The sequence below is a fragment of the Coffea arabica genome, chromosome 7e, assembly GCF_036785885.1.
Source record: "Coffea arabica cultivar ET-39 chromosome 7e, Coffea Arabica ET-39 HiFi, whole genome shotgun sequence".
Taxonomy (NCBI): domain Eukaryota; kingdom Viridiplantae; phylum Streptophyta; class Magnoliopsida; order Gentianales; family Rubiaceae; genus Coffea; species Coffea arabica.
In genome coordinates, this window is record NC_092323.1 from 44,820,578 (window position 1) to 44,891,231 (window position 70,654).

Consider the following 70,654-nt stretch of genomic DNA (forward strand, 5'->3'; position numbering starts at 1 on the left):
CTTTGTGTTTACCTAATTTTCCAACCATTTAGGCTTCATTGTTTTTCTCAAACACAACCCAACATCATACATATCAGCAAGTCATGACAAGAGCCGTTCCATAGGCTCACAATATCATAATAATAAGATCCACAACAATCACAAGTGCAGAAATTCCATATAGCCAAAAGACAGATTTGACGTATAAAAGCGGGAATAACTTATCCGAAGCTACACTTATCGGATTAAGGCGAAACCTATGCCGTTTCGAAGCTAAGATATAGAGCTACAATGTTCATGAAGGTCACTTAGTCCAGTTTCTAATGTAACTTGGTCAAATTCTCGCATTACTAAACCAGAAACCAATTCGTCGGCTGCTTAAACGCAGAACACTGTAATGGTCATAACTCAGTGTACAAAAATCCAATTCAGGTGTTCTTAGAGGCATTTTAAAGCTACTTCAGAACACTACAACTTTCATGTTTTGGCCCAGAACTAAATCAGAATGGATCCTGGTCAAAAAACGTAATAAGCTGGACGTAACTGCTGAAACGGACTGCTGGGAAATACTTAGAACAGTAAGGGTATTTTGGACTTTTCACGTCCTACGTTGCTCTGATTGAGCTGAAATTTTGTAGGCACCTATAAAGTGCCATTCTCTACAACTTTTCTTCTTTGACCTAAGGCCAAATCAGCCTCTAACATACAGATACAAATTCGGACAGAATGTTGGGCAAATTTTCCAGATTCTGGAATTTCTAGTTTTTAGTGAATCTTTCCTTAATTTCTTGGTCCAATCACTACCAAAACACCTTATAAAACCTCAATTGCAACATATAAGCATCATATAATAAATTGGGCAGAATTTCCCCAAACCCTAGTTCATGAAATAAAAAGGGGAAAACTACTAAAACATGATAATCATCCATGATTTCACCACAAAATCAAGTTGCCAAGCTTAATTTGACAAAATTGAAAGCTAAACTTAGAGAGATAAGCTCTCTTACCTTGACTAGAGGTCACTACAAGTAGCCCAAGCTTTCTCCTTCAAAAAACTCACCACAACTCACTAACTAGTCACTCAAGAACAAGTTTAATCGGTTTACTTTGTGTGATTTCTTCCTAAGTTGTTGGATAGAAGATGAAATGAAATGTTTTCCTTTGGTGTTTTCCCTCCTCTCTCTCTCGGCCAGCAGCAGCAGAAATGAAGAAGAAATTTGCTAAGTGTTGGAGTTAAATGGATGGTAATTGTCTTGGGTTAAGAAGCCATGAGGTGGTGACAAGTGTCGCCACCACTACCTTCCATTTTCCTCTTTCTTTCCCTTACATTTCTAGCCTCATAATTTCGGTCAAATCAGCTACAAATTAGGAAGATATTTTGTGCAAAAGTCAATAAGCTTGTTTGGTAAGGAAAATGGTGGTCAAGTGGTGCGTTCAATCGGTAGTGCGCGGGACCCGTCGGTTCGCGCCGTTTTTCTTAAAAACACACGTATTAGGGTTTTTACTTCCCATTCATTAACCTTATATCATTGCTACTAATCACATATTATTTTTCACTTAAAAGTCACTTTTAATCTCCAAATTAATTCTTACTCTGTACCGAAAATTCATCCGGCGAAAAATCGCGAAAACCCTAATTCTGCTCCAAACTTGAAACCGAAGCGTAAAACTCTACTTTCTAGATTCATTTGCACTTATCATGGAATAATTGGATAGTAGGGCTTTAATAAATGATAATTTTCAACTAAAAAGAAATTTTTAAGAAAACGTGAGGAATTTTCCAATTCCAGTAATTAAATTAGGGTTTCAATTAAAATATGAGAGATTTAGGAAAACCGGTTAGTCACAAGTAAACTAGGATTTTTGGCTACAATATTAGGGTTTCTAGTCTTTTTAAAACAAAAATAGGTTTTAAATCAAACCCAAAGAGATACACTTTAATATTTTCTTCACAAACAACCTCCTAATATTCGGGATGTTACAATCTCCCCTCCTTAAAAGAATTTCGTCCTCGAAATTCATACATGCACTTCGAATAACGTAGGGTATTTTCCTTATATATTCGTTTCCGGCTCTCAGGTCTCACTATAGCCAAAACTTAGGGAAACAATAGAAATCACGAATCGTACCTTCTACTATCTCTGTTGGTTCAGGTACTGCCTGTTGGTTCAAGGCATACGCTCTAGCTGGCACTCTTGGCTTAGTCCCTCCTACACTTGCTTGTTCAGGGTTTAGGCGTGATCTACGGGGACAGGTTGCAAGCTGGTGTTCGGTGCTACCACACCATAAACATTTTCCCGCCTTTCGCCAACAATCACTCTCCACGTGATTGGCTTTCCCACAGTACCCGCAAGGTACTTGAGGGGTTGAGGTCTGACCTCCTTGTGAGGCACCTCTTGCTTGGCCCCAGCCACGCGAAGCTCCTCTTGGAGTACTTTCCTTAGACGTCCTTGAAATTTTCTCACTACCATCTTCTCGACCTATCTTAGAAGGTGGCATATCTAAATCACTTTGTCCTTGCCTTTGACTTCCACCAGGCGCACCTCTCCTTTTTGCATGAAAAGCTCTCACTTGTGCCCTAGCAGTCTCTATCCTCAAGGCTTTCTCCAGAACCTCTGTGAATGTATTAATTTGGACCGCCGCTAAGGCTTCTTGTAACTCCACGTTCAGTCCTTGTATGAACCTCCGTACTTTTCTTTGTTCCGTAGCTATCAGTTCAGGAGCAAATTTGGACAACTTTGTAAACTGAGTCTCATACTCAGTTACACTCAACATTCCTTGACGAAGTTTAATAAATTCGTCCTCTCTCCTCTCCTGGACGATGGGTGGAAGGTATTTTTCGTTGAAGTCCCGTACAAAATTTAGCCAAGTCCATGCAGTTCCTTCTCTCTCCCACTTGGCCCTCACTACATTCCACCAGGCCCTAGCTGGTCCCTCGAACTGAAATACAGCGAATTGAACTTGTCTCTCTTCCGTATAGTTTAGGGCAGCAAAAATATTTATCATGGCCTCCAGCCATTTCTCAGCCTCATACGGGTCTGGCCCTCCTAAAAACTTAGGTGGGGAGAACTTTTGGAATCTCTCCAAAGCTCTATCCTGCCCCATATCGGGGTCCCGAGGTTGGTTTACAGGGGCTTGACCCTGTTGCTCCACTAAACGAGCCAAGATGTTAGTCATCTGTTGGATAGCAGTTGCCACCTGATCTCCCCCTGCAGCCTGGGGTTCAGGTTGTGGGTCAACCGTTGCCTCTCTCTCCTCTCTCGGTTCTGGCACCGGTTCCTGTGCTTGTTCACCTTCACGGCCTCGCCTAGAACCGCGTTCTCGGTTAGTTTTCTTGGTCCGACTTCTTTTATCCTCCATGTTTCGCAGCTAACCAACTATAGCAATATAACCAACTAATTAATGATAGAATATAACCACTAAGTAACTATATCAATATAAACAACATAAAACAGAATATTGCAAATCATAAACCCCTCTAAATCATAAAACAAGGCAATACAACACATTCGATCAAAACAAGTCACATAACTTATAGAGCATTAACCCTAAATATCGCTCAGGCACTACACTTAATCAAGGCTCGAAACACGTGAATAAGAAGGATCCCAAATCCCATGAATATTTTCAATATATTTCAAGTCCATACTATTCGCATTCCCCGTGCCTTTGCTTTCGCAATCCAAACTTATCCCAATATTACGCGAGATCTCAACTTATCGTAAAGGTGTCACTCTTTGGTATTCGGGGACAAGAATCCGAAAATATGATAATTCACCACTCAAGCTGGCCAGGCTTAAGAGCAAATCACCTGTATTAGAGATTCCTACCCAACATACATATCTAAGGTCCCCAACAATAGACAATTGTTCCATACTTAACAAGTCAATCCCCACAGTCCGAGAACCCTCTCCCGGCACGAGCTCAATAGGAGCTCTGATACCATCTGTGACGACCCCACCTCCCCCTAAGGCGTACCAAAGGGTTCGGCGGACCGCCTGCCCAGCTCTCGCCAGGACTCACTCACTATCTCAATCGAGTAATGTACACACATCCATGAACCATAAATAACATTCACAATTCAAGCTTATAATTTACATTGATAGAAATTGAGGTACAAAGCTTCAATACACCAAACTAGTTCAAAACGTATACAATCCAAGTACAACATGTTCCATTCGAGGAATAGCGCGAGTACAAGACCAAAAGTCAAAAGTCAAAACAAAAGGCTACGCTAGTCTTTTACAAGTCTCACGCGTCACTCGTACCCCCTGTAAGGAAAACAAATAGCGTGGTATGAGCTAAAAGCCCAGTGAGGTTCCAAATAGCAAATTGACCATTATTTATAAGTACAAGTTTTCGATATAGCAAAGTAACGAGCATGAAGAGTTCATAAAAGTGAGCAATCTCAAAATGAGCGAGTGTAAAAGTTTTCAGAAGACACTATAATCCAATAAACAATAATCATTCCAAAGCATAAGGATACGGATGGCTCTCAGGAGCCAACTTCCATTCATCATCAGGAGCTTGATCACATAGTAGTTGACACTCCGTCAACTTTCAAGTAAAGGAACCAATCCAGTAGAACACCACTTACACTACTCTCCGTCCACCATTCACACCCCCTACTGGGCCCAAAATCCTCAATAAACACGGGTGGTAATACTCGAGTATACCGGATCGCCGAGGAGATAACACTCCACTCGACTTAACGAGTGACCCAGGGTTCGTTATCTAATCGACCAGGCCCTTGCCGGCTCGACTCGATTAACTAGCCTCAGGGTTTCTGGAATTCCAGGGAGTGCGCACATCATAATAAGTATGTCAAATCAATTGCAACAATAAACAAGTGTATATCATGTAAGGGCAAGTGCGATAAAGTACACTCTTGCCCTAACAATTCACGCATGTGACATGTAATCATATTGGCACGTATCAAGTACAAGTATCAAGTTCAATTCAGTATTTGAAATCACTCACCCAAAGATATAGTGCTTTTACTGGTCACTTTCAGGTTATACTCCGAGTTCGGAGTCCAAATCTGCGATAAAACTCAATTTGAGAACTTTGAAACATGACTAGAGTTCGAAACTTAGACGTTTCGTTCAATAAGAATCAAGAAATTGAAATTCACTCGGACAGTAGTCATGAAACACTTGCTCGTTTTTTAAACGATAAAGCTTTGTAACATTTATACTTGAAATTGTCATGTGAGTCGAGAGTACAAGGAAAACGTACTTCGAGCAATCATTATTTCATTTCCCAAGGGTACAAGTTCGGCCAAGTCTTAACGTATAACACTCAAGAAACATAGTAGCAAAGGTACTCGCTAGTTCAAGTGATAATCACTTAACCTTCACTCAAGTCGCTAATATAGTTTTCTAATCCTCGAGCGTAAATTTGGGCAGCATGCCCTTTGTGTTTACCTAATTTTCCAGCCATTTAGGCTTCATTGTTTTTCTCAAACACAACCCAACATCATACATATCAGCAAGTCATGACAAGAGCCGTTCCATAGGCTCACAATATCATAATAATAAGATCCACAACAATCACAAGTGCAGAAATTCCATATAGCCAAAAGACAGATTTGACGTATAAAAGCGGGAATAACTTATCCGAAGCTACACTTATCGGATTAAGGCGAAACCTATGCCGTTTCGAAGCTAAGATATAGAGCTACAATGTTCATGAAGGTCACTTAGTCCAGTTTCTAATGTAACTTGGTCAAATTCTCGCATTACTAAACCAGAAACCAATTCGTCGGCTGCTTAAACGCAGAACACTGTAATGGTCATAACTCAGTGTACAAAAATCCAATTCAGGTGTTCTTAGAGGCATTTTAAAGCTACTTCAGAACACTACAACTTTCATGTTTTGGCCCAGAACTAAATCAGAATGGATCCTGGTCAAAAAACGTGATAAGCTGGACGTAACTGCTGAAACGGACTGCTGGGAAATACTTAGAACAGTAAGGGTATTTTGGACTTTTCACGTCCTACGTTGCTCTGATTGAGCTGAAATTTTGTAGGCACCTATAAAATGCCATTCTCTACAACTTTTCTTCTTTGACCTAAGGCCAAATCAGCCTCTAACATACAGATACAAATTCGGACAGAATGTTGGGCAAATTTTCCAGATTCTGGAATTTCTAGTTTTTAGTGAATCTTTCCTTAATTTCTTGGTCCAATCACTACCAAAACACCTTATAAAACCTCAATTGCAACATATAAGCATCATATAATAAATTGGGCAGAATTTCCCCAAACCCTAGTTCATGAAATAAAAAGGGGAAAACTACTAAAACATGATAATCATCCATGATTTCACCACAAAATCAAGTTGCCAAGCTTAATTTGACAAAATTGAAAGCTAAACTTAGAGAGATAAGCTCTCTTACCTTGACTAGAGGTCACTACAAGTAGCCCAAGCTTTCTCCTTCAAAAAACTCACCACAACTCACTAACTAGTCACTCAAGAACAAGTTTAATCGGTTTACTTTGTGTGATTTCTTCCTAAGTTGTTGGATAGAAGATGAAATGAAATGTTTTCCTTTGGTGTTTTCCCTCCTCTCTCTCTCGGCCAGCAGCAGCAGAAATGAAGAAGAAATTTGCTAAGTGTTGGAGTTAAATGGATGGTAATTGTCTTGGGTTAAGAAGCCATGAGGTGGTGAATAGTGTCGCCACCACTACCTTCCATTTTCCTCTTTCTTTCCCTTACATTTCTAGCTTCATAATTTCGGTCAAACCAGCTGCAAATTAGGAAGATATTTTGTGCAAAAGTCAATAAGCTTGTTTGGTAAGGAAAATGGTGGTCAAGTGGTGCGTTCAATCGGTAGTGCGCGGGACCCGCCGGTTCGCGCCGTTTTTCTTAAAAACACACGTATTAGGGTTTTTACTTCCCATTCACTAACCTTATATCATTGCTACTAATCACATATTATTTTTCACTTAAAAGTCACTTTTAATCTCCAAATTAATTCTTACTCTGTACCGAAAATTCATCCGGCGAAAAATCGCGAAAACCCTAATTCTGCTCCAAACTTGAAACCGAAGCGTAAAACTCTACTTTCTAGATTCATTTGCACTTATCATGGAATAATTGGATAGTAGGGCTTTAATAAATGATAATTTTCAACTAAAAAGAAATTTTTAAGAAAACGTGAGGAATTTTCCAATTCCAGTAATTAAATTAGGGTTTCAATTAAAATATGAGAGATTTAGGAAAACCGGTTAGTCACAAGTAAACTAGGATTTTTGGCTACAATATTAGGGTTTCTAGTCTTTTTAAAACAAAAATAGGTTTTAAATCAAACCCAAAGAGATACACTTTAATATTTTCTTCACAAACAACCTCCTAATATTCGGGATGTTACATCTATTGTCTATTCTTTCTGTGTAAGAAGATAAAGTGAGTCAGCAGCAGGATTTCTTGGCAAATTCTTTCATTTCAATGATTGAGGCACTAGCAATCTCTCAAGTGGACTTGTTTTTTTATCATGGACAGTAGAAACACACGCACACAATTAGATTAGAAACACTCAGGAGTCATCAGAAGAACGAGCCAAAGCTAATCTAAGGGGGACCCACAAACCAACACCATCCAACCAATTGGTAACAGGAGGTGCGGCTGAGGACCTTAAATTCAGGTTAAATAACCTACCATCTTTCGATGTGGGACGGAAATACCCCTTCCCCCCCCCTCCCGAGCACACCCACGATCTTTCAAGTGGACTTGTTGAAGGGAAATTAAATTCGAGTACAGCAATTATGTCGGAGCGCAACCTGACACATGGAAATGTCGGCAATAGTTAGCCAAGTTCATCCATTTCATTAAAATGTACTATTCATCCAAACGGCATTTGGATTGTTGCCCGTTACCAATTAAGTTTTGATGGGATAGGAGATCAAAGATTTAAACCTTGTTTCTCATCATTATGTCACTATATATGACTTTTCGAAAAATTTATATGAGTACATAGTACATTCGTCTGATTTGATTGTGATCATCTGATCCGATGGTAATTCAGTCCCCATCGATTCCTTTAATTAACTGTGTTAGGTCTTTCCTTCCCTTAGAATAGAACAAGAGTAGAAGTAGAGTAGATATTGCTGAAAAAAAAATTTTAAATGTAGTATTATGATGTAGAACGTCCTTTTTTTTGTGCAACAAAGGGAAACGTCGTCCTTTGGTCATCCCTGCAGCTTTTCAGATTTTGTATTGAACGTATGTCAGTAGCTAGGACATTTCAAATCATGTATGGGCCTGTGTTCTAACCCATCCCCACTGTCCAAAAAAAAGATAAAAGATAAACCCATCCCCTATTTGACTAAGGATGAAAAGAATGCCCACCCAAGTTCAGATAAGGGAATACTTCACCCAACCATTAAGGAAAGGCTCGGCCCGCGAAAGCACTGGCAGCAACAGAAAGGAAGGGGTTCATGTAGCTACTGCACCCACCTCTTATGTAGAACCAAAAAAATTATACCAAAATCGGTAGGAGATATATTTCATAAAACCAATGAATATGGGGAGGCAATTAGGCTCATTTAAGGATGTGTGGGAGAAAGAGAAACAAATATCAACAATATATCATTAATCACACATAACAACAAGGGTCTCAAATTTCACTCTTCTAGACTAACCATAATAATATGACCCTCTATTTATAGACTAGATGACTTGAAAAACAAGTCTTAAACCACAAGAAATTTTTTAATAAAATATTAATTTCTAAACAATAAAACTATCATAATTTGACTCTAATAAAATTACTCAAAATTTAAGTCAGTGGTACGAGACAATGTTGAGAAATGTAGACGACTAATGTTGCAACATGCGGAGAATCAATCTATTGTAAATTATCTTATATACCATAAATTTACGTAAATTTTAGTAGACTATGTAAATCTTAGTGCTTCAATTTACTTATTTTGTTGGTTTTTTAATATAAATAAGAAATAAAAAGAAGGGCAGAAAAGAAAAAGAAGGGCAAAAAATGTCAAAAATTAGGACAACGCCCAAAAGAAATAATATAACAGTAAGCCAAAGCCCAATAGAAAAACAAGGGGAAAAAATCAAAGCAAAAGTAGTCTACCAAAATCAGAATCCCAGGAAGCAGCAATGGAAACCCAAGAAGCTAGCCAAAGCCCAAAATCGAAAAAAAGCCGAATAAAAAGAAAAGCCCAAAGCAAACTCAAGAAAGAAAGTCCAAAAATACACACAGGAAATTAATCAATGATAAGTGGCTTACAACAATTAAGATGCCAAAAAAAAAAAAATTGACTTCAGTTTTTTGTTCACAACAACCTTCATGTAATGCTTTCTGCAGTGATTAAAATTTTTATTTATGGTTGGTAGCATATGGTTTTCAAATAAATATAGTAAAACATGAACAAATAAACGTTGTCGGGGTTGGAGTATTAACATGAATGCAACATTGCTGCAAGCTTGTAGCTCTAATTCAAGTCTTATGGAGGTACAATTTATTTGGATTAATGAAGAATGCATTCATCTGAGCATTATAGAGAATCATGTAGTACCCAAAAGATTATATACTTACAACGTACTCCTTTTCTATGTGGGGTTGATTTTCGAAATGTTGTATGTACAGAAGATAGAGAAGGACAATATACACAAGGAAAAAAATCCTATAAAGTTAGTGGAGAGCTAGGATTCTTGAAGTTTGTTGGTCTGAATGTGGAAGCCTTAAGATACGAAGTTTGAGAATACAGTGTTGTTTTGAAGCTTGTTGTTGGTAGCTTATTGCATTTTTTTTTTTAATGTTTTCCCTTTCCTTGAGTTTTAATATACCTGCTATTGACTACAAAAGCTTCGCCACATACCTAACCACCGCCTCTTACGTAGCCACTCCTATAGCTTCAGAACTAAACCAATCTAAAAATGCAACTCTTCCAGTCTTCGCCCTCAACCAGAAAATACAACCAATTGATCAAACTTAATCCAGACACTACTGGGACTGAATATCCAGCTTAAGATAATCTAAAAATGCTACGTGAAGAAGCGCTGAGCTTCCCCGGACCGAGCCGACCTGACGAGCTCGGCGTGCTGATGGAAGAGTTGGTTTCAGGCCTGCAAAACAAACAACAGGTTGATCTCACAAGGGGACCCCGAGGTTGTCCCCGAGGGCACTCCGACAATCAAGTTAGTTTTCCGGTGGATGAGGTTCACGGGAAGTAAAACAGTCGGAAGTCACTGGCGAGTAGTGAGCGTACCTTGTGTGAGTAGTGTGCGTTACCATTTATACCTTCTTGGGAGTCCGACCTCCGTACGTTTCGGGACTTGCCCGGCATAGCCCTTATCCCGCGCTGAGGGGGATTTCCTCCGACCTCTGCGGGATGGTCCCCTGCCCCTTCAGGAGCCCTAGCATCAGCGCGGCCCAGGACGGTTGCCAGGGGCCGAGGCCCAGCTCGGCCATACCTGGGCTGCCACGTGTCTAGGCCCAGGACGGGGCCTCTGCACTAACCCCCTAGATTAGGTAGGGCTGTCAGGCAGACCTAATCTACCCCTGCCACGTGGGAGGCCAGCGCCGTGCACTACTCTGCCAAGGTCACCTCTGGTACAGTACTGTCACAGGGATGCTGCGCCCGCGTCCTTTCAGTTGTCACGCTTCTTCGGTTTTCGTACCATCATTAAATGCGTTCACATGGGGGACGGTTCAAATTCACGCAACCGTTTCCCCCCACTTCACCCCTTATAAATGGGAGTCACCAGATTTCAACCGACTCCATTTGTCATTTTCTCTTTTCTTTGTGCATTCCCATTTTCCAGCGGCACAGCTTCTGGCCTTCGGTACCCAGATTCCGGCGACTTCTTCTTTCTTTTCCTGCTCCAGACATCAGTAAGTCTTTTCCCCTCCCCTTTTACCTTTGCATTTTCCTTTCCTCCGCCACCTCCAGCTTTTTATGTCGGATCATTCCGACGTTACTTCCACCGCATCCCAAATTCCGACCCGCCGTAGAGTCCCCCAGATTGTCATTTTTTTGTCTTCCTCCTCACCTTCTCCTTCTCCCCCCTCTTCTTCTTCTTCCAATCCTTACTTCCCCATTCCTGACTTACTTGAGCCCGTTGCTATCATGAGCTCTTCCTCTGCCCACTCTCCTTCAGCCCGGGACCTAGAGGAGGCGGCCGAGCTCAACGCCTTCATCGAGCAACGGGCCACCTCCGACCCTTCTCCCCTGTCTCCACATGATTCCCCGGGCGGAGCCCAGGGGGGAGCTGGGGAGGACAGGGATTCCTCCGAGGGGACCCCTGCCCCCGAGCAGGAGAATGATGCCGAGCTTGACTTCGGTCGCCCCGACCACGAAGAGGTCACCATCTCACCTGAGGAGGTGGCCGAGCTGGTCAGGTCCTTTTCTATCCCTCCGTCCTTCGAGCCAAGGGCTGCCGGGCCCAACGACGGAGCCAGCCGACCTCCCCCAGGCTTTGTGGCCATCTATAGGGAGCAGCTGATCGCAGGGTTTCGGCTCCCCATTCCTTCAGCCCTAGCCGAGATTCTGACCTATTAGGGGCTCAGAATCACCTAAGTTCACCCCAACTCGATCAGGATCATCATCGGATTCCTGATCTACTGTCGAATCTGCTCCATCCCCTACTCTCTCTCTCTCTTCCGGGCCGCCTTCATCCTTAAGCTCTCCCTCCCTGGATGGTACTACTTCTCCCGCCGAGGTGCCAGCCAAGTCCGGGGAGGGAAAGGCACCCAAGATCTGTTCTACGGGGTCCCCACCTCCGTGAAAGATTGGAAGGGGGACTTCTTTTTTGTCAAATCCATGCATTTTCCCCCCAATGTGTGGAAGGCTGGGGAAGTCAAGGCCGACCCCTACCCAGAGGATTTGGATTTCGAAACCCTCAGCCAGCTGGTGAGCTCCAAGGTGAAGCTCAGTGCCACCAAGTTCTCCACCGAGCAGATCTCTGCGGCCGGGCTGATGGGGACGTTGTCCGGGTCCCCTGGAGAGGTGGTGACCTCGCCTATCGACCTCGACGCCTGTAACGCCGATTTTGTCCCTGTAGCTTGTTGCATTTGCATGTATGACATATATTATTATCTCTCGACTGACCTGTTTTGGTTGACCTGATGATGTCCACTGCAGTGAGGAAGCTATCCAAGCTGCTAGGCGCGTCCACTGAGGAGGCTACCCCCACTCCTCAGCCAGAGGTGGCCAAAGAGGCTCCTAGGGCGGCTCCAACCCCGGGGGGCGGCCAAGCCCCCCAGAAGGAAGCACAGGACACCTCCTCCCCCTCCAAGAAGGCTGCCAACAACAAGAAGAAGGCGATCGGGCAGAAGAGGGGTCTAGGGGACGAGCCCTCCCAGCCCGGGAAGAAGCTCGCGCTGGTCCCAGCTCAGCCCCCTCCCCTCACACTGGCATCGGGGGGGCCAGTCCACCTGGGCGTTGGCTCTGCCGAGGAGCATGCCCGGGAGTCGCCTCCCCCGAGCTTGTGGCACTTCCGCCACATAGCCCCCTTGAAACCGGGCCAAGCCCTCGCTATGCACGACCCCCGCCACTTCTGTCCGTCCTGGGAGCTCTCCATCAATGACCGAGCCCAGTTTCCCGAGGTCGCTCGCGAGCTGATGGTGGGCTCGGTCCTCCCCCGCGATAGGAGGTGGATGGAGCTAGCCAACCCTCCCGAGCTCCTGGATGCGTATTACACCGCCCAGGCTCAAGTAAGCCCTCTAGCCCGTGGGTCAGTTTTGCCTCTGTGTTTTGGTTTGATAGCGTAACGTGCTGACCTGTTTTCCCTCCTCCTCAGGCCAACGCCGCTGGTGCTGCCCTGGCGACCCGCTTCTCCGAGCTGTCTCCCGACCTGGAGAAATTACGGAAGAAGAATCGGGAGACAGAGCAGAGGCTTACCCAGGCCCTTAAGGAGGTGGACTCCCTTAAGGCTAAACTGGGCAAGGCCGAGAAAGGGCTGGAGACGGCTCAAGTCCAGCTCGCCTCTGCCAGGTCGGAGCTCGACCAAGAGAAGGCCGGCGTGGCCAAGCTGAAGGAAGACCACGCCATCGAGCTCTCTGGCACCGTCAGCCGGGAGCGGAAGAAGGCTGTCCGGGAGTTCATCTCTTCCGAGAAGTTTAAAGAGGACATCGCCCTCCTTAACCTGCCCATCCTCCAGGTCGGCTCTACGCGAGCCCTGAACCAGGTGAAGAGCCTCAGCCTTCCTAGCTTCAACTTGGCGGACTTCAAGGACTACAATCCCGCGGCCGAGGATAGGCTGGACTGGCTCTTTGACGGGTACCGCAAGGGGCATGCCCTGAAGAACCTGGTGGGCCGAACCGACATTGGAGCAGAGCTGGCGGAGGTTCCCTTGGAGGAGGGCGAGTCTCCTGGCAGAGCTTCTGGGAAGGAGTCGATGGCCTAGGGCGGCGACCACTCCAGAAACCCTTTCCGTCTCCTTATAAGGATGTGACCATGCTCCAGTTGAAAATGCTCTTGAAGGTCCATCTGAGACGGAAAGGCCCCCCTGTTTCTGGGTTCCTGAATAGCCTTCACCATACGCCTCTCAACATGCTTAAGGTGTACCTTCAGCACCTGCTCCAAGCAGGTTACCAGCAAGAAAAAGAGTGTCCGAGCTGTCCTCCTTTTGTGGCTCGATAGACTCTGTAATAGAGAGGCGACTTGGAAGCTTTGTAATAGATAGGCGACTTGGGAGCTTTGTAATAGATAGGCTTTGAGTTCATATATGAAACTTGAAGGAAATTTTCTCGCAACTTTTTCCTGCACCCCACTGCAACAACCGAAGCCAGGCGCCGACCTCCTGGGTCGAGCACCAAAGGCATACCCCCGTTAGTCTAACAACTAAATCATTAGAGGCAACCAGCTTGTCGAAACCATGTGCCGACCTCCCGGGTCGAGCACCACGCCGTCCTACCAAGGCAACGTGCCAGCCTCTTGGGGCTGAACACCAAACCTTAAGGATTTTCCCCGCCGACCTCCTGGAATTTTCAGAATCCTTCAAAATTTTCCAGTCGTGCCGACCTCCTGGGGTCGAGCACTCCCGCACTCTCAAAGGCATCCCGCACATCCCGCATCCATTACTAACCCTTAGCCCCCCACTAGGACATTCAGTGAGGGAACGCTAAGTGTGCTAGTGTAAGATTCAAACTTAAAAGGCAAACAAGTACAAATGAAATTAAAGCTTGAAAGTCGAGCATTTATTGAATGATGAAATTGAAATTCGGATTCCAAAAAACAGACAACCGAACACCCTGGTCTAACCTACACTACAAACAGTCGCAGATTGGAGAAGTGCCAAGTGCGGGGTACCTCTGATCCATCTATTCTCGCGAGCTTGCAGTAGCCAGCTCGGCTCGTCTCAAGGACCTTGTATGGGCCTTCCCAGTTCGGGTCGAGCTTGTTGGAGCCATGAGCTCGGCTGACCGAGTTCTTCCTTAGGACAAGGTCCCCCGGCTGGTACTGTATGGTCCTCACTCTGGCGTTGTGATAGCGGGCGAGCTGGCTTTTGTACTTAGCCATCCGTACCGCCGCTTCCTCACGCTTAGCCTCCAGCATATCCAAATTGCACCTCAGCTCTTCCTCGTTGGATGACGCAACGAAGTTCTGTGTTCGGGGCGAGGGGAGACCAATATCCGCGGGTACCACCGCCTCCACTCCGTAAGTCAGAGAGAACGGGGTCTCGTGGGTGGTCGTCCTGGGCGTAGTGCGGTAAGCCCAGAGGACACTAGGGAGTTCATCCAGCCAGTTAAACTGGGCCAGTTCTAGCCTAGTTTTCAGTCCTTGGAGGATGGTTCGGTTGGCATTTTCCACCTGGCCGTTGGCCTGGGGATGGCCGACCGATGTAAAGTGCTGACTGATCCCGAGCTCGGCGCACCAGCTCTTGAAGGGGTTATCCGCGAATTGGCGCCCGTTGTCTGACATTAAGACATGCGGAATCCTGAAGCGGCAGACTATGTTCCTCCAGAAGAACTTCTGAATTGCCCTCCCAGAGATAGAGACCAGGGGCTCTGCTTCCATCCACTTCGTGAAATAGTCTACGGCCACCACGAGGTGCTCATATCTTCCCGGGGCTCGGGGGAAAGGACCCAGAAGGTCTATCCCCCATTGAGCGAAGGGCCAGGGACTGTGGATGGGGATCATTTCCCGAGCTGGCTGGTGGCGCAGTGGGGCGTGCACCTGGCAAGTTCAGCATTTATGTACCAGTTCTGCGGCATCTTGGAAGACAGAGGGCCAATAGTAGCCTAAGAGAAGGCACTTTTTGGCAAATACCCGGGACCCCACATGTGCCGCACATATCTCTTCATGGATTTTGCGAAGGACGTAGTCACCTTCCTCGGGAGTCACGCACTTTAGCCAGGGCAATAAGTACGACCTTCTGTAGAGGGTTCCCCCAGAGTAGGCGTACTTGGCAGCTCTGAGCTGGATCCGGCGAGTCTCGGTTTTGTTCTCAGGGAGGGCACCCGAGCTGAGGAAGTTTACTAGGGGGTCATCCAGGTGGCCGAGCTGTCTATAGCCAGGATGTGGACCTGGTCGATACTTTTCTGTTTGACCATCTCTACCAAAACTTCCTTGTTCAGGTGCGCAAACGAGGAGGATGCCAGCTTTGACAGGATGTCTGCACGCTTGTTTTGCGATCTTGGCACCCGCTCGATTTCAAAGGTATCAAACAGGGCTATTGCCTCCTACACCTTGGCCAAATATTTCTTCATGACCTCCTCCTTAGCCTCGTATTCCCCGCGAACTTGGAGGACGACGAGCTGAGAGTCGCTCCGGACTCTGATCGCGGTTATACCCATCTGGTGGGCTATCCGCAATCCTGTAAGTAGGGCCTCATACTCGGCTTCATTGTTGGATGCGGGGAAGTCGAAACGAAGAGCGTAGGTCAGCTCCTCCCCGGTTGGCGAAATGAGCAGCAAGCCAGCTCCGCTTCCTTCCTTACTGGAGGCCCCGTCCACGAACAGAATCCAAGGCTCTCTCGACCGCGCCCCACTGGGCGGAGAGTTCTGCTCGGTCATGGCCAAGCTAGCCCCCTCGGCGAGGAAGTCTGCCAAGGCCTGAGCCTTAATGGCAGTACGGGGCCGATAGCCGATGTCGTGCACGGCCAGCTCAACGGCCCATTTGGTCATCCTGCCCGAGACCTCAGGCTTGGTGAGTATTTGCCGTAGAGGCTGATCAGTCATGACGACGATGCTGTGGGCCTGGAAGTAAGGTGGGAGTTTCCGTGCCGCGAGCACCAAGGCAAGGACCAGTTTTCAGCCGGCGTGTACCGCGTCTCCGGCCCCTGTATAGCACGGCTGACATAATATATCGGCCTCTGAACCCCCCCCCGTCTTCCCGCACTAAGACCGCGCTGACGGCCTCGTTGCAAGCAGACAGGTACAGCAACATGGTCTCCCCTTGCTCCGGGGCGGTCAGAGTGGGCAGCTCAGCCAGGTAGGCCTTCAGGTCGGCAAAGGCCCTCTGGCACTCTTCAGTCCATTGAAAGTCCATGGGGGCTTTCAGGATCAGGAAGAAGGGCAGCCCCCGGACCGCGGAACGCGAGAGGAATTTGTTCAGGGCGGCCATCCTTCCTGTGAGCCGCTGAACCTCCTTTACGCTCCTCGGGGGGGCCATGTCTATGATAGCCTGGAGCTTATCCGGGTTGGCCCGGATCCCATCCCGAGATACCAAGAACCCTAGGAACCTTCCCGACCTAACCCCGAAGGTACATTTCTTCGGATTCAGTCGCATCCGGCTCTCCCGCAGGATGCCCAGGATCTCCCTCAGGTCGGGGACGAGCTGCTGATCAGTCCGGCTCTTGATGATCATGTCATCTACGTAGACTTCCATGCTTATGCCGATCTGATTCTGGAACAGTTTGTTGACCAGGCGCTGGTAGGTGGCTCCAGCGTTCTTCAGGCCAAACGGCATAGTCCGGTAGCAGTAGGTTCCCTTCTCGGTGATAAAGGAGGTCTTCTCCCGGTCCTCCTCAGCCATCTCTATCTGGTGGTACCCCTTGAAAGCATCCAGAAAACACAAGACATCAAAACCCACAGTAGAATCTACTAACCTGTCGATTCTCGGCAGAGGAAAACAGTCCTTTGGGCAGGCTTTGTTGAGATCCATGAAGTCCACGCACATCCTCCAGGTCCGGTCCTCCTTCTTAACCAATACCGGGTTGGCCAACCAGGTCGGGTAGTAGACCTCCAGGATGATCTTGGACTCCAGCAGTTTTCCGACTTCCTTCTTGATCACCTCGTTCCTTTCTGGGGCGAAGCTCCTCTTTTTCTGCTTCACTGGCTTGAAGCGGGGATCTATGTTGAGGTGGTGGACCGCCAGGCCGGTCGGAATCCCTGGCATGTCTTCAACCGTCCAAGCGAATACCTGGGAGTATTCCCTTCACAGGGCCTTCAAGCCCTCCTTCTCCTCGGGGGGCAGCAGTGCGCCTATGCGGATCACCTGGTCTGGCCGGTCTTCCCTCAAGGGGAACTCCTCGATTTCGTCCTGGGTGCCCGGCTGCCGGGTTTCGTCCCCCGGGATGTAAGGCTCCAGACAGGTCGTCTGGGCGACCACCTTCTCCCGTCCCTGAAGTATGGCCAAGTAGCAAGCCCTGGCCACCTCGGGGTCACCACGCACCTCGACTATCCCTCCCGGAGTGGGGAATTTGACGCTGAGGTGGAGCGTCGAGGGGATAGCTCGGAGAGCGTTCAAGGCAGGCCGACCCAGGAACACGTTGTACGGGGACTGTTGCTTGACCACCACGAAGTTGACAGGGATGGTCCGGCATTTGGGTGCCTACCCTACCGTGACCATCAGGGTGATCATTCCCTCCGGGTTGATAGGGGGTCCGGTGAAGCCCATCTGTGGTGTCCGAACTGGGGTAAGCTGCCCGTCCTCCAAGCCGAGCTCCTTGAACACCCGATAGAACATAATGTCAACCGCACTCCCTTGGTCGACATACACCTTCTTCACGCGGTAATTGTTGGTGACAATATCTATCACGATGGCCTCATGGTTCCCGGACACTAGGGGAACTGTGTCCCTTGGTCCGAAAGTGATCTCCTCGTCCATGCGCAGCCGCTTCAGGGAGTCATCCCCCTCGGGGGGAGGTCGCCTGTTCATCCGAGCTATGTGACTGTCTCCCCCGGTGGGGCCCCCGGCGATGGTGTTTATCACTCCAGCTAGGTTTTGGGTGTCCTGGTCGGGGGAGCGGCCCCCGGGCGCGTCACGCCGCCCAGGGTGGTCGAGCCGTTGGCCTTCACCCCAATCTCCGCGGTAGGTGCGTTCGGGCTCCTGGCCGGGGCAACCTTGCCGCACGAATCGCCCCAAGAACCCTCGCTGGATCAGGTCTTCGATCTCCTTCCGCAGGGCCCAGCACCCCTCCGTGTCGTGTCCGACGTCGCGGTGGAAGGCACAGTACCGGTCCTGGTTCCTCTTATTCCGAGGTGTCCCCATCTTGGGCGGCGGACCTCCCAGGCCTTCCGCCTCCATGACAGCTAGGATCTAAGCCCTAGGCCGAGTCAAAGGGGTGTAGCCTTTCTCCGGGAGTGGCGGCGGAGAGGGGGGCTTTCTCCCTCGAGAGCCGGTCAAAAAAGTTTTTCTTGGCCGGAACATCCTTGCCCTCTAGGGGGTTTCCCCGCCCCTTCCGATCTCCGAGCTCCCGATCTGACTCTTTCTTCAGACGCCCTGCCTCCTCCGCATTAGCGGCCGCGTGCGCCCTGGTCAGGAGCTCCTCCAGATTTTTAGGTGGCTTCTCGGCCAGCTTGTAGAAGAGCTCCTCTACCCTGAGCCCATTCACGAAGGCGGCCATGACCATCTTTTCGTCTTTGTCCCGGACTTGTAGACTCTCCGCGTTGAAGCAGGTCATGAAATTCCTCAGGGACTCGTCAGGCCTCTGCCTGATAGCCATTAGGTGGGTCGCATTCTTCGAGTAAGTTTTCGAGGAAACGAACTGGGCTACGAACTGTCTGGCCAGTTCAGGGAAACTCCGGATAGACCCTGGTGCCAAGCCTTGGAACCAGAGCCGAGCCTTCCCCTTTAAGAACATGGGGAAGGTCTTGCAGCGGATCTCATCCGCGGCTGTTTGCAGACGCATGTGCGTCAGGAAGATCGAGAGGTGGTCTTCCGGGTCGGTGGAAGCATCATACATCTCAATGCTCGGGATCTTGAATCTCCGGGGTAGGGGGTAATCCTCTATCTCCCGGGGGAAGGGCGAGGTGGAGTAGTTGTCCTCGTACAACTACGGCCGCAAGATTTGCTCGAGCTCGTCTTGGACAGGTTTCCATGGGAGGTCGCGCGGCCGGCTCTTGACAGACCGAGCAGGGGAACGCTCGAGCCCATTCCGCGTGGGTTTCCATGGGGAGGGGTCTCTTGGACGGCTCCCCGCGGACCCGTCGCGGGAATATCTCTCGCTGTCCCCGACCACCGAGACTCGGGGGCGAGGTGGGGTCCGTGGCCGTTTCCTTCTGGGAGGTTGATCCCGCGACTCATCCTCGGAGGGGACGAGCTGGGGCTCCTTTCCCTTGTCCCTCGCCTTGGAGGTCTGCGGGCCTCCAACCTCCTCCCCCTCATTCGTCTGCCGGATTATGTCTTCCAGCATGGGGAGGTTCTCCGTCACGAACTGGAAGATCTGCTGCCTCCTCTCTCCTGAAAGGGTTGAGCCCCCGGCGTCCCGGGCCGCCTCAGCCTCCATTCGCTGGGATCCCTCACCGCCTCCAGGGCCGATGCTCTCTATCGTTCGCTTGGATCGCGTTCTTGCCATCAACACAATCTTGATTACCTTACGGTTCCCACAGACGGTGCCAACTGAAGAAGCGCTGAGCTTCCCCGGACCGAGCCGACCTGACGAGCTCGGCGTGCTGATGGAAGAGCTGGTTTCAGGCCTGCAAAACAAACAACAGGTTGATCTCACAAGGGGGCCCCGAGGTTGTCCCTGAGGGCACTCCGACGATCAAGTTAGTTTTCCGGTGGATGAGGTTCACGGGAAGTAAAACAGTCGGAAGTTACTGGCGAGTAGTGAGCGTACCTTGTGTGAGTAGTGTGCGTTACCATTTATACTTTCTTGGGAGTCTGACCTCCGTACGTTTCGGGACTTGCCCGGTACAGCCCTTATCTCGCGCTGAGGGGTGTAGACACCAAATTTTTGCCAAATTTTTGTCAAATTTAATGTTTTCTTGAATATTTCTATTTGATAAGTCATTTATTTTTCTGCATTTTTAAGTATATTTTGTAGATTTATCTTTAAAAAAAAAGAGAAAAGAGGAAAAGTCCAAAAAAAAAATTTAATAAATTTAATAAATAAATTTAAAAAAAATCAATCAAATCAAAATCAAATTATAACTAAACTTACACATTTTCATCATTTTCTCTACCAAAACCCCTATTAACCCATTCTACACTCAACTCCCACGGGCTTTTCTTTTCATTTTGGCAGAAGCCATCATTTTGAAGGAAACCAAACCCATTTGACTCCTTCTTGGCCATAAGTTTTTGGCTCTGCCAACACTCAACATTTTGCAGAGGAGAAAACACACACAAAAAGCTACTTTGGGCTAAAAAAAATTTCCTCACTCGGCTCTCTCTGGAAATCAGACAAGCAAAGAAAGAAAAAAAACTAACTCCCCATTCCCTCACGCTGCTCACGGCTCCTTCTACCCATTTTTCTTCCACAACCTCAAACACAGAAGGAAAGGCAGTGGTGGGTTAAGCTATTGGAGTTTGCCGATTTCATCAAATTCCTAGGCAAAGGACTACAACCTTCATTGAGGTACATTTTGTTTTCTTTTTTCCAGTTTTTCTTTTCCTTAATTAATTAGATTAAATGCATGTTTTGATGCTTATTTGTCCTTTGCTTTCGTTTGTTGTTGTGGCTCCTGATGTTGTTAAAGTTTTGGGGTGAGCCATGCATGCAATTAAGGGAAAAAGAAATGGGCCTGTGAATGCATGTTAAATGTTTGTGAAAATGACAAAACGAAAATGAATTAAACTAGTGAACATTTTGTGCTTGTTTCTGGTGAAACAGACGGTTGTAGTTAGTATGTGGTTTGAAAAAGTGTTGAATTATTTAAGTATTTTGAAGTTTTGAGCCTTTAAAGGCATTGAAATATTTTCTTTATTTTTGGGGTTGTTTTGACTTAATGCATCATTTTGTTGTTGTTTACTTGTCAAACTAAGATTATAGTTGTATTGTAGAAGTTATCAGGAGGGTTTTGGCATAATTTTTATGATTTTTAGTGAAGATTATAGTGTTTTAAAAAAATAAAAATCTGGACTGACTTTTTGCTTTTTGGCCACTTTTGGGTCATTTTCTGTAAAAACTAAGTTCAAAAATGGAACCTACGCGAAAAATCGAGTGAAAGGGTGTATTTTGAGAAATTTTGGTGACCGGAGAGGTCGCCGGCGACCGCCGCCGCCGGCGGTGGCGCCACCGGCGTCCGCCATGGCCGCCAGCTGAAGCTTCCTCAGCTGGCCGAAGAAGAAGGAAAAAGAAACGGCTGAAGGTGGAGGAGGAAGAAAGAAAGAGAAGAAAAAAAAAAAGAAGAAAAGAAAGGAAAGAAAAGGAGAAAAACAAATGATTTGGGCTAATGTTTTATTTCGGTTGGGCCAAGAGTTAGTTTTGGTTGGGTTTTGAAAATGAGTTTTGGTTTCTTTCTTTTGGGTTTCCGTTGGGCTTGAGTGATAAAAAGGCGGGCTGGCCTGCTCGTTTCTTTTGGATTTCGGCTGGGCTTAGGTAGCATCCGGCCTAAATAAATAAAAATGACGGCCCGATGGCCTTTTTCTCCCAAATCAGAAACCGAAATTTGCACCTTAGCCCCTGATCTTTGGAGTGGTTTTACTGTGGCCCAGAACATATTAATTTCCTTTCACCTAGGTCCTTAAATTAATTGCATTTTGGTCCCTGAATTTTGTCTTTCATTTAATTTTAACCCCTAAACTTTGGAAAATATAATTTTTGTCCCCAAAAGTTTTTCAATTTTTGCAATTCAGTCCCTGATGAATTTTGACTCTCTTTATTATGATTGTTTCTTTTCTTTAATAGCTACTTATGCTACTTTTGAATATACTTAACTTGTAATTTTTAGATTTGCTTAAATTTTTTTACGTCTGACATATTAGTGTGAATTTAGTGCTTGTATTATTATTTTCTTTTTCAATTAAATTGGTGCCATGATCCTTTTGTTCATTGTGAGTATAATTAGGACAATTTGACTCCATTTAGTCACCACTTCAAACGGGAGGTACTCCTATTTTATTATTTCAATGTCAATTACGTGCTCTTATGTGCTCCTATGTGTTCCTATGTGTTTATATATCTTTATATGCTTTATTTATTTGATTTAAATATTTATTCAAATTTTCTTATATATGTTTTAGTTAGTTTTTATAATGATTCGAGAGGTATTTAAATACCTCAAAAATGTAATAGATAGGATAATTAGATTTGTTTTATTATATTTTTTCCTCCTAGATTGTAGTTAGGCGCTCCCCGATGTAATAGATAGGTTGCGTGTTTATGTGGCTTATGTGTTAAGTGTTTTATCCGCTTTTCTTAGGATTTTGGCATCTAGATATTATGCTTACGTGTTATGTGTTACGTGCTCTTATGTGTTTATTTGTTTTAATTTATGCTTTATTTGCTTCACTATGAATTGTTAATGCATAACGCCACCACACTAGTCCAACGCTAGTTGTGGCTTTTTTTTTCGCTTACTTGCTAGTCCAACGCTAGTAAGGATTTTTAGAAATGGGCTAGTCCAACGCTAGACCCTTTAGGCCGTCTTGCGTTAGATTCATCTTTGTGTGCTATTCACTACATCTTCATGCATATTTTTTTTTAGGATCTTTTCTCATTTGCATGATATTCCCTATTATATTATCCCCTACCCTCTATAGGCGCTAATCATGTCATTTAGAATTGCATCTCATTTAAACTAGTTCATTTGCTTGTTCATGTTAGGATAATTGTTTTTCAAACATGGAAAATAGGTAATTATAGATTTTTAGTTTAAATACCCCATTGATCCCTGTATAAGAAAATTATGTCACGAGTTTTTGCCTCCCATACCCTTTATGTTGCATTCCCTTTTTCTTTGATCACTTATATATGTATATAATTTAATTTCTTTTCTTTTATTTTAATTTCATCATTCGCATACTCGTGACACTTTCAAGGAATCATTTTGGCCTTCGCAATTAATGCAATTGGTTCAATTAAACCCTTGAATGAACATTGTGTCCCTTTCGATATTTTTATAAATTTAGATTTGCATCCATGTAGGAAACATCCAAACGTGATAAAATTAAGGGTTAGATTAGGAAAATTTTGACTAAACCTCGCAACTAGTTTAGACTAGGTTGAAAGGGTGCCTTAGGTTTGAGTCAATTAAACCTTTGCCTTCCCTTTCTTCAACCGTGACTCCCGAACCTATTTTTTCTTGTTTTCAAAGACCTGGAGTTGTTAAAAAGGGTTTTGATTTATTTTATTTTTGTCAAAAATATTTTTTTGGGTGACTTGGTACACCAAAACTCCATACCAAGTGGCGACTCCTATTTTTTCTTAAAAACCCTTTTAGACTAAATTTTGGGACCCAAATTGTCGCATTCTTTTTAACTCCCATTCTAGGTCCTTTTTCATTTATTAATAAATCACATCTTTCTTTATAAACACTTTCTTTTCCATCGCGAAAAATGGGGCGCGACAACTTGGCGACTCCACTGGGGACGTTAGAGAGTCCAAGCACTTGGCTTAGTCGTCTTTTCTCTTTTTAACCCTTATATTTATCATATTTGGATGTTTTAGGTTGCACTTTTCTTTTTTAGGATGTTTTGCATTTCACACTCGTAATCGTTCCTCGTCTTACGTGTATGTGATGAATGGCTTATTTATTTATTTTTTTTTTTTTCGTATCGCGCTTTGCATTTGGGTGGGGGAAAATATCACCGTAGAGCCTCCACACGTGTTTTAATTATAATCTCTCCCCTCAAAAGGAAGCACTTCATACGTGCATGCATTATTTTTACCCTATTTTTATTTTTCTCATGGGCGCCATCCCACATCTCCTTGTAGGATTAGGATCGATTTCCTTAGGTATGCGAATGGTGTGCTCTGCGCCCATAGCGATGCCTAAGGGATCACTCAAGCCACCGACCAAAGGTTTTGGGATTGATGACCCTTAACTTTTTGGTCTGAAGGGTTGGGAGCCTGAAACCTTATCGAGTCTAGATGCATTAGTAAGCCAAACCTCATGCATCCATATTAGAAATTACCTAGGATAGAGTCAACCTATCCAATTAGGAACACTAAGCACGAGGGGAGGGATTTCACCCCTCTTTCTTTGCTTTATTTACTTTTCATTCTTGTATCATTTATTGTCACAATGTGTTATATGTTACTTGTTGAACTAACCTCTCCTTGTTTTCCCTTTTTCTGCATACACAAACTTTAGAAATAAGAGTCCTAACATGGTACTCGTTTAAGATAAGACCGCCTCTTATATCAAGCATGTTTAAATTTTAGTGAATTGCATATGCATATGTATTGCACATCATTTTAGGCTTACCCCGACATTTAAAGGGGGCACTTTTAGGTCACATTTCAATTATTTCATTGTATATTTAATATGCTTTAATAAATTGTCATCATGCATTAACTATAGAGGGAATGCCGCATAGGGAATCCCACGGTAGGAATAAGTCACCTTTTGTCTCCGATATGTAATCCAATGAGACTTGCATGTTTATGATTTTGTATTGCCTAAGGGGTAAAATCCCGAGGTAAGGTACTAAGAGTGAAATTCTTCCTCAGATGGCTCCGTGCAGAATGCTGAACCAGATACCTCGGGAACTAACAGACTGGAAAAATAATATGACACATGAGGTGAAAAGACTGTTCAAATATATGGGACATTTACCGAGTCTTCTAAGCATAACCCCAAATGTTGCAATCATTCAAGCTCTACTTGGGTACTGGGATCCAGAAGGTTCTATTTTTCGATTCGGTGAATGTGAACTAACACCAACTTTAGAAGAAATAGAAGGATTATTGCAGATACCTGGGAAAGGTTATCCTATGATATATCCAACTAATGGAACAAGGGAACAGTTTTATAGGTTTTTGGGATTAAGGCAGGCTAGTATGAACCAACATCCGGATGCGAGATCGTGCCCATTAGAGTTTTTGTATGAACGATTTGGAGAAAGAGGGTCCTATGAACAGTACCGAACCGATTTTTTTATAAGTAAGGAGCAATGGGTAGAGAAGCGAGTGCAAGCGTTTGGATTAGCTTTGATCAATCTGTTGTTGTTCCCGCAAAAGCATGGAAAGATCACATTTTTCACTATCAACATGGTTCAGAGCCTATTTTCAGGGATTAATGGAATGACCCCTACCTTGGTGCCTGTAATCATTGCCGACATCTTCACGGCCGCTACTGAATGTCAAAAGAAGAGAGGTTTCTTTTATGGGTCAAATTTGATACTCCAAATGTGGGCAATGGAGCATCTAGCGAAGAGAACACTCAATCCTTTGGGATCTTGTCTCCCCGCAGAGAATTGGATCGAATCACACCGAGAAAGGGTCAAAAAGTATTATCGAATTGCATCTCCGACTCAGTTTATTCAAGAGTTCGATAACTTGGCACCTGAGAAAATACAATGGGTTTTGGATTGGACAAAAGTTAGGGATCCGGTTTTCACGATTACCCAACACAATTTTATCCCCCTAGCAGGCACCAATGGATTGGTCGCATATGTTCCGCAACGAGTCATGAGGTAATTCGGGTATCCGCAAAGAATTCTGATGATACAAGGGATTGAAAATATCAGACTCAACACAGTTGCTGAAAGTCGGAGCATGGTATTGGAAGCTTGGGGAAATCTTCTTAGTTTAGAGAACTTGCACTTGGATCAAGTCAACAAATTGGAACCTACCTAAGATCATTTCAGAATATAATGAGTGGATCAAACTGACAGTCGAACAAGCAAGAGAGAAAGCACAGTCTGCTTCCGCTAGCCCTGAAAAATAGATAGATAAGCTAAAGAAAGAGCTCGAGGATTATCAATTACAACTTATAGTGGCCGACCATGCCCTGGAAGACGCCCGAGCACAATTAAAGTGGGAGACAAGAAAAACTGAAAAGTTGGAGAGAGCCCTGGATGTATTTGACAAAATTCGAGAAGGAATTCGGAAGCTTAGTATAGGAAGTTCTAGGGAGTCTCAACGTACTAGTTTAGCAAGGCATGAGGATTTTGTAAAAATGGTCAGTCGAACCATCAATGAAGCTGTACAAAATGATTGAACTTGTCAGTGGTTAATGAGAATTTCTACTTGAATTTCTACATTCACTTACAGGTTTGAAATTGGGATTTTACCCCGAAGGTGTTGCATCATATTAGGCCGACCCTTGGCACAAAAAGGGCTCCCCCATAGGACATGCATCCGAATTATTTAAATATCTACTAACTCATGTTTTTTTTCCTTTCTTTTTTCTTTTTTCTTGAATAAATTACAGCAATTTGACAGAAAATCCAACCCTAAATGAGTTTCTTTTCTCCACTATCAAGTATTTTTCACAATAGCTACCCGAAGAAGCCCCATCATCACCAGGTCCCGAAATAAAGCCTTGAGACAGTCTGTAAACATGAGTTCAGTACCAGAAACTTCGGAAAGATCTGCTATAGTAACATCGCCGGACATCACAGCATTGGGAGCTCAATTAAGTGAGGTACTTGGTAAGTTCAATGAGTTAAGCGCTGAAATGGCCGCACAAAGGCGTGTAATTGATCAGCTGGTCGCCAGCAACAATGGTGGTGGTGTCCCAAACGACCAAGAACCTATCGATAATCACCCACCTGCACAAGACTATCAACCACCCCACACATCCACTACCCAAACACCTTTCCCTCCTCCTTTCGCTAACCCTCTTGAAAATACTTTTACCCGACTAAATTCAGACTTTTCCTATATGCATCCGAATTATGTATTGATAAACCCAACCAGTAGCCAAATCCCTCAAATCCATCCACAAACCAATCTGAATATCCCCCCCAACCCTCAGGGACCCCACCACCATACTGCAGAGCCTTTTGTACTGGATACTGCATCTCAAGGGAAGGCGGCGATAGAAGAACAGCCTATACCCATTGACAAAGATCTGTTAAGAAGGTTGGATCGATTCGATGATTTTATGAGAAAGAATCAAGGATTGAGCAGGCATGGTGGGTTAGATTACGATGAATTGTGTCTTTTCCCGGATATTCAGCTACCGTTGGGATTCAAAACCCCTAAATTCAGCAAGTATGATGGAACTGGAAATCCAAAGACGCACCTCAAGATGTTTGCCAACAAATTAGGTAAACCTGTGGATGATGAGAATTTGCCTATGCGTCTATTTCCGGAAAGTTTGGAGGGAGATGCTCTAGATTGGTATTCAAATTTGAAGTCTGGAGAAGTCAAGACCTGGTTGGATCTATCAACTGCTTTTGTGAAGCAGTATGAATTTAACTGTGAGTTGGCGCCAACACGAACCACACTGGAGGGTACGAAAAGAAAGCCGTCGGAAGATCACAAGACCTACGCAAAACGGTGGAGAAAGTTAGCTGCCAAAGTGGAGCCTCCTATGACTGAGGAGGAGATTGTTCGTACTTTCATCAAGGCTCACGATCCACCCTATTTTGAAGAGATCTTCCGCATGACTGGAAGTCCATTTGCTGCTATCATTAACAAATTGAAAGAGTATGATGAATTTGTCAAAGTAGGGAAGATTGTTAATGTGTCTGCATTAAAGTTGCAATTAGATGCTCTACAAAATCAAAGCAGCAATGGGAAAAAGCCCCCATTCAAGAAGAAAGAAGGAGAAACTGCTTTTATATGGGATCGGGGCCCGTCTTTCAGACCCAGAATCCGAAACCATCCCACCTATTCTGTTCCTTACCCATATTATCCTAACCCTCAACCAGTCTACCACACTACTACCCAATTCCATCATTCCCGACCTAATCATTTGAATACCTCGCCCTTACCTCCAACTCCACAACCCGTATTTCAAAATCACACTCGCCCCATTTACCATCCCAGACCAACCCTGCAAAATAATAACCCTCCTCAAAATCCTTTTCAAACCAATGGAGTTCAAACTCAGAAACAATTTTGAACTTTCACCAATTTGGGTCGACCAATTGATCAACTGTATGAGCAGTTAAAAGCAGCTGGGAAGATTGGCACCGTTCCTCCTAAACTTTATCCCAAAGGCATTCCTCCAGGTTATGATGCGCAGGCAAGTTGTGCTTATCATTCTGGAAGTCCAGGTCATACCACGGGCAATTGTTGGGCTTTAAAACATAAGATTCAGGACATGATTGACTCTGGAGACATCCTTCTCAGAAGAAAGGGAGAGCAAGGACCGAATGTTAGTAAGAATCCCTTACCTGAGCATGGGAGCACTGTGGGGGTTATCATCGCTGATGAAGATTTTGTCGACCCCAGTCAGTACATTGTAGATGAAACTGAAGTGTTTGGCGTGATAGAGACTGACCATGTGGAGATGAGGAAACTGCTGTCTGTTGAAGAGTCCATAACTAAGGATAGTGCTGAGGAAAAGTTAAAATCTTTTGTGTTTGAGAAAGAGGAGCCGTTTATGGTAGAAGGAGGGCCTTCCGAGGTTGACAATTCTGAGGTTCCTTTTATTTTCGATCTTCCATCTTTTGAATGGGATATATCAGAGTCTGCCATTCTCGAATTTCCAGAGCAAATGCCTGTCAATAACTTGCAAGAGGTACCATGGAACTACGAGGAGCCCAGTCTGTTAATTGGGGGTAAAGATTGTGTGAAGGAAGATATATCAACTATTACTAGATCTGGGAAAATTGTGGGAAACTCCGATATTGATGTTCAATCTAGGGCCAAGGTTAAATCTCCGACACCCAAGCCTCGTGTGTCTGAAAATGAAGCTGTAGATTTTCTGAAGATGCTGAAAAGAAGCGAGTACAAAATAGTGGAGCTGTTGGATAGGATGCCTGCTCAGATTTCTTTTCTGAATCTTCTCTTGACTTCCGAGCTGCACAGAGAAGCATTGCTCAAAATTCTGAACGAAGCTCAAGTCCCTAAAGATATTCCGGTGGATAAATTTTCTAACATTGTGGGGAATGTACTTGCTGCTAATCATATTACCTTCTCCGATGATGATCTGACTGCAGAAGGGATCGGGCATAACAAAGCTTTGTATATATCGGTCCGTTGCAATGGAAAGCTGTTGCCGAGGGTTTTAGTGGATAATGGGTCAGCGTTGAATATCTGTCCATGGAACACTCTCACCAAGCTTGGATTTCTTGATATTAAACTCCGTCTATCTGCAACTGTGGTTCGAGGATTTGATGGTTCAAGGAGGAAATCTATGGGTGAAGCAGATCTGGTATTGGAGATAGGCCCTGCTCAATTCCAAGTTACTTGCCAAGTCATGGACTTCTCCAGTGTTTACAACATTTTACTTGGAAGACCTTGGATACATGCTTCCAATTCAGTGCCATCTTCTCTGCATCAAATGTTGAGGTTTATTGCGAATGATCAACTCATTACAGTGTTTGCTGAGGATGACTGTACCATGATCGTTGATGCAAAATTCAATGGTGAAAATAGAAAAAGGACTCCAACTTCATCTCATCTAGGGGTGCAGAGAATTCGAGTAGCTTGAATCGAGCTCGCGAGTAGCTTGATTAGCTACTCGACTCGATCTCGAGCAAATTCGAGTTCGAGTCAATCTCGATCTACTTGCTACAGTAAACGAGCCGATCTCGAGTATTTAGTAGTAAGAAATTCGAGCTCGTCGAGTAGCTCGAGCTCGGTAGCACATATATATTGTATTTTAGTTTATATATCAATTTACTCTTTTAGGTTTGTTAGCTAGAATATTTACGGGCTTAAGCAGTTCCCTGCCAATTAGTAAACAAGGGTGAATAAGTAATTTTGGCTCGAGAATTCTGATGAAATGAGGAAAACTAAAAACGAAAAATGAAAAAGCTTCCGTCGAATTCATCCTTCACAGTTCTTTCTTCTTCTTCGTTCGGCCGTTCCTTCCTCTTCAGCCTTGACTCTCAAATCTCAATCTCTTATTCTTTGGCTCATCTTCTCAACTGTCACAACTCACAACTCACAAGGCAGTCGATCACCTAAAGCTTTAAACACTAAGCAATTTAGCTCAACATGGAGTAGGTAACAGCGTGAGCACTGAGCAGCCGACCTTTGAGTGGGGGTTTCAAATCAAATCAAAACCCATCAATTTCAACAGCTGTATTTGACAAATTAAGGTACTTATTGTGCATTTGTGTAGTAAATATGTGCATTATGAGGTTAAATTTTATAAATGTAATATTAATTTTTAATCTCCAAACCCTAACCAAAAAAATTGGGGGCTGCAGCCTGCGATTCAATATATTCAATTTCCGTATCCCATTCCTTCTCCATTGCTGTACTGGAATTTTGAGGAAATGGAGGGCAGCTCGATTCCTTCAACAAGTGATTCGGTGGTTGGCGCGACAGCTCTAAGAATTGGTAAGTTTCTTGACGTTGGCTCTAACATGTTTATGGGTTTTTCTTTGATGTGAAAATGCACTGATTTCAGAAATTTGCTTTAAGTTGGATTATTAAGTGTTAATTAGCTAGTATATTAATGAGATTAATGAGAATATTCAGTTATGTTCTCTGGAGAATAATTTTGATGCTAGCTTATGCAGTTTTATTTAACGCAACAAATTATTCTAGGAATCAGAAAATTTAAAGACAATCTTCAATACTGTTGGTAGTTCTTTTTTGTCACCCTTTTTCTTTCTTGTTTGCCACGAAGGTTGTTCATTTGAAATATGCCTAAAAGTGCTGTACAAGGACTGATAATATAGCCATTTTGACAGAGTATAATGCGTATGTTAAATCCAATTTCCAGCAATATGCAACTAATTTTTGTTGCCTTTCCCAAAGAGCTTGGTTCTTCAAGTTCTGTTTTTGAACTAACTTCACATGTATTTTGGGTGCATTGACCATTACAATTCATACTTAAGGTGTACATTAAAAACTGAATGATGAAATTGGGAAGCATAATTACCTCTATATGTCATTTTTCTCAAGTATTGATGAATTTAGATATGCATACTCAATTTTTTCAGGCTCAGCAGTCTTTCTTTATTCAAACTGTTCTGAGTCTCTAGGTTAGTTTTAAAAAAAAAATAAAAATTGGCAGCTCTCAGTCAAATTTAACATTTGAGTTCTTTCAATCTGACTTCTTTTTTATTTGTAGAATTATGGGTAATGTGCTTTTAGAATTCAATCTATTCCGCTTTTGAGTGTTAACACTCACATCAAATTAAATTTTATTTTCTGTTGTGAGTAATTGCTTCGAGACTGATACAGATTTGATTGATGTTCTCTTTCCCTTTATTATGAATTGTTTTATACTTCATACTTTCATAGCATTGAAATATTATATAAGATCTGAATTTGCTATGAACTTTAGCCCTGATATGAATGTTTTTTGGAAGCTGTTTTCCAGATTTGGGTGCTTGTGTGTCATTTTCAATTTTTTTGGGAGTTGTTTTCCAGATTTGGGTGCTTGTGTGTCATTTTCTATTTTTTCTAATGTTTGTTTGATTTGAATTTAATGTTCCGTGTCAAAATATTTGAAGTGGAACTCATTTTAATGTAAATGTTTGTTTTTCTATTAAAGGCATGTCTATTAGTCCTCCCGAGGTTTCTTCAATACCACATGTGTCTGGGACCGATTCATCCACACCAGTCATGATTGACAGCCCAATATTTGTAAGCCGTGATGCCTGTGATCCCACACAAGAGGGTGGTCAAACACAACAAGAGGGAACCGAAGACACCAATAGGCAGCAAGGAGATGAAGCTGAAGATGATGGTAAATTTCGAGTGCCTAAAAGGAATAAAACTTCTGAGGCATGGGAAGACTTTGATGATTTGGAAGAAAATGGCATATATTATGCCATTTGTAAACATTGTAGTAAGAAACTGAATCGGGGAAAAACTAAACAAACCAGCAGCATGTGGAGGCATCGAGAAAACTGTTCCGTTAGAAAAGCCAAGCTTAGAAAGGCCGAGCAGCAAACAAAGATAAACTTTCAGCAAGCGAATGAGCGTTTTCCAACTGTACCATCATTGCACACTGGCAAATTCGATATGGAAGCAATGAGAGAGGCTGCTGCACATTGGATCTTGATGCACGAGCATCCTTTCACAATTTTGGAGGAAGAGGGTTTCAACATAATGATGAAACGCGGCTGGCCGGAGTGGCAAAAGATTTCACGAATGACAGCTAAAAAAGATTGTACACAGGTGTACGAGATAGAGAAAAAGAAGTTGAAGAACTTGTTGAGGCATGTACAAAAAGTTAGCTTGACCACCGATATGTGGAAATCAAAGAATCAAAAAATTGAATACATGGTGGTGACCGGACATTGGATTGATGGAAATTGGAAGCTTCAGAAGAGAGTGTTAAATTTTGTTCATATTCGACCACCACGTCGAGGAGTTGAGATTTCGGATGCAGTTTTCAAGTGTGCAAAGGAATGGGGAATTGAGGGAAAAATTCACACTATTTCTGTGGACAATGCCTCGAACAATGATGTGGCCGTGAGATTGTTGAAAGATGATTTCGGGAGATGCAAGAAGCTTTTGGGTGGAGGAAAACTGTTTCATGTTCGTTGTTGCGCCCATATCTTGAACCTTATGGTTCAAGATGGCTTGAAGGATATAGTAGATATTTGTGAAAATATTCGAGATAGTGTGGATTTTGTGAACAAGTCTGATGGTAGGTCATTGCTATTTGCAGAAATTGCTCAACACCTACAAATTCCTGGAAAAAAATTACTCCATGATTGTAGGACGAGATGGAATTCAACATATGAAATGTTGAATTGTGCTATAAAATATAAAGAGGTCTTTCCTCGTTTTCAAGTGCGAGAGCCCCTTTATGAGTCTTGTCCATCTTCAGAGGATTGGGAGAAGGTTGAGAAAGTTTGCACCATTTTAGAGAAGTTCTACACAGCCACACACATAATTTCGGGGAGTGAGTATCCAACTAGCAATCTATTCCTCCCTGAGATTCTAAAGGTGAAGAAACTCTTGGATGCACGAGTGAATGATGAAGATGATTTTGTCCGGGGTATGATTACAAGAATGAAGCTCAAGTTTGACAAATACTGGAAAGAGTGTAATTTATTGATGTCCATTGCAGCTATCTTGGATCCCAGACAGAAAATGCGAGCAATAGAGTTTGCCTTCCCTAAGATGTATTCCACATATGAAGCTCAACAGAATATCACATATGTTCGAAAAGCCATCTTTGAGCTTTATGACGAGTATGTTGCTATGGCTACAAGTGGAAGTGCAGGGACAGGTTGTTCATTAAATCCTGCATCCGAAATAGTGTGTCCACCTCGAGCAAGTGCTGACTATTGGGATGATTTGGATGAGTATTGTGGTGAACTCGAATCCGATGAACCCCATAAGAGCGAGTTGGTGGATTACCTAGACAAGCCTCGCCAACTTCCTGGACAAAATCCGAAGGATTTCAACTGTTTAGATTGGTGGAAAATCAACCGATCAGCATACCCGGTACTCTCTCAGTTAGCGGCTGATGTATTGGCCATTCCTATCACTACCGTCGCATCTGAGGCCACCTTTAGTGCTGGAACTAGGGTGATTGATTCATACCGTGCTTCACTTGCTCCGGAGACAGTCCAGACGTTAATGTGTGCAGGCGATTGGTGTAGAAATTTACACGGGGTCAAAAAGAAATTGAAAGTAAGTTATATCTATATGAATTTGTTATTGCAGAGATAAATTAGTAGTTATTAGTTTGTTTATTGATTTTAAAGTATTTCATTATTTGCATTTCCACTACCTAAATGCAGCCACAGAAAGCTCTCAAAGAATATGAGCTGCCCAATGCTTGAAGTTGTGTAAGGAGCAACTACTTTGCTGAAAATCAGGTCCATCTTTTTGTGAATTCTCATTTTCTTATTCTTAATTTGCCATAAGTTGTGTTCAAATTTTAAATTTAAATTGTACATAAGTTGGTTGATTTGTCATTTGTGTATGGCTAGGTGTTGTAGATTGTACACCGAAGTTTGAAGATGCATAAGGAGCAAACAAGCTGTTTCATTTACCAGATTACAAACAAGAGCTTCTAAATGCTCATTAGACTCCAGAAAATTTCCCTAAGTTTTTCCTTTCAATTGGCTGCAGCACTCCTTTTTGTATTTTCGTGAAATTCTGATGAGGTTGAGAACAGGTTGTTGCTTATGTTTAATGCTGAAATGTTAATGTGGATCATGGCCACTTAGTTTCTGCATGCGTATGGTGTTTCTTTAGCCATTGTGTTTGTCCTTTTGTTTGTCATTGGTTTCTCGTTTGAGGAATTTCTGAATTTTGGAAGCTAGAATTCTTGAATCTTGAATCCTTATTAATCTTATTGATTTCCCTGGGCATGTTGATTTCTCATCTGAGGTGACTGCTGCCCTTCGTATTACTGATGGTGCATTGGTGCTGGTTGATTGTATTGAGGGTATGTGTTCGTGTGTTTTCTTTGCTTTTGGCCGTGTGTTTTCTGGAAAAATTGCCACTGGCATGAAGATTCCCCTGGGCATGTTGATTTCTCATCTGAGGTGACTGCTGCCCTTCGTATTACTGATGGTACATTTGGTGGTGGTTGATTGTATTGAGGATGTGTGTGTCTGTGTGTTTTCTTTACTTTTGGCTGTGTGTTTTCTGGAAAAAGTGCCACTGGCATGAAGGTTAGAATCATGGGTCCCAACTATGTTCCGAGAGAGAAAAAGGACTTGTATGTTATAATGTTAAGACTTAAGAATGTCTAAAGAATAGTTATTTGGATGGGTAAGAAGCAGGAAATAGTTGAGGATGTGCCATGGGGTAACACAGTTGCTATGGTTGGTTTGGATCAATTCATCACAGTTGCTATGGTTGCTATGGTTGCTGTCTCCCCTGTCGTGCGTGTTGCTGGGCAGAGTGCAGTGGAAGGTTGCATCTGATTCCCCAAGCTTGTTGAAGGTTTGAAACCTCTGCCGAAGGTTGTCTGTACTCTGTATGCAATGGCATGCTTCTAAGTTTTGTCCATGTGGCTCCAAGACTTTAATTAGCTTCTAAGTTTTGTTTCTTTGAATTGCAATTAATCTTGTTCAATTGATATTAATGTACTTTCATTCGAATGATTAGTGCAACTTAGTGTATTGTTTAGTACAAATTAGTAGTGTTGCATTTAAGATACAAAGACTAGATTCTTTAGATTTGCGTAGGAACCAGAATCAATTCGAGCTCATTCGAGCTCATTCGAGCTCGAGTACTCGACTTGATATCGAGCTCGAATGACATGTCGAGCTCGATCAAGTCGAGTTCGAGTCTGCATATGCTTTTATCGAGTCGATCTCGATCTTTGCTTCTCGAGCTTGCTCGAGCTCGAGCTCAAGCTCGAGCTCTACTGATCTGGGTCGAGCTCGTGCTCGAGTACCCCACTACTCGAGCTCGACTCGGCTCGATTTCACCCCTAATCTCATCGCGTTGCTGACATCGTCTCCGTGGGAAGGGCATCCAAGGATAAGTTGCCGACTGAATCAGATTTGCCAGAGGCCAGTATTATGATGGCTAGGGAGATGATCCGAGGCGGATATGAAATAGAAAAAGGTCTTGGGCGGGAATTACAAGGAATTTTGGAGTCAATAGAGATCCCGACGCAGAAAGAGACATTTGGATTGGGATTTCATCCGACTGCTAAGGATAGGAGGGACATGCAAGCTCGAAAACAAGCTGAAAAGATGGGCAAGCAAACTGTCTTAAATATCCCACCGCTATATCACACTTTTCCTCATCCATCAGAGATGGTTATGCCAGAAATGAAGAATCCTATGGAGGAGATTCAAGTGGACCTGTCTCAGCTATTTGTCGGGGTTACTTGTGAGGAGACGCCATCAGAGAATGCAGAATTTTTGTCAATTACCGAAGGAGCTATTCAGAATTGGACTGCTGATTATCTTCCCTCTCGAAGGAAATTTCGGTAAATTTAAGGGGATTGTCTTTTGTCTAGATCACATCCAGATAGGACAGTAGTCTGGATCTTTTGTTAAAAGAAATTGCTTTCATCTTTTAAACCTTTATTCTTGTTTCAGTTAATATAACTTGTTTTGTTCAAGAAAATTGCTGAAACGAAAATAAAGGTTTGGGTTAAATATGTCTTTAAATGGCAATCATGTCTGTATATTTATCTTTTTGTGAAGTCTCGATGCATTTTGAATTTAATGAAATGAAAGACTTCTCCAGTATTTGCTATTTGTTTATTACTTATGTTCTATTCTATTTTCAGATGGCCACAAATAAAATCTTTTGACCCTTTGGATGTCACCATTTTGGAATTCGATGGCTGCAATCTCGATATCTCTCATGAACTTGAAATCATGCAATCTGAAATTCAAAGCGGGAGCGATACTGAGGAAGAATTTGAGTCTATTTCAAGGGATTTAAAACAGTATGAAGAGAAACTCAAACCCAACTTAGAAGAAACAGAAATCGTCAACATTGGCACTAAGATGGAGGTTAAAGAAGTTAAAGTCAGCATTCATTTGAATAAGAAACAGAAGGAGGAAATGATTGAATTCTTAATGCTTTTTCAAGATGTGTTTGCATGGTCATACGATGATATGCCAGGGATATCTACAGACATAGTGGTTCACGGGTTGCCAACTGATCCAAATTTTTTACCTGTAAAGCAGAAACCACGTAAATTCAAACCAGAAATGAGTCTCAAGATAAGGAACAAATTGTGAAACAGCTCAATGCTAAGATAATCATGGTGTCTCATTATCCCATCTGGCTATCGAACCCTGTGCCAGTGCCTAAGAAATCTGGGGAGGTGCGAGTATGTGTTGATTACAGAGATCTGAATAAGGCCAGTCCGAAAGACGATTTTCCTTTGCCAAACATTCATATTCTTTTGGACAATACTGCTGGACACGAAATTGAATCTTTTGGTGATTGTTTTGCTGGGTATCATCAAATTTTAATGGCAGAAGAAGACAGAGAGAAAACCTCTTTTATCACCCCATGGGGAACCTTTTGTTATCGAGTGATGCCTTTCGGGTTGAAAAATGCTGGAGCCACTTATCAGAGGACCATGACTACCCTATTCCATGACATGATTCACAAAGAGATGGAGGTCTATGTAGATGATATCATAATTAAATTCAAGAAAGTTGAGGACCATTTGGTTGATTTAAAGAAGCTGTTTGAAAGATTGAGGAGGTATAATTTGAGGTTAAACCTTGCGAAATGTGCTTTTGGAGCTCCGGCTGGAAAGTTATTGGATTTTATTGTCAGCAAAAAAGGTATAGAGATAGATCCTGCGAAAATAAAAGCAATTCGAGATATGCCCATTCCAAAAAATCAAAAGGACGTGAAGAGTTTTCTTGGAAAGATCAATTTCATTGGCCGATTTATTGCACAGTTAACCTCTACCTGTGAGCCTCTGTTCAAACTGTTGAAAAAGAATGCGCCGATGGATTGGAATGAAGATTGTCAGCAAGCTTTTGATAAGATCAAGAATTATTTGTTAAATCCTCCGGTCTTAGTGCCACCTCAGCCAGGGAGACCTCTGATTATGTATTTGTCTGTTCTTGATGAGGCTGTTGGATGCGTTCTGGGACAGCATGACGAGTCTGGGAGAAAGGAACAAGCCATCTATTATCTGAGTAAGAAATTTACAGCATATGAGGCCAACTATTCTTTCCTTGAGAGAAGTTGTTGTGCTTTAGCATGGGCAGCTCAGAAGTTGAGAAGTTATTTGCTCGGTTATACCACTTACTTGATTTCCCGTTCCGATCCTCTGAAATACCTGTTGGAAAAGTCGATGCCCACGGGACGTATGACTAAGTGGCAAATGATCCTTTCCGAATTCGATATTGTCTTCACAACACAAAAGGTAGTCAAGGGTCAAGTTATAGCAGATCATTTGGCAGAAAATCCAAGAGATGATGATTACCAACCATTGCATACCTACTTTCCTGATGAAGAAATTCTATTCGTTGGAGCAGTTGAGAACATGAGTGAGCAGCATCCTGGATGGAGGTTATTTTTCGATGGTGCATCAAATTCTCTTGGAGCTGGAATTGGAGCAGTTTTAGTGTCGCCTGAAGGGAAACATTATCCTGCTACCGCCAAATTACAGTTTCCTTGTACCAACAACATGGCTGAGTATGAAACTTGTATTTTTGGATTGAAAATGGCATTGGACATAGAGATCAAGGACCTGATAGCATTCAGTGATTCTGATTTGCTTGTGCACCAGACGCTTAAACAGTGGGTAACTCGGGATTCAAAAATTATGTTGTATCATTGTAACTTACTTAGTTTGGCCAGCAAATTCAGAAATTTGGAACTCAGACATATTCCCCGCACTCGTAATGCCTTTGCTGATACTTTAGCTGCTCTGTCTTCGATGATCCAACATCCAGATGAGTTGGTGATTGAACCTATACAGATTCAACTTCAGAATAGGCCAGCGCATTGTCTGGTTACAGAAAGGGTCACTGATAGTCGCTCCTGGTACAAGGATATTAAGGAATTCATGAAAACGGTATCCTACCCTCCTGATACTGATTCTGTTGCAAAAAGTTTCTTACGCAGAATGTCATCAAGATTCTTCTTGAATGGAGAAGTGCTATACAAGAAAACATCTGATTTGGGCCTTCTGAGATGCATCAATGAAGAGGAAGCCGATTATATGATGAAAGAAGTACATAGTGGGGTTTGTGGGCCACACATGAATGGGCATCTACTGGCTAAGAAGATCATGAGAACAGGATATTTTTGGCTTACCATGGAGCATGACTGTGTAGATTTTGTTAGAAAGTGTGTTAAGTGTCAAATGCATGGTGATGTTATACGTGCTCCTCCTACAGAATTGCATAGTATGACTGCTCCATGGCCATGTTCGATCTGGGGAATGGATGTGATCGAAACTATTGATCCTCCTGCTTCAAATGGGCATCGATTCATTTTAGTGGCGATTGAATACTTCACCAAGTGGGTTGAGGTCGCGTCCTATAAGCATGTGACAAAGAAGGTATGTCGGATTTCTTGAGAAATAATATCATCTGTCGTTTTGGGGTACCAGAGACGTTGATCACTGATAATGCCAAAAACCTCAACAATGATATGGTGGATGGATTATGTGAACAGTTCAAGATCAAACATCGAAATTCTGCCATTTATAGGCCTCAGATGAATGGAGCCGTTGAAGCTGCAAATAAAAATTTGAAAAAGATCATTCGTAAGATGACTGAAGCACACCGGGATTGGCATGAGAAGCTGCCTTATGCACTAATGGCATACAGAACTTCTACTGGTGCAACTCCTTACTCTCTTATGTATGGAATGGAAGTAGTCCTGCCTGCAGAAGTTGAAATTCCTTCTTTGCGCATTCTGATAGAAGCTCAGATAGAAGAAACTGAATGGGTCAGAGAACGTCAGGAGCAGTTGTCTCTGATTGATGAAAAGAGATTGAATGCCGTGTGTCATGGACAATGTTATCAGCAACGAATGGCTCGGGCTTACAACAAAAAAGTCAAGCCCCGCTTATTTGAAGTTGGAGATAAGGTTTTGAAACGGATTCTTCCAATGCAAGATGAGGCTAAAGGGAAGTTTGCTCCCAATTGGCAAGGACCATTCATTGTTAAGAAAGTGCTATCCGGAGGAGCGCTTATTCTTATGGAAATGGACGGTCAAGTTTTTTCCCAACCAATTAATGCGGACATGTGCAAAAAGTTTTTCATTTGATTTAAAAAAAAATTTTTAAAATACTGCAAGAGACGGATTTCAGGCATACTTCCTCTCATTTTTTCATTTCGATATTCTACCCCTAATTTTTCTGCTTTCCTTTTGACTTTTCATAACCATTTTCCTTTTCGCTTGGCTGTCCCTTAAGATCACTAACCCCATATTGGGGCAATTTGTTTCAAAAAAAAAAATAGAAAATAGAAAAAAAAAGAGAAAATAGAGATTCTGTCAGAATTAAACTGGGGCAAATTTTATCTCTTTCTCACCCTAGATTGGGGTAAGTTTTGAAAGAATGCTATCTCAAATGATTGCAAACTCATCATATGATCCGTTATCAAGCTTTTCAAGCCTTAATATTTCCTTTGCTACTCTATCTGATCCCAATCACAAGAACCAAAATTGCCGAATTTCATCTTTTGCAGTATTTTGCAAAAAAAAAAAAAAAAAAAATTAATCAACTAGCAAATGATGTAAATACAAACTTTTCTGAAACATGTCAGAGAAGATTGTCTCACTGATGCTACTCTTTATCAGAGTATGACTGCAATGATACAGTTGGGGTTAAAATTGTCTTGTCTATGTCTCTAGGTGAAAACCTGAAAAGGCACCTTCTAAAAAAAAAAAAATTAAAAAAAAAGGTCAAAAAAAAATAAAAAAAAAAGAAGAAAAGGAAAAATAAGAAAAAGGGGTGGGGGTAACCTTAGTGAAAACCCGAAAGGGCGCTGAGGTAGGGGTTTTGAATTACAAGAGGATCAACAACTAAGAAGAAGATGTTGAGGTCTGAAAGCTGGTGACTATGTTGATTTGGGTCTCTTTCATACTGTTGTTCTTTTGCCGACAATGAATTCCAAAATGGATGACGTCGAAGGGGTCAGTAGGAGCATTTTTCCTCATCAAAGGCCGTCCTCTAAATATGAACCCAACTTTTGATCCTTGGACCTATATTCCAAAAAATTCACTAATTTTGTTTTACTGTTCTATTTACAATTTTATTTATGTATTCTGTATCATTACTTATTTCACATTAGCATTATTGCATGATGAATAATATATATATATTTTTTTAATTTTCATTAATTGTTTATGTTTCTCATTTATTGGGTCTTACTCAAAAGACAATCCCTTATAATTTATCCCAAAGAAGTCATGAAATCGAAGGTCCTGTGATAATAAAGTATGGTCGATTGACATTCAACAGTAGCAAAGACTCTGAGGGGGATTATCGACCGAACCTAAGGGAGCGATTTGGCGATACTGAAACTCATGTTTACATGGTTCTCAAGGCGCAGGGATCACATGGTGGTGGCAGTATTTTCATCACAACTGTTTCGTTTCTTCCTTTTTGCAGGAAAATTATGTGACACAATACTGGCTTAATTAAGCATGATTCACACTGAGGCAAAGGGTGGAAGGATTGAGCTCCAAGTGTTGCTATACATTTTCGGAAAAAATAATAATTATTCCCTTTCTTTTAAATTTTGAAAAATCAAAAGAGTTGCAAGTTCACCAAGTAAGTTTTCTTGGTTTATTACCTTTTAAGCAACATGCATTCTGGTCCTTCAGTTCGATAGCATAGAATTTGTGTTTTCATCTCGACCGTTTATATTTTTGTTGAGATTGGATTTTATCCCACCAACCTCGGCAGGCTCGGGTTTAATCCCACTGACCGTTTTTATTGTCGATGGGTATGGGTTTTATCCCACCAACCTCGGAAGGCTCGAATTTTATCCCACTGACCGTTTTTATTTTCGTTGGGCATGGGTTTTATCCCTCCAACCTCGACAGGCTCGGGTTTTATCCCACTGACCGTTTTTATTTTCGTTGGGCATGGGTTCTATCCCTCCAACCTCGACAGGCTCGGGTTTTATCCCACTGATCGTTTTTATTGTCGATGGGCATGGGTTTTATCCCTCCAACCTCGGCAGGCTCGGGTTTTATCCCACTGACCGTTTTTATTTTCGTTGGGCATGAGTTTTATCTCTCCAACCTCGACAGGCTCGGGTTTTATCCCACTGACCGTTTTTATTGTCGATGGGCATGGGTTGTATCCCACCAACCTCGGCAGGCTCGGGTTTTATCCCACTGACCGTTTTTATTTTCGTTGGGCATGAGTTCTATCCCTCCAACCTCGGTAGGCTCGGGTTTTATCCCACTGACCGTTTTTATTTTCGTTGGGCATGAGTTTTATCCCTCCAACCTCGGCAGGCTCGGGTTTTATCCCACTGACCGTTTTTATTGTCGATGGGTATGGGTTTTATCCCTCCAATCTCGGCAGCCTCGGGTTTTATCCCACTGACCGTTTTTATTGTCGATGGGCATGGGTTTTATCCCTCCAATCTCGGCAGGCTCGGGTTTTATCCCACTGACCGTTTTTATTGTCGTTGGGCATGGGTTTTATCCCACCAACCTTGACAGGCTCGGGTTTTATCGCACTGACCGTTTTTATTTTCGTTGGGCATGAGTTTTATCCCTCCAACCTCGGCAGGCTCGGGTTTTATCCCACTGACCGTTTTTATTGTCGATGGGCATGGGTTTTATCCCTCCAATCTCGGCAGGCTCGGGTTTTATCCCACTGACCGTTTTTATTGTCGATGGGCATGGGTTTTATCCCTCCAATCTCGGCAGGCTCGGGTTTTATCCCACTGACCGTTTTTATTGTCGTTGGGCATGGGTTTTATCCCTCCAACCTCGGTAGGCTTGGGTTTTATCCCACTGACCGTTTTTATTATCGATGGGCATGAGTTTTATCCCTCCAACCTCGGCAGGCTCGGGTTTTATCCCACTGATTGTTTTTCTTCATTATTTGATTAATAATTGTGCATTATCATTCATTTTGTATTTCATGTTTAGAAGTTCTGAGAGTTCAAACTTTTTCAATTTTTGTAAAAATCGCAGATTGTCAATATACTTATTTCATTGGGTTTCACTTGTATTTGAACTACGTTCGACCTGATTCCCATGGCGGGATACGTAGGCAACTCTACATGAGTTCGGTCACATTTTTGTAATATTACTGCATCCTTTTGCTCAATAATTATAGCCAAGTGTTGGCTTGTTGTTTTAACTTAGATGCAGTTAGAAGAAACAGAAGAGCAATTTTGGTGTCTACGTCTTTGTCTTGAGTTTCTTTGAAACTCTAGACAAAGAGGGGCAAGCTGTAGACACCAAATTTTTGCCAAATTTTTGTCAAATTTAATGTTTTCTTGAATATTTCTATTTGATAAGTCATTTATTTTTTTGCATTTTTAAGTATATTTTTTAGATTTATCTTTAAAAAAAAAAAGAGAAAAGGGGAAAAGTCCAAAAAAAAATTTAATAAATTAAATTAATAAATTAAAAAAAAAATCAATCAAATCAAAATCAAATTATTACTAAACTTACACATTTTCATCATTTTCTCTACCAAAACCCCTATTAACCCATTCTACACTCAACTCCCACGGGCTTTTCTTTTCATTTTGGCAGAAGCCATCATTTTGAAGGAAACCAAACCCATTTGACTCCTTCTTGGCCATGAGTTTTTGGCTCTGCCAACACTCAACATTTTGCAGAGGAGAAAACACACACAAAAAGCTACTTTGGGCTAAAAAAAATTTCCTCACTCGGCTCTCTCTGGAAATCAGACAAGCAAAGAAAGAAAAAAAACTAACTCCCCATTCCCTCACGCTGCTCACGGCTCCTTCTACCCATTTTTCTTCCACAACCTCAAACACAGAAGGAAAGGCAGTGGTGGGTTAAGCTATTGGAGTTTGCCGATTTCATCAAATTCCTAGGCAAAGGACTACAACCTTCATTGAGGTACATTTTGTTTTCTTTTTTCTAGTTTTTCTTTTCCTTAATTAATTAGATTAAATGCATGTTTTGATGCTTATTTGTCCTTTGCTTTCGTTTGTTGTTGTGGCTCCTGATGTTGTTAAAGTTTTGGGGTGAGCCATGCATGCAATTAAGGGAAAAAGAAATGGGCCTGTGAATGCATGTTAAATGTTTGTGAAAATGACAAAACGAAAATGAATTAAACTAGTGAACATTTTGTGCTTGTTTCTGGTGAAATAGACGGTTGTAGTTAGTATGTGGTTTGAAAAAGTGTTGAATTATTTAAGTATTTTGAAGTTTTGAGCCTTTAAAGGCATTGAAATATTTTCTTTATTTTTGGGGCTGTTTTGACTTAATGCATCATTTTGTTGTTGTTTACTTGTCAAACTAAGATTATAGTTGTATTGTAGAAGTTATCAGGAGGGTTTTGGCATAATTTTTATGATTTTTAGTGAAGATTATAGTGTTTTAAAAAAATAAAAAATTGGACTGACTTTTTGCTTTTTGGCCACTTTTGGGTCATTTTCTGTAAAAACTAAGTCCAAAAATGGAACCTACGCGAAAAATCGAGTGAGGGAGTGTATTTTGAGAAATTTTGGTGACCGGAGAGGTCGCCGGCGGTGGCGCCACCGGCGTCCGCCAGCTGAAGCTTCCTCAGCTGGCCGAAGAAGAAGGAAAAAGAAACGGCTGAAGGTGGAAGAGGAAGAAAGAAAGAAAAGAAAAAAAAAAGAAGAAAAGAAAGGAAAGAAAAGGAGAAAAACAAATGATTTGGGCTAATGTTTTATTTCGGTTGGGCCAAGAGTTAGTTTTGGTTGGGTTTTGAAAATGGGTTTTAGTTTCTTTCTTTTGGGTTTCCGTTGGGCTTGAGAGATAAAAAGACGGGCTGGCCTAGGGGTGCAGAGAATTCGAGTAGCTTGAATCGAGCTCGCGAGTAGCTTGATTAGCTACTCGACTCGATCTCGAGCAAATTCGAGTTCGAGTCAATCTCGATCTACTTGCTACAGTAAACGAGCCGATCTCGAGTATTTAGTAGTAAGAAATTCGAGCTCGTCGAGTAGCTCGAGCTCGGTAGCACATATATATTGTATTTTAGTTTATATATCAATTTACTCTTTTAGGTTTGTTAGCTAGAATATTTACGGGCTTAAGCAGTTCCCTGCCAATTAGTAAACAAGGGTGAATAAGTAATTTTGGCTCGAGAATTCTGATGAAATGAGGAAAACTAAAAACGAAAAATGAAAAAGCTTCCGTCGAATTCATCCTTCACAGTTCTTTCTTCTTCTTCGTTCGGCCGTTCCTTCCTCTTCAGCCTTGACTCTCAAATCTCAATCTCTTATTCTTTGGCTCATCTCCTCAACTGTCACAACTCACAACTCACAAGGCAGTCGATCACCTAAAGCTTTAAACACTAAGCAATTTAGCTCAACATGGAGTAGGTAACAGCGTGAGCACTGAGCAGCCGACCTTTGAGTGGGGGTTTCAAATCAAATCAAAACCCATCAATTTCAACAGCTGTATTTGACAAATTAAGGTACTTATTGTGCATTTGTGTAGTAAATATGTGCATTATGAGGTTAAATTTTATAAATGTAATATTAATTTTTAATCTCCAAACCCTAACCAAAAAAATTGGGGGCTGCAGCCTGCGATTCAATATATTCAATTTCCGTATCCCATTCCTTCTCCATTGCTGTACTGGAATTTTGAGGAAATGGAGGGCAGCTCGATTCCTTCAACAAGTGATTCGGTGGTTGGCGCGACAGCTCTAAGAATTGGTAAGTTTCTTGACGTTGGCTCTAACATGTTTATGGGTTTTTCTTTGATGTGAAAATGCACTGATTTCAGAAATTTGCTTTAAGTTGGATTATTAAGTGTTAATTAGCTAGTATATTAATGAGATTAATGAGAATATTCAGTTATGTTCTCTGGAGAATAATTTTGATGCTAGCTTATGCAGTTTTATTTAACGCAACAAATTATTCTAGGAATCAGAAAATTTAAAGACAATCTTCAATACTGTTGGTAGTTCTTTTTTGTCACCCTTTTTCTTTCTTGTTTGCCACGAAGGTTGTTCATTTGAAATATGCCTAAAAGTGCTGTACAAGGACTGATAATATAGCCATTTTGACAGAGTATAATGCGTATGTTAAATCCAATTTCCAGCAATATGCAACTAATTTTTGTTGCCTTTCCCAAAGAGCTTGGTTCTTCAAGTTCTGTTTTTGAACTAACTTCACATGTATTTTGGGTGCATTGACCATTACAATTCATACTTAAGGTGTACATTAAAAACTGAATGATGAAATTGGGAAGCATAATTACCTCTATATGTCATTTTTCTCAAGTATTGATGAATTTAGATATGCATACTCAATTTTTTCAGGCTCAGCAGTCTTTCTTTATTCAAACTGTTCTGAGTCTCTAGGTTAGTTTTAAAAAAAAAATAAAAATTGGCAGCTCTCAGTCAAATTTAACATTTGAGTTCTTTCAATCTGACTTCTTTTTTATTTGTAGAATTATGGGTAATGTGCTTTTAGAATTCAATCTATTCCGCTTTTGAGTGTTAACACTCACATCAAATTAAATTTTATTTTCTGTTGTGAGTAATTGCTTCGAGACTGATACAGATTTGATTGATGTTCTCTTTCCCTTTATTATGAATTGTTTTATACTTCATACTTTCATAGCATTGAAATATTATATAAGATCTGAATTTGCTATGAACTTTAGCCCTGATATGAATGTTTTTTGGAAGCTGTTTTCCAGATTTGGGTGCTTGTGTGTCATTTTCAATTTTTTTGGGAGTTGTTTTCCAGATTTGGGTGCTTGTGTGTCATTTTCTATTTTTTCTAATGTTTGTTTGATTTGAATTTAATGTTCCGTGTCAAAATATTTGAAGTGGAACTCATTTTAATGTAAATGTTTGTTTTTCTATTAAAGGCATGTCTATTAGTCCTCCCGAGGTTTCTTCAATACCACATGTGTCTGGGACCGATTCATCCACACCAGTCATGATTGACAGCCCAATATTTGTAAGCCGTGATGCCTGTGATCCCACACAAGAGGGTGGTCAAACACAACAAGAGGGAACCGAAGACACCAATAGGCAGCAAGGAGATGAAGCTGAAGATGATGGTAAATTTCGAGTGCCTAAAAGGAATAAAACTTCTGAGGCATGGGAAGACTTTGATGATTTGGAAGAAAATGGCATATATTATGCCATTTGTAAACATTGTAGTAAGAAACTGAATCGGGGAAAAACTAAACAAACCAGCAGCATGTGGAGGCATCGAGAAAACTGTTCCGTTAGAAAAGCCAAGCTTAGAAAGGCCGAGCAGCAAACAAAGATAAACTTTCAGCAAGCGAATGAGCGTTTTCCAACTGTACCATCATTGCACACTGGCAAATTCGATATGGAAGCAATGAGAGAGGCTGCTGCACATTGGATCTTGATGCACGAGCATCCTTTCACAATTTTGGAGGAAGAGGGTTTCAACATAATGATGAAACGCGGCTGGCCGGAGTGGCAAAAGATTTCACGAATGACAGCTAAAAAAGATTGTACACAGGTGTACGAGATAGAGAAAAAGAAGTTGAAGAACTTGTTGAGACATGTACAAAAAGTTAGCTTGACCACCGATATGTGGAAATCAAAGAATCAAAAAATTGAATACATGGTGGTGACCGGACATTGGATTGATGGAAATTGGAAGCTTCAGAAGAGAGTGTTAAATTTTGTTCATATTCGACCACCACGTCGAGGAGTTGAGATTTCGGATGCAGTTTTCAAGTGTGCAAAGGAATGGGGAATTGAGGGAAAAATTCACACTATTTCTGTGGACAATGCCTCGAACAATGATGTGGCCGTGAGATTGTTGAAAGATGATTTCGGGAGATGCAAGAAGCTTTTGGGTGGAGGAAAACTGTTTCATGTTCGTTGTTGCGCCCATATCTTGAACCTTATGGTTCAAGATGGCTTGAAGGATATAGTAGATATTTGTGAAAATATTCGAGATAGTGTGGATTTTGTGAACAAGTCTGATGGTAGGTCATTGCTATTTGCAGAAATTGCTCAACACCTACAAATTCCTGGAAAAAAATTACTCCATGATTGTAGGACGAGATGGAATTCAACATATGAAATGTTGAATTGTGCTATAAAATATAAAGAGGTCTTTCCTCGTTTTCAAGTGCGAGAGCCCCTTTATGAGTCTTGTCCATCTTCAGAGGATTGGGAGAAGGTTGAGAAAGTTTGCACCATTTTAGAGAAGTTCTACACAGCCACACACATAATTTCGGGGAGTGAGTATCCAACTAGCAATCTATTCCTCCCTGAGATTCTAAAGGTGAAGAAACTCTTGGATGCACGAGTGAATGATGAAGATGATTTTGTCCGGGGTATGATTACAAGAATGAAGCTCAAGTTTGACAAATACTGGAAAGAGTGTAATTTATTGATGTCCATTGCAGCTATCTTGGATCCCAGACAGAAAATGCGAGCAATAGAGTTTGCCTTCCCTAAGATGTATTCCACATATGAAGCTCAACAGAATATCACATATGTTCGAAAAGCCATCTTTGAGCTTTATGACGAGTATGTTGCTATGGCTACAAGTGGAAGTGCAGGGACAGGTTGTTCATTAAATCCTGCATCCGAAATAGTGTGTCCACCTCGAGCAAGTGCTGACTATTGGGATGATTTGGATGAGTATTGTGGTGAACTCGAATCCGATGAACCCCATAAGAGCGAGTTGGTGGATTACCTAGACAAGCCTCGCCAACTTCCTGGACAAAATCCGAAGGATTTCAACTGTTTAGATTGGTGGAAAATCAACCGATCAGCATACCCGGTACTCTCTCAGTTAGCGGCTGATGTATTGGCCATTCCTATCACTACCGTCGCATCTGAGGCCACCTTTAGTGCTGGAACTAGGGTGATTGATTCATACCGTGCTTCACTTGCTCCGGAGACAGTCCAGACGTTAATGTGTGCAGGCGATTGGTGTAGAAATTTACACGGGGTCAAAAAGAAATTGAAAGTAAGTTATATCTATATGAATTTGTTATTGCAGAGATAAATTAGTAGTTATTAGTTTGTTTATTGATTTTAAAGTATTTCATTATTTGCATTTCCACTACCTAAATGCAGCCACAGAAAGCTCTCAAAGAATATGAGCTGCCCAATGCTTGAAGTTGTGTAAGGAGCAACTACTTTGCTGAAAATCAGGTCCATCTTTTTGTGAATTCTCATTTTCTTATTCTTAATTTGCCATAAGTTGTGTTCAAATTTTAAATTTAAATTGTACATAAGTTGGTTGATTTGTCATTTGTGTATGGCTAGGTGTTGTAGATTGTACACCGAAGTTTGAAGATGCATAAGGAGCAAACAAGCTGTTTCATTTACCAGATTACAAACAAGAGCTTCTAAATGCTCATTAGACTCCAGAAAATTTCCCTAAGTTTTTCCTTTCAATTGGCTGCAGCACTCCTTTTTGTATTTTCGTGAAATTCTGATGAGGTTGAGAACAGGTTGTTGCTTATGTTTAATGCTGAAATGTTAATGTGGATCATGGCCACTTAGTTTCTGCATGCGTATGGTGTTTCTTTAGCCATTGTGTTTGTCCTTTTGTTTGTCATTGGTTTCTCGTTTGAGGAATTTCTGAATTTTGGAAGCTAGAATTCTTGAATCTTGAATCCTTATTAATCTTATTGATTTCCCTGGGCATGTTGATTTCTCATCTGAGGTGACTGCTGCCCTTCGTATTACTGATGGTGCATTGGTGCTGGTTGATTGTATTAAGGGTATGTGTTCGTGTGTTTTCTTTGCTTTTGGCCGTGTGTTTTCTGGAAAAATTGCCACTGGCATGAAGATTCCCCTGGGCATGTTGATTTCTCATCTGAGGTGACTGCTGCCCTTCGTATTACTGATGGTACATTTGGTGGTGGTTGATTGTATTGAGGATGTGTGTGTCTGTGTGTTTTCTTTACTTTTGGCTGTGTGTTTTCTGGAAAAAGTGCCACTGGCATGAAGGTTAGAATCATGGGTCCCAACTATGTTCCGAGAGAGAAAAAGGACTTGTATGTTATAATGTTAAGACTTAAGAATGTCTAAAGAATAGTTATTTGGATGGGTAAGAAACAGGAAATAGTTGAGGATGTGCCATGGGGTAACACAGTTGCTATGGTTGGTTTGGATCAATTCATCACAGTTGCTATGGTTGCTATGGTTGCTGTCTCCCCTGTCGTGCGTGTTGCTGGGCAGAGTGCAGTGGAAGGTTGCATCTGATTCCCCAAGCTTGTTGAAGGTTTGAAACCTCTGCCGAAGGTTGTCTGTACTCTGTATGCAATGGCATGCTTCTAAGTTTTGTCCATGTGGCTCCAAGACTTTAATTAGCTTCTAAGTTTTGTTTCTTTGAATTGCAATTAATCTTGTTCAATTGATATTAATGTACTTTCATTTGAATGATTAGTGCAACTTAGTGTATTGTTTAGTACAAATTAGTAGTGTTGCATTTAAGATACAAAGACTAGATTCTTTAGATTTGCGTAGGAACCAGAATCAATTCGAGCTCATTCGAGCTCATTCGAGCTCGAGTACTCGACTTGATATCGAGCTCGAATGACATGTCGAGCTCGATCAAGTCGAGTTCGAGTCTGCATATGCTTTTATCGAGTCGATCTCGATCTTTGCTTCTCGAGCTTGCTCGAGCTCGAGCTCAAACTCGAGCTCTACTGATCTGGGTCGAGCTCGTGCTCGAGTACCCCACTACTCGAGCTCGACTCGGCTCGATTTCACCCCTAATCTCATCGCGTTGCTGACATCGTCTCCGTGGGAAGGGCATCCAAGGATAAGTTGCCGACTGAATCAGATTTGCCAGAGGCCAGTATTATGATGGCTAGGGAGATGATCCGAGGCGGATATGAAATAGAAAAAGGTCTTGGGCGGGAATTACAAGGAATTTTGGAGTCAATAGAGATCCCGACGCAGAAAGAGACATTTGGATTGGGATTTCATCCGACTGCTAAGGATAGGAGGGACATGCAAGCTCGAAAACAAGCTGAAAAGATGGGCAAGCAAACTGTCTTAAATATCCCACCGCTATATCACACTTTTCCTCATCCATCAGAGATGGTTATGCCAGAAATGAAGAATCCTATGGAGGAGATTCAAGTGGACCTGTCTCAGCTATTTGTCGGGGTTACTTGTGAGGAGACGCCATCAGAGAATGCAGAATTTTTGTCAATTACCGAAGGAGCTATTCAGAATTGGACTGCTGATTATCTTCCCTCTCGAAGGAAATTTCGGTAAATTTAAGGGGATTGTCTTTTGTCTAGATCACATCCAGATAGGACAGTAGTCTGGATCTTTTGTTAAAAGAAATTGCTTTCATCTTTTAAACCTTTATTCTTGTTTCAGTTAATATAACTTGTTTTGTTCAAGAAAATTGCTGAAACGAAAATAAAGGTTTGGGTTAAATATGTCTTTAAATGGCAATCATGTCTGTATATTTATCTTTTTGTGAAGTCTCGATGCATTTTGAATTTAATGAAATGAAAGACTTCTCCAGTATTTGCTATTTGTTTATTACTTATGTTCTATTCTATTTTCAGATGGCCACAAATAAAATCTTTTGACCCTTTGGATGTCACCATTTTGGAATTCGATGGCTGCAATCTCGATATCTCTCATGAACTTGAAATCATGCAATCTGAAATTCAAAGCGGGAGCGATACTGAGGAAGAATTTGAGTCTATTTCAAGGGATTTAAAACAGTATGAAGAGAAACTCAAACCCAACTTAGAAGAAACAGAAATCGTCAACATTGGCACTAAGATGGAGGTTAAAGAAGTTAAAGTCAGCATTCATTTGAATAAGAAACAGAAGGAGGAAATGATTGAATTCTTAATGCTTTTTCAAGATGTGTTTGCATGGTCATACGATGATATGCCAGGGATATCTACAGACATAGTGGTTCACGGGTTGCCAACTGATCCAAATTTTTTACCTGTAAAGCAGAAACCACGTAAATTCAAACCAGAAATGAGTCTCAAGATAAGGAACAAATTGTGAAACAGCTCAATGCTAAGATAATCATGGTGTCTCATTATCCCATTTGCTTGTTCATGTTAGGATAATTGTTTTTCAAACATGGAAAATAGGTGATTATAGCTTTTTAGTTTAAATACCCCATTGATCCATGTATAAGAAAATTATGTCACGAGTTTTTGCCTCCCATACCCTTTATGTTGCATTCCCTTTTTCTTTGATCACTTATATATGTATATAATTTAATTTAATTTCTTTTATTTTAATTTTATCATTCGCATACTCGTGACACTTTCAAGGAATCATTTTGGCCTTCGCAATTAATGCGATTGGTTCAATTAAACCCTTGAATGAACATTGTGTCCCTTTCGATATTTTTATAAATTTAGATTTGCATCCATGTAGGAAACATCCAAACGTGATAAAATTAAGGGTTAGATTAGGAAAATTTTGACTAAACCTCGCAACTAGCTTAGACTAGGTTGAAAGGGTGCCTTAGGTTTGAGTCAATTAAACCTTTGCCTTCTCTTTCTTCAACCGTGACTCCCGAACCTATTTTCTCTTGTTTTCAAAGACCTGGAGTTGTCAAAAAGGGTTTTGATTTATTTTATTTTTGTCAAAAATATTTTTTTGGGTGACTTGGTACACCAAAACTCCGTACCAAGTGGCGACTCCTATTTTTTCTTAAAAACCCTTTTAGACTAAATTTTGGGACCCAAATTGTCGCATTCTTTTTAAGTCCCATTCTAGGTCCTTTTTCATTTATTAATAAATCACATCTTTCTTTATAAACACTTTCTTTTCCATCGCGAAAGATGGGGCGCGACAAGGGGGATTTCCTCCGACCTCTGCGGGATGGTCCCCTGCCCCTTCAGGAGCCCTAGCATCAGCGCGGCCCAGGACGGCTGCCAGGGGCCTGGGGCCGAGGCCCAGCTCGGCCATACCTGGGCTGCCACGTGTCTAGACCCAGGACGGGGCCTCTGCACTACGAAAGAGATTTTGACTTTGTTGTTTTTTTGGGCTAGACCAATAACCAGTATTTTTTCCTCGTTGGCCGATTTTGACTATAGCGAGCTCGTCCGTCTCTTCACTATATGGTAAGTCAATTAAATCACTCTACAGAAAACAACCACAGCTCCAGGGAGAACGATACACCATTGATGACGGGTAAGCTATAGAAATCAAAGATTTAATTCAACGTATCAAAACTAAAAGAGAAAATGTGAATTTCATCCCTTAAAAAAAACATATCAAAACTAAATTCTCATTTATATAAATAAGTTGCATTAAGCTCATTCTTAATGCATCATAAATTGTATGCCGAGACAATATTAATTAAAAAAAATTGAGATTTCAGGCTGAAGGGGAGGACAGCAGAGAGGAGAGCAGCGGAATTGGTAAGGGCAAAGACGGAAGCAAGGGAGGAGAGAGGATGGTCAGAGTGGGCTTATTTGATTTACCTGACAAGTAGGTATCCAGTTTTATTTGTTTTTTGTCGTTTTTATGCAACATTTAATTTGTAACATTAATTGGCCTTATGGAAAGAGTACCAATTATATCACTTGTTTGTAAGTTTAAATCTTACCATTTCTGATGGAGGCATCAGAGCTGTCCAAGGAAATAAAGATGATCCTGTAACGCTTCCAAATGGTCCGATCACTAGAGCTCATACGAAGAAGTTAAAACAGGTATTACAGGCATTGGTGCGAGCTGTTCAAGAGTAAATTGGGACATATAAACACCTAGAAGGAGTTAGGCTTGCGAGGAGTGAGTTCTATACACTTCTCCAAGTTGAGGAAGAAGGAAATTGATGGATCCGCGACTTGACCTATCCAGAGATCCCCTCGTGGATCCTGTTCCAGAGAATATCCGATGCAAATTCTGGCTCTATGTGCAGCGCCGGACTTCATTGGGCCATTTTTGTGTCTTTTCTGTGTTTTCCTTTCGATTTTCAATGTGTTTTATCTAACCTATTATTAGTTTTGTTAATTATCATGAGTTTTTAATAAACCGACCAAGTTTGTGTTGAACTTTAAGCTTAATGGGCCAAAAGTTAATTAGTTAAGTCCATTAATAGATGTAACAAATGACTAAATCTATATCCAATTTGGATTAGTCTAAGTAGGCTAGTTTTGGCTATAAATAACCATTCCTTTACTTGTAACAGTTAGACGTTTTTTTATAATAAGATTGAGAGATATTCTCTTGGCTTTCTTGAAAATTTTTTTTGAATAATTTAGGGTTGAACTTAAGTGTTCAATCAGTTTATCAATTAAGAATCGCACTTGATTGTAACGCCTTCCATCAATAATCAAAGGTTCACCAATTTGTTTAGTTGTAGGTTGAGGTTATATCAATAAGTTCGGAGCTACGGGGATTAGAGTGGTCTAAAGGTTTTCTGCTATCCAAATTTAAATACCAATTGTCTAGATCTGGGCTTTTGTGATTACAGGTCTTGACAGGTTCGTATCAATTTCTATGTTGTAAGTGGTACTGTTTGTGTACAATGTAATGTGAGGGTATTCAATGTGCATAACCTCCCGCGAACTTACGGACTCCAATGCTATCATTTTCCTTTTCTAAGGTCATCTACTAAAATGGACCAAAAAAAAAAGGGCAAATTCCACTTTACCCTCCTGTGGTTTAGCATTTTTTTGACATAACTCCCCTATGGTTTCAAAAGCTATATATAACCCCCTCATGGTTTGGACTAAAGTGCCAAAATAACGGGAATGATCATTCATAACGGAGTCACCTAAAATGTCAAAAATACCCTTATGTAAAGTTGAAAATTATTTATTAACCAAGGGGGGTTATGTGTATATTTTGAAAATCATAAGGGGATTATATAGCAAAGTATTAAACCATAAGTGGGTTATATAGTAAAATACAAAAATCATATGAGATTAGTGTGTCATGTATTTATAAGGGTAATTACGACATTTCTAAAAATTCTGTTATGAATGACTATTTCCGTTACTTTGATACTTTAATCCAAACGATGAGGGGGTTATGTATAGCTTTTGAAACAATAGGGAAGTTATGTAAAAAAAGGCTAAACCACAGGGGGTAAAATGTAATTTGCCCAAAAAAAATTTAGTAAGGGATTTACAATTTGCACCCTCGAAATATCACCAATTGTGGTTTGCGCCGCCCTAAAGTAGCACTTGTAACATTATAAGGTATCATTTTGAAAAGGTTGGAAGCTGTGAAAGAGATTATCATGCAATGGAAGATTTTGAAAATTGCATACAGGAGATCGATGTAGAAGACACTCCATACAACGGATTTTTGTTAACTTGGTGTAATGGTAGCTTTGTGATGCCAGAATTTATTGTAAATTGGATAGAATTTTATGTAATGAGAAGTGGTTGGAAAAATTTCCAAAGGTGGATGCGGAATTTCTACAACCTTTAGTGACTGATAATTGTGCTAGTTAATGACTGTTAAAGAAGTGGATTTTAGGCCTAACCTTTTAAATTTCACGCTTACTGGATGCGACATGAAGAATTTGACTCAATGTTAAGGATTGCATGGAACAGTGAATGTCAAGGTAATCCAGTTCAAAAATTGTGTTTGAAGCCGAAGAAATTGAAGAATTTACTGAAAGAGTTCAATCAAAAGAATTATGATAATATCTCAAGAAGGGTACAGCAATTACATTATTGTTTGAAGTGTGTTCAGCAACAATTGCAAAGTAGTCCATATAATTCTCAATTGCTTTCAATTGCAGGAAGAGGAGAAGAGGTTAATTAAGGATTATAATGACAGATTTTTGAAAGATAAAGCAAGATGTGACTGGTTGAAAGAAGGTGATCGAAATACAAGATTTTTCATAGAAGAGTAAAATGTCATCAAGCTAGAAATAGAATATTAACTATTCTGAATGAGCAGGGAGAAAGGATAGTGGAGTATGAGGAAGTGAAAGAAGTAGCAGTGGAATATTTCAGAACTCTTTTCAAGGAACAGGCTACATTCAAAGAGTAGATTCATGAGGTATTTTCTGATATTAGCTGCAAATCTATTACAAAGGAGCAGAGTGATAATATGGCGAAGGATGTTTTAGAAAAGGAGATGGTTTTTCAGTGGAGTTTTCACAAAGAACTGGGAGATTATTAAGGAGGATGTAGTAAATGCTATTTCTTATTGTTTTAAAGAAGTTTATATGTATTATCCTTTGAACAGTACTATCATAACTCTAATTCCAAAAGTGCAAAATCCGAATACCATGAAGGAGTTCAAACCTATTTCATGCTGCAATGTGGTGTACAAATGGTATTCAAAGATTTTGGCAGAGAGGTTAAAAGCTGTACTGCCTAATCTGATTAGTAATAGACAAAATGCATTTTTGAACGGTAGATCAATTGCTGAAAATATACTACTAATGCATGATATTGTACGGGGTTATCACATAAATGAAGGGAAGGCAGGATGTGCAATAAAGGTTGATTTGATGAAGGCTTATGATACTGTTAGCTAGGAATTTATACTGATTGCACTCAAAATTATGAAGTTTCCTGAGAGATTTATTCATTGGGTGGAAAATCATATATCCATACCTTTTTCTTAGAGAAAATCATATTACTGAGAGATTTCCCATACCTTTTCTTATGGTTATGGAAATGTTCTCATGTCTAATTGATCACAGATTGGCACAAGGTGGATTCAGTTTTCATCCAAACTGTAAGGAGCTGAACGTAACCCATGTTATTTTTGCTGATGATCTCTTTCTGTTATCAGCAGCAAAATTGCAGGATGGTCAAATTTTGAAGACTATCTTCGAAGATTTTGGGAGAATGTCTGGACTAAGCCAAATCTATTAAAAAGTGAAATTCTGTTTGCTAGTGTAAGCTCACAATAGAAACAGGATATTTGTGGAGCTTTGGGAATGCAGGAAGGGGCACTGCCTTTGAAGTACTTGGGAATTTCTCTTATCAGTACTAGATTAAGAATCAATGATTGTCAAGTTGTGATAGATTCTATGAAGAAAAAGGTCCAAGGATGAAGTTCAAAGAGCTTATCTTATGGAGGTAGATCACAACTTGTTAAATCTGTTTTAATGAGCCTTGAAAATTATTGTAGTATATTTATACTGCCAAAGAAAATTATTACGGTGCTGGAACAAATAATGTCAAGATTCCTATGGAGTGGTTCTGACAAGTCTTCAGGTATTAAAGTTACACGGGAGGAAACTCGCAAACCTCTAAATGAAGGTGTATTGGGTTTAAATCAACTGAAAATCTGGAATAAAGCCTTGATGCTCCGGCATATTTGGGATATCTTTTGTAGGAAATACAGCTTATGGATTTGCCCGGGTACATTTGATAAAATTAAATCAGAGATCTTTTTAGTAGATTCAGATACCTGCTAATAGTTCATGGTTTTGGAGGAAATTATTGCAACTAAGAGAGATTGCTTGGAAGCAAATTCATGCAATAGTTGGAAATGGACAAAACATCTACTTATGGTATGAAGGGAGGTTGTCACTCAGTTTGGCAGATCTATAAATGCAAAGTTGGAATCAATAATGAAGGATGGAGAATGGAGCTCGCCTACAAGAAGAAGAAGGAACCAGAAAGTGGAAGATTTAATCTCAGCAGTCCCTACAGAATGCATATCACTACCTCAGGAGCAGGATTCCTTCAGATGGGCAAGAGACAAAATTAGAATATATACAACTAGATCAGCAGTAATCAAGCTGTAGCATTCTATAAACTGGTATGGTTTAAGGGTTATATACCTCGGTATGCATTCGTAATGTGGTTGGTACGTAAAAACAGGTTGGCTACAAGAGGCAGACTAATGAGATGGGGAATTATTTCGGAGAATTGGTGCCCTATTATGTGCCTCTGCTAGGGAATCAATAGAACATTGGTTTTTTTTCTTGTGATCATTCAACCTATGTACGGGGTAGAATCCAGCAACCATGCATGCTTTATAAAGGAAAGTATGGCTAGAATCAGCAGGTAGAATGGTGGATACAATTTTTCTTTTCTTAGTTGTCTTCAATTACGTTCGCTGTATCTCTATTATTATACTTAATTATTTATTTGTAATTCTAAAGTTTTGACAATTTTCATTTTTTAATGAATCTATATTACATAAATTTAGCATATTACTCGTACAAGTCCATCTAAATTTAAAAAATCCATTTAAATTGTATAAATAGTCATTCTTTCCTAAAATATTCTATTAATTTTATAATCTCTCCATTCAAATTCGATTTAGGCCAAAGTAGTAGATATATAATACGGGGTTGCAAAAGTTCTCCCAAGTTACTTTTCTTAGTTTTTAATAATTTGAGCAAATAATGAGTTCATCATCTATTTGTTTTCTTTTAAAATTCTTTTTAGTCATGAAAGAATCAAATATTTAATTGCACTTATTTCCTAATATATCTCCGTCACTCATATGTTGACTTGCCACCATTAGTTAGATTAAACATAATTGAATTATGAGATAAGATTTGATTGAAACTAATTATTAAGCTGTAATAAATCATCCATTTTAAATATGTTTTATTTTAATGTTTGTCTTACAATTAGTATATTAAATTTTATGAAATAGCATTTTAAGCTTTTTTATAACAATTTTTGTTCAAAAAAATAAAAATTATAGAACATAAAAAAGTGCCCGTGCAAATGCACGGGAAAGGAACTAGTTTATTACTATGTTATTAACAATTCCTAGATTTTGTAAATACAAGAAAACATATTATAAGAAAAGATTCTACTATTTGAGAAAAGATATTACTATTTAAGTACAAGATGCTAGTTCCACTTTTTAAGTATATTTACAAATATATCACTTTTTCTCAAAAATACATAATTTTCACTTTATTTTAATAAAAAATACTTCTATTTAAGTATAAGTCAAAACTTTATTGTCAAATAGATGCAAATTTCTATTCAAACTTGAATGTTAAGGAAAGTTTATTTCTTCAAACAACCAATTTATCCCCAAAATATACTACATTATTAGTAAAGGTGCCATCTTAGTTTTTATCAACAAATTTTTTGTTAAGTTTTCTCCTAATGACACTTATTGCTTTATTAAAATCACAAACTTTACTATTTCTAGAAGACACTTTTGGTATTATTAAAATATCTTATTATAAGCAAACATACTTATTTTAGAAAAATTTACCGTTTTATTTGCAAAAGAAGATTATTGTTTCATTTGCAAAGCGATTGAAAAGATATGATATCTTTTTGTAGTAAATATTAAAAAACTAAATTAAGTATATATTTTGCTTCTTTGGTTTTTGCTTGAAAGGGTTAAGAATATGAATTGATCAAAGACTTTGATCAAAACACATCATTAACTTTCCCCTCTTTTTCTTGAAGTAGTAATTTTATTTTCCATAGACATTGAAATTCTTTGCCTCTTAACGATAAAGCCCTAAGGATTAGGCCATCTTCTAGGCTTCACAGACTTACCCCAAACAAAAAAGAACAACCTCCAATTAAGCTATCAATATTGAGGTCTAAAGTAAACTTACAGCATCACATAACATTTTAAAAAAAATCCATCAAACTTATTACTTCAAAGTAAATTCAAATAATCAATTAACGATTTTAATGAATTTCAATATTGGATGAAGTATTGAAATTGGTTCTTTAAGCGTATGCGTGCATAATTATAAACATATGAATTTTGATTTATGCATATTTACATACTAAAATATACAAGTAATTGTACATTAGAAGTTAAAAATGTACTTATCAATATAAGTTGCAATACATGCCTATAAAACTTTAAATATAAGAATAAAAAATATATAATATGTAAAGAAGTTTGATGCGAGTAATCCTATATATCACCTTATACCCTAATCATTGGTTTAGATTTATTTTGATGACCATATAGTTTGCAGTTTTTTTCTTGCCAAAAGTTGCAGTTAATGTTTGATGTAGAATAGATCCAGCTTGTGTTTAAGTTAATTATTACAAAGTTTTCATGTGGAGAATAAAAAAGAAACGTACATATAAGAGTGAAGTTTATAAAATTAAAAGGGGGCAACATAATTAAAGGAGATAATTTTAGAAAATTGAGAGGGAACAAATAAGGCGCAAAATGAAAGGTACAATGATATTCTAGTCTATTATGTAATTTTTTAAAACTTGAATGGGGGCAATTGCGTACCCTACATGGCTTCTCCTCAGATCAAAGGAGTAGATCAAAGTGGTTAAGAAGAGGGAAATTTGTAATGTTAAAGCCTTGAGAAATCAGAACTCTTACAAGGGGTGAAGAGATAAAAATGCTTAAGATTTTAGTATAGGAAAGTTGTGAATTTGCAACGTGGTTGTTCAAAGATTTCAAATTTTATTTGAAAGCCTTTTTATTTCTTTTATTTTGAATTTTTTCCAATTTTGGTTATAAATTAATTATCTCAAAAAAAGAAATGTAGAAAATGGCCAGCAACTCTATCAAGAAAAGCTTAGAATTACATTTTGATGTGCATTTGTACTAAATCATTTTGTGCCATTAAAGTTTAATTTTGTAATTTACGTATCACTTTGAATTTTGATTTTTTCACTTCGATACTTTCTATTTTTTTTTTAATATATTTTAAAGTTCTACGTGCTTCCAATTTGAATAATTTGTTTTTTCATAATTTTTTATGTAGAAGTGTAGGATTTAAGAAACAAGGAGATAGACAGAAGGTATTTGAACTCATAACCTCTAAATTCTGATGTTTCATCCTTCACTACTAAATCAAGCTCTTCAAAGTCCCAATTTGAATAATTTCACTACAATTAATCTATATGTTATCCACGCATGCAAGTTCTGTTTGACATTGCATAATCTTTTAGCTGTTTCTTTTAACAACTCTAGCAGTTGGTCCAAAGTCGGATGCATGACATTAACACTAATAGAGTGTCATCTCAAGCCCCAATTCAGCTTGTGTGGATTTTAGCTTATGAGATTTTTACTTGAACTCTTATGCCTTGCTCTTTCCCTTTCCCCATTACATTAAGAGTTTTTTCTAAAAGAAAATAGGAAAAAGAAAAACTTTGTAAAGTTATGTAACTAAAACTTCGAGGAGCAAATTGAAAATAAAAGTGGAGTACACTAATAAAGATGAACTTCAAATTCTAAGAGCTTGTTTGAATTGAAATTTTCTAAGAGTTTCTAAGAAAAAATTACTGTGGCACATTTTTAAAGATGTGTAATATATATAAAGTAAAAAGATGATTGAAAATATATGAAGAGAATATTCACAAAAAAATAAATGTTTTTTTCAAAATTATAGAGAAAAATAATCCTATAAGTTTAATGTAGTTTAGTGTCAAGTGATTTTACGATTAGAAGACTTGCCCTCAGTGTCCAATCAAATACAAGGCATGTAGAGAAATGCTAGCCAACAACTCTACATCGCCAAGATAAGATTTGATAAAATAATTGACTGGCTCTTAAACCAATGCTATTAAACTCAATTGGGGATAGGAATTCAGCAATAGGTTACTGGTTCAACTAGTGGATGAATTGTTGAACCAATGAATTATTAAACTATATTTGTAAATTAAATATAGTGTTATTAATTTTTTATATATAAATCTTGACAAATTATGTAATAAGAGTTTTTGTTTGATTTTCATCGAGTTATTAAATATTACAAGAGTGGGGAAAAGGTAAATTTAATTAGGAATCAAAACCAACTTTAAAGTATAATATCTTATTTTTATGTAGTTTTTTGCTCTCAATTACAATATTTTATGCGAGCAATTATTATGTTGGGGATGAATTATAGTAAGATATCATTTTAATAATTTATTTTCTAACTTTTAGGATAAAGTATGAGAGTATTAAAAATTCAAGGAAAGGCTTATTTGAGAAGTGTTTTTGGGGAATAAATTATGGTGAGATATCACTTTGGTAATTTATGTTTGAACTTTTAGGATAAAGTGCTAGAGTACTAAAAATTTAAGGAAAGGAGTATTTAAGGGGGTAAAAAAAAATGAAAAATTGAAGAGTTAAGGGAAAGGGAAATATTAGTATAAAATAGTCAACAGCCTTCAATTTGCAGCATCCATTGGTAAAATTGACTTTCAACGGTTCATTACCTTAAATGATCAAGTTAGCAACTTAACTTGATTAGAAAACCAATTTATCGGTTGAACTATTAGATCGAGTTGGATTTAGTAACTTTGTCTTAAACATGGAGTTAAGTTTTTTAATACTAGAATACTGATTGGTCCATCGAGGGGTGGAGCTACTTGTAAGGCAATGCGGGCACGTATGCCAAAGTGAAATAACAATTTTAGGTGTAGAATTTTTAAGAAATCCTGATTTTACCCTAATAATTTTTATATGTGCTTTTACTGGCAAGGGAAAATTTTTTGTTTTAATATTTGGGTTTTAAAAAAGCTTTGGTTTTATTGTCGTTGAATTCACGTATCACCTTTTTTTATTGCCTTATAAGTACTTTGATAATATATATTCTTAATGGACATAAATCACTATGTTAATGATGATTACCTCGATAATGAGCTTTTTTATTCACTAAAACTAATAGTTGAACCTGTTGTCATTTACTAGTGGATCACTTATATTTTCTTATTTTATATAATAACTATGTGTATTGTTACTTACTATTCCTTGTTCCATGAATACTAATTGGTGCATTTGGATTAAATGTCACTTTGAAAATATATCTTTTGACACTCTTCATTGTAACGTTTATATGTTATGATGTACGTAAGATATGATGAGTGTTTTAAAAAAGCGTTTTAAAAATTTTTCCCAACACAGGTTATAGAGAAATTTTTAGCGTCTATTTATAAAGGTACAATTTTTTTTTTTTTTAATTTGTGCCCAAATGAAAAACTATTTTGGCTCCTCTACTGGGTCCATCCATGAAGACTTAGCTGCTTATATGTAAACTAAATCTGTAATCACCAAAATTTCCATTGAATCCTTATTATGTTTTCAAATTTTCAATTTTTTTAACTTGTTTTTATTTGTTTTTATCCTATGTTCTAGTTTATTATATTTGTAGACTTTCTTTTATTAGTTATAAAAAAAAAGAAAAAAATTAGAAAGAAGATAAAGAAGGAAAAAAAGTTTTACTAAAAAAAATTAAGAAAACAAAAGTATAAAGAAAAAGAAATGAAGACCCAAAAGAATAATAAAAAACCCAAGCCAATGCCCAGAATCGGATGAAAAGAAAAGAAAAGTCTAAATCAAAACAGAGGAAATGATTACCACAATTTGGATTCAAGAATGTTGATGTCGGTTTTCACTTAGCATTCTGGCCCCTCATGACAACGTTCATGTATCAGCATCGACTTGAACATTTGAACATTTTTATTCTTGGTTACTAGCTTATGATTTTCGCAATTAATCTGTAATTTGAGCATGCTGGGGTTGGGGTGGTTGCTCTTGTTGCAGACAGCATAAATCAACAAAATACTTCAAAATGTATAATGGGAAGGGATAGATTATAATATATACAGATAATAAAAAGTTCTTGTTGCGGACAGCACATTTTCAGTTTGTATATGCATCATGGGAAGGGATAGATTATAAAATGGTATGTAAGTTCCGAGTGCATTATAAATTTCAATAAAATCCTTTCAGCAAAAGCTAGTGATTGTTAAGGCAAGGGAAAGTAACAATTCATTGCTATATCAGTCAAATGAAGAAGTGTATGATATAGATTACTCCACAAAAACGTCATCTAATTAATTTCTTTGATCTGTCATTTTGATCAGCTTGAACAATTAATCACTTAAAAGTTGAAACAGCGACGAAAAACTTTTAAGAAAAATGACTTTCTTTAGACTTCTGAAAATATTGCTATGATGAAGAATGAAACTTAAAATGTGCTAGGTTTATGAATAAAGAATTATGTTCCATATTAATCCGAAAGATAGAGAAAGAGCGGTTAATATGTAAGTAAGGGTTCGAGACCTAATGACTTAATTATTTAGGCTACAGTTGGATTCCTAACTTACATATAGGGCTCGGTGAAAAATTCTCTTTTTGGTGGTAGACCGAAGTGTCAATGTGCTGAGGAGCTTGGGTTGGTGTTGGACCGGTTAGACTGTAACATCCCAAATATTAGGAGGTTGTTTGTGAAGAAAATATTAAAGTGTATTTCTTTGGGTTTGATTTAAAACCTATTTTTGTTTTAAAAAGACTAGAAACCCTAATTTTAATTACTGGAATTGGAAAATTCCTCACGTTTTCTTAAAAATTTCCTTTTATTTAAAAATTATTATTTATTAAAGCCCTCCTATCCAATTATTCCATAATAAGTGCAAATGAATCTAGAAAATAGGGTTTTACACTTCGGTTTCAAGATTTGAGCGAAATTAGGGTTTCGCGATTTTTCCGCCGGATGAATTTTCGGTACTGGCCAAGGATCAATTTGATGATTAAAAGTGACTTTTAAGTGAGAAATAATATGTGACTAGTAGCAATGGTATAAGGTTAGTGAATGGGAAGTAAAAACCCTAGTACGTGTGTTTTTAAGAAAAACGGCGCGAACCGGCGGGCCCCGCGCATTACCGGTTGAACGCACCACTTGACCACCACTTTCTTACCCTACAAGCTCATTGATAATTGAGCAAAATATCTTCTTATATTACAGCTAAGGGGACCGAAATTTGTGGCTTATAAGCAAGGGAAAGAAAGAGAAAAATGAGTGGCCAAGATTAGGCCAAGTGTTGGGCAATTTGTGGACATCATTAGTTCTAATCTTTTGGCTTTATTATAAGATAAACTTAGCCTCATTTCTCTTCATATTTCTGCCTAAGAGCCGAGAGGGAGAGGGAAGAAAACACCAAGGGAAATTTCTTCATTTCATCTTCAAATCCAACAATTTAGTGAGAAAATAAACAAAGTAAACCGATTAAACTTGCTCCTAAGTGACTAGGTGGTGATTTGTGGTAAGCTTTGGAAGGAGGAAGCTTGGGCTACTCTTTGTGATCTCTATTCAAGGTAAGAGAGTTTATCTCTCCAAGTTTTACTTCTAATCTTGTTAAATTAAGCCTAGTAACTTGATTTTATGGTGAGATTATGGATGATGAGCATGTTTTAGTAGTTTTCCCCAATTTATTTGATGCACTAGGGCTTATGGAAATTCTGCCCAAATGGTTGTATGATGTTTATATGATGCAATTGAGGTTCCATATGGTGTTGTGGTAGTGATTGGACCAAGAAATTAAGGAAAGATTCACTAGAAACTCAAAATTTCCAAAATCTGGAAAATGGTCCCAACATTCTGTCCGAATTTTTATCTATATGTTAGAGGCTGTTTTGGCCTTAGGTCAAAGAATAAAAGTTGTATAGAATGGCATTTTATAGGTGCCTACAAAATTTCAACTCAATCGGAGCAACGTAGGTCGTGGAAAGTCCAAAATACCCCTACTGTTCTAAGTATTTCCCAGCAGTCCGTTTCTTCAGTTCAGTCCAGTTTATCACGATTTTTGACCAGGATCCATTCTGTTTTAGCTCTGGGCCAAAACATGAAAGTTGTAGTGTTCTGAAGTAGCTTTAAAATGCCTCAAAGAAAACTTGATTCGGACTTGTGTACACTGAGTTATGTCCATTACAGTGTTCTGCGTTTAAACAGCCGGTGAATTGGTTTCTGGTTTAGTAATCTGAGATTTTAACTAAGTTACATTAGGAAATGGACTAAGTGACCTTCATGAATGTTGTAGCTTTGTGTCTTAGCTTCGAAACGGCATAGGTTTCGCCTTAATCCGATAAGCGTAGCCTCGGATAAGATATTTCCGCTTTTATACGTCAAATCTGTCTTGTGCCACATTGAATTTCTGCACTTGTCCTTAATACGATTCTTGTTATTATGATATTGTGAGCCTATGGAATGGCTCTTGACATAAATTGCTGATATGTATGATGTTGGGTGGTGTTGAAGAAAAATAATGAAGCCTAAATGGCTGGAAAATTAGGTAAACACAAAGGGCATGCTGCCCAAATTTACGCTCGAAGACTAGAGAACTACTTGCAACTCGAGTATGGGTTAAGAGTGATTACTGCTTGAACCATCTAGGGTACTTGAGTCTGCGTGTTCCGAGGTATATAAGTAAGGACTTGGCCGAACTTGTACCCTTGAGAAATGCAATCATGATTGCTCGAAGTATGTTTTCCTTGTATTTTCCACTCGCATGACGATTTTAAGTATAAAAGTTATAAAGTTTTACCGTTTAAAAAGTGAGCAAGTGTTTCACGACTACCATCCAAGTGAATTCCAATTTCTTGAATTTTATTGAACGAAACGTTTAAGTTTCGAATCTAAGTCATGTTTCAAAGTTCTCAAACTGAGTTTTATCGCAGATTTGGACTCCGAACCCGGAGTATAACCTGAAAGTGACCAGTAAAGGCACTATATCTTTTGGTGAGTGCTTTCAAATACCGAATTGCACTAGATACTTGAACTTGATACATGACTAATATGAGTACATGTTATATACGTGAATTGATAGGGCAAGAGTGTACTTTATCGCACTTGCCCTTACGTGATATACTTATTTATTGTTGCAATTGACTTGATATACTTGTTTATGATGCGCGCACTTCCTGGAATTCCAGAAACCCTGTGGCGAGTTACTCTAGTCGAGCCGGCAAGGGCTTGGTCGATTGGGTAACGAACCCTGGGTCTCTTGTATTGTCGAGTGGAGTGATATCTCCTCGACTAATCGGTATACTCGAGTATTACCACCCGTGTTTATTGAGGATTTTGGGCCCAGCTGGGGGTTTGAACGGTGGACGGAGAGTCGTGTAAGTGGTGTTCTACTGGATTGGTTACTTACTTGAAAGTTGACGGAGTGTCAACTACTACGGGATCAAGCTTCTGGTAATGCCATGGGAATTTGGCTCCTGAGAGTCATCCGTATCCTTATACTTTGGAGTGATTATTGTTTTTTGGATTATTGTTTCTTTTGAAAAATTTCTACATTCGCTCATTTTAAGATTGCTACTTGACATGTTACTGTTCACATTTATGAACTCCTTATACTCGTTACTTTGCTATATCGAAAACTCGTACTTATAAATAATGGTCAATTTGTTATTTGGAACCTCACTGGGCTTTTAGCTCATTCCACTCCATTTGTTTTCCTTTCAGGGGTACGAGCGAGGTGTGAGATATGTAAAGTCTAGCATAGACTAGTTGTTTGATTTTTGACTTGTACTCGCACTATTTCTCGGATGGAACATGTTGTACTGGGATTGTATACGTTTTGAACTAGTTTGATGTATTAAGACTTTGTACCTCGATTCCTATCAATGTAAATTATAAGTTTGAATTGTGAATATTATTTATGGTTCATGGACGTGGGTATATGATTCGATTGAGATAGTGAGTGAGTCCTGGCGAGAGCTGGGCAGGCGGTCCGCCGAACCCTTTGGTACGCCTTAGGGGGAGGTGGGGTCGTCACATAGACTAAGGAGCCAAGAGTTGGCAAGGATCTAGAATCCAGTTTAGATGTTAAAGAAAAGTGGATCCATGATTAGAAGAAAAGATGACCTTAAGTGTTAAGGTGAGTTTGCGTTGAGTATTAATGTGGGATCGAAGAGGGGTTTATAAATTTAGATTTAATGTGAGCGATTACTCATAAATGGGGAGATTTGTTAGATTCATAAATAAAGAATTATGTCCTACATTGGTCCGAAAGATAGAGAAAAAACGATTAATATATAAGTAAGGGCACAAAACCTAGTGGATTAAGCTTTTGGGTCAGAATTGGGTTTCTGGCTTACATATTGAATTCTTTGATGGGCACTCTCGAGACGTTTTCTCCCCAAGAAAGTGAATACATGAAAACATTTAAAGAAGAAAGACACATATAAAGATAGCACATTCCCACATGTTTTCATATATTTATAAACACACACACATAAATATACTAGTAATAGTTCACGTGCAAATATACTAGTAATAGTTCACGTGCTTTGCACGTGATTGTAATATCTTAAAATATATTATTTTTCAAACACTAAAAATTTTTTATGAAATTTTGATCAACAACGTCATAATATAGTATTTTTATGTTATTTATTTTTTTAAGCTAGTTACTTTTAAAAATTTTATGAAATGAAAAGAGGCAGAAAACATTCCAATGTAGTTGACATATCTCTCAGGATTGAATTTGAAATCATGAACCAAATACCTTTTGATTTATAGCTTGAACTCTAACATATCAAATATTGATAATATCATGTTTTACCAAAATTATTGTATATTCATGACTGTATTTAGTGTATTGCATATAAACCACAATCATCACAATTTTTTATAAACGAAGAATATAATTAAGTTAGAAAAATAAACATTAATGTCATTTGAATTCTTTGTATTATGTTAATTCTATTTTTGTCAATAATGGAGTATAAATGATCCACTACGTAAAGTTTTTTTTGGCTTGTGCATTCTAATAATTGAAATTTTATAGATAGAGATAGTTGGAGTTTTTCTATTTTCCTTTTCTTTTATTCATGTTTTTAGCACAATCCAATGCGAAGCAAGAGCAACAACGAGTCTACTTTTTTCATATGAGCACAATATTTTTTGTTTTAATATTAGTTTTTTTGATGATCATGAAATTGGATGAGAATTGTGGCTAATTAATAATTTTAATATTAATTTTTTGTATTTTGCCGTGTTTTAGTTTTTAATTGCCAACTTTTAATCCACAACCACTATCATTATTATCAATTAGTGGAATGCATTAAATCTGTCTAATTACAACTGTCACCATAAATGAAATTTACTTAATTTTAAAGCTTTTCATTTCATAACTGCTTCTATTCTTCACTAATATTGCAATATAATAAATATATGTAATCATTAGAAAAATAAGGGTATTTTGGATATCACCAAAAACAATTTGGATATCATTTTCATTTTATCATTCTTCATTTTATATTTACTCTTATTATAATTCTTATTTTATCATTAGAGATGGTTTCTGACTTGATGGATGGATTTGGTTTGTTCAAACCAATACAAATGAAGCATTACTATATTATTGTTAATAACAATGTTTGTCTTCCCCTGGATATCAGTGATTTGGATGTTGTCTTTGGTATTACTTGAATTGTATTCTAGCATTTTAATTCATTTGCTATTTACTTTATGTCATTTTATAAATAGTTTTCAATTTTATTTTAGTTTTTCTTGTTTTGATCGGTTACTATTAATGATAATAGTTGTTTGTATGGTGCTATTTTAGATTTCTTTTTTCTAGTTTAATATTGCTATTTCAGTTATAAAGGTGTCATCATTTTTTGTATATTGAAATTTCATTGGGTGTAACATGAAAAATTCTTCTTATTGGCAAAAGTGCATAATTGTAAAATTTGCTTGTGATATTTGTGTGAAGATATACAGATGAATAAGGGTTTTCTTGTCATTGTATGTTTCTCCATTTTCTAGAGAGTATTTATTTTTTGAAATTGATTTTTTTTAACAATCTCAACTAATGACTAATGAGAAAATTTTCATGCTTCAATTAAGAAATTTTGATACATATAATAATAGGAGATGGAGTCCAAGGGTAGGTAAATAGTTTTTAATGAGAAATTTTTAATTATAATAACCAATACCATTAAAATGTAATCAATTGGAGTGTTTTATTTCTTTTAATTAGTGCCACATTAAAATGTAATAATTCTAATTAAAAGACATGAGGGTAATTTAGGGATAACAAAAACTAAGATAAAAAAGTGCTTACACTTGCACTCCCCAATACCAACATTCATACTTTTTATATAGTAATGATAATGATATATACATACATACATACACACACATTTGGCTTGGTCTTCAAAGCTGTTTCTAGATCTCAATGCCAGTGAAACATGGGTTCCATATATAATACAAGTACTGAAGCGAAATTTACAATTTTGTTCCTATGCTATTTCTCTATTGAAAAGTTACAGAATCTAGATCTTTTTCTTTTTTTGGTGTCTCCACTTAATATTTATTGCAAAAAGTTATTGTATGTTTTAACATATCTATCAATTGAGTGTATGGTTCTTTATTGAGGATAAACAGAAGCAAGTTACAATTATATGTATTACTCTTATCTGTGATACAATAAAGGAACAGAAAAGTTTATCTAGCATGACATCAATCTTAGCTGGTTTTAACTTATAAGCATCACATCAATCTTAGCTGCATCAAAGAAGATTTAACAAACTGGGATGATGATATACAAGCATATTGAACCTCGAACTAGAAAAGAACATGAAGAAGATTTCAAAAATTGGGTTCATAAACACTAATAAACATCAAACCAGAAGAGGGCATGGAGAACATTTTACAAATAGATTATGACGGATAATGTTGGACTGATAGAATGCATGACTGTGCTTGCCCCTGCAATGACAAAGTAATACAGCTGCATCAAGTTCAAACCAAATAATCTGGAAGCTCTAAAAATTGCTTCAGTACAAATGAACTATTATGTCATCAAACTGATACAACGTATGTACAGATAAAGAAGAGGCACGAGGAATCAAGAAGAGACGATGAATGCTTGAGTCTTCACCCTTGTCTGGTGTGGTGAGAAGAAAAAGGCTCTCCTGCCGAGGAAACCTGCTGTGAAAGAAGGAATAATTGCAGTACTAGATCAGTTGAATGGAAAGGTATACATATTACCCAACTAAAAAGGTCATCTAGCTTTTCTGATATGTCATTTTGATGAGTTCGAGCAATTAGCCACTTAAAATGGAAGATAAAACATGAAGCTGCATAAAAAAGTTTCAAGAAAAATTTCTTCCTCTAGACTTCCGAAAATATGGCTTAGTGAAGAATAAAAATGTTTGTACTTCAGCATATTTTAGTGAAGGAAGATGCATGTTTTTAGATATTTAAAACTATTCCTATATCTCTATGTCAATGAAACATGCGCTTCAAATGACAATGTTGTGCAAACTATAAAGGTCCTATGGCCTTTCTCTGTTGAAAAGTAACACAAACTGGTTTTTGTCTCTACTTAATATTTGTTGCAAAACCGCTATTGTATGTTTCAACGTATCAATCAA

At 39.7% G+C, this 70,654-nt stretch overlaps 7 protein-coding genes across 10 annotated transcripts in view; 4 read left to right on the plus strand and 3 right to left on the minus strand.

Moving 5' to 3' along the window:
- Window positions 1-13,349: 13,349 nt before the first annotated feature.
- Window positions 13,350-16,075, minus strand: LOC113700900 (uncharacterized). Its single transcript, XM_027221326.2, has 4 exons — window positions 15,638-16,075; window positions 15,219-15,584; window positions 14,259-15,125; window positions 13,350-13,523 (listed from the first exon to the last, which is right to left on the minus strand). Exons 1-4 carry the CDS (start codon window positions 16,073-16,075, stop codon window positions 13,350-13,352), a joined length of 1,845 nt encoding a protein of 614 aa, XP_027077127.2.
- Window positions 16,076-17,327: 1,252 nt separating this feature from the next.
- Window positions 17,328-18,419, minus strand: LOC140011393 (uncharacterized). Its single transcript, XM_072060183.1, has 2 exons — window positions 17,733-18,419; window positions 17,328-17,678 (listed from the first exon to the last, which is right to left on the minus strand). The coding sequence occupies exons 1-2, from the start codon at window positions 18,417-18,419 to the stop codon at window positions 17,328-17,330; spliced, it is 1,038 nt and encodes a 345-aa protein (XP_071916284.1).
- Window positions 18,420-24,732: 6,313 nt separating this feature from the next.
- Window positions 24,733-25,701, plus strand: LOC140011394 (uncharacterized). Its single transcript, XM_072060184.1, has one exon. It carries the CDS (start codon window positions 24,733-24,735, stop codon window positions 25,699-25,701), a length of 969 nt encoding a protein of 322 aa, XP_071916285.1.
- Window positions 25,702-26,566: 865 nt separating this feature from the next.
- On the plus strand, window positions 26,567-29,614 carry LOC113700902 (uncharacterized). The gene is made up of 2 exons (XM_027221329.1): window positions 26,567-27,850; window positions 28,124-29,614. Exons 1-2 carry the CDS (start codon window positions 26,567-26,569, stop codon window positions 29,612-29,614), a joined length of 2,775 nt encoding a protein of 924 aa, XP_027077130.1.
- A 2,024-nt stretch (window positions 29,615-31,638) lies between these two features.
- LOC113700903 (zinc finger BED domain-containing protein RICESLEEPER 2-like) lies at window positions 31,639-34,146 on the plus strand. The gene is made up of 3 exons (XM_072060185.1): window positions 31,639-33,735; window positions 33,846-33,923; window positions 34,038-34,146. Exons 1-2 carry the CDS (start codon window positions 31,639-31,641, stop codon window positions 33,885-33,887), a joined length of 2,139 nt encoding a protein of 712 aa, XP_071916286.1. The 3' UTR covers window positions 33,888-33,923; window positions 34,038-34,146.
- Window positions 34,147-46,529: 12,383 nt separating this feature from the next.
- LOC113701548 (zinc finger BED domain-containing protein RICESLEEPER 2-like) lies at window positions 46,530-49,037 on the plus strand. The gene is made up of 3 exons (XM_072060187.1): window positions 46,530-48,626; window positions 48,737-48,814; window positions 48,929-49,037. The coding sequence occupies exons 1-2, from the start codon at window positions 46,530-46,532 to the stop codon at window positions 48,776-48,778; spliced, it is 2,139 nt and encodes a 712-aa protein (XP_071916288.1). The 3' UTR covers window positions 48,779-48,814; window positions 48,929-49,037.
- Window positions 49,038-69,843: 20,806 nt separating this feature from the next.
- LOC113701483 (putative late blight resistance protein homolog R1A-10) overlaps window positions 69,844-70,654 on the minus strand; it is a 14,092-nt gene continuing 13,281 nt past the window's right edge. Inside the window, exons 3-4 of one of the 4 annotated variants that reach the window (XM_072058407.1) lie at window positions 70,159-70,205; window positions 69,844-69,986 (exon numbers count right to left, since the gene is read on the minus strand). The gene's annotated coding sequence lies outside the window, so the exon portion shown is untranslated. Of the gene's footprint in view, window positions 70,209-70,654 lie in introns of all 4 variants that reach the window. The other 3 variants (XM_072058408.1, XM_027222168.2, XM_027222169.2) reach the window with 3 other exon arrangements.

What these genes read in the sequence shown, in the direction of transcription:
- LOC113700900 (XM_027221326.2), bottom strand. Translation starts at nt 16,075, where the DNA reads ATGACCAAATGGGCCGTTGAGCTGGCCGTGCACGACATCGGCTATCGG. An exon ending in CGGCACATGTGGGGTCCCGG is followed by an intron (nt 15,126 to 15,218) that starts GTATTTGCCAAA and finishes TGAACTTGCCAG; the next exon opens with GTGCACGCCCCACTGCGCCA. An exon ending in CGAGAATAGATGGATCAGAG is followed by an intron (nt 13,524 to 14,258) that starts GTACCCCGCACT and finishes TGCTTGGAGCAG; the next exon opens with GTGCTGAAGGTACACCTTAA.
- LOC140011393 (XM_072060183.1), bottom strand. Translation starts at nt 18,419, where the DNA reads ATGGAGGCGGAAGGCCTGGGAGGTCCGCCGCCCAAGATGGGGACACCT. An exon ending in TGATCACCCTGATGGTCACG is followed by an intron (nt 17,679 to 17,732) that starts GTAGGGTAGGCA and finishes GTGGTGGTCAAG; the next exon opens with CAACAGTCCCCGTACAACGT.
- LOC140011394 (XM_072060184.1), top strand. Translation starts at nt 24,733, where the DNA reads ATGGCTCCGTGCAGAATGCTGAACCAGATACCTCGGGAACTAACAGAC.
- LOC113700902 (XM_027221329.1), top strand. Translation starts at nt 26,567, where the DNA reads ATGAGTTCAGTACCAGAAACTTCGGAAAGATCTGCTATAGTAACATCG. An exon ending in GAAACCATCCCACCTATTCT is followed by an intron (nt 27,851 to 28,123) that starts GTTCCTTACCCA and finishes CTGTATGAGCAG; the next exon opens with TTAAAAGCAGCTGGGAAGAT.
- LOC113700903 (XM_072060185.1), top strand. Translation starts at nt 31,639, where the DNA reads ATGTCTATTAGTCCTCCCGAGGTTTCTTCAATACCACATGTGTCTGGG. An exon ending in GGGTCAAAAAGAAATTGAAA is followed by an intron (nt 33,736 to 33,845) that starts GTAAGTTATATC and finishes ACCTAAATGCAG; the next exon opens with CCACAGAAAGCTCTCAAAGA.
- LOC113701548 (XM_072060187.1), top strand. Translation starts at nt 46,530, where the DNA reads ATGTCTATTAGTCCTCCCGAGGTTTCTTCAATACCACATGTGTCTGGG. An exon ending in GGGTCAAAAAGAAATTGAAA is followed by an intron (nt 48,627 to 48,736) that starts GTAAGTTATATC and finishes ACCTAAATGCAG; the next exon opens with CCACAGAAAGCTCTCAAAGA.